The 72089-nt window shown below is 37.5% G+C and overlaps 4 protein-coding genes and 1 non-coding gene across 5 annotated transcripts; 1 reads left to right on the top strand and 4 right to left on the bottom strand.

Moving 5' to 3' along the window:
- The first annotated feature begins 35636 nt into the window (after window positions 1–35636).
- TRNAR-CCU (transfer RNA arginine (anticodon CCU)) lies at window positions 35637–35709 on the top strand. Its single transcript has one exon. It is a non-coding gene; the product is annotated as a tRNA-Arg (tRNA).
- A 2259-nt stretch (window positions 35710–37968) lies between these two features.
- On the bottom strand, window positions 37969–44087 carry LOC104244411 (eukaryotic translation initiation factor 2 subunit beta-like). The gene is made up of 10 exons (XM_009799822.1): window positions 43988–44087; window positions 43332–43393; window positions 41415–41523; window positions 41156–41208; window positions 40635–40689; window positions 40469–40557; window positions 39776–39921; window positions 39228–39370; window positions 38986–39071; window positions 37969–38196 (listed from the first exon to the last, which is right to left on the bottom strand). Exons 2-10 carry the CDS (start codon window positions 43377–43379, stop codon window positions 38119–38121), a joined length of 807 nt encoding a protein of 268 aa, XP_009798124.1. The 5' UTR covers window positions 43380–43393; window positions 43988–44087; the 3' UTR covers window positions 37969–38118.
- Window positions 44088–50339: 6252 nt separating this feature from the next.
- On the bottom strand, window positions 50340–52194 carry LOC104244412 (pathogenesis-related genes transcriptional activator PTI6-like). Its single transcript, XM_009799825.2, has one exon. It carries the CDS (start codon window positions 51363–51365, stop codon window positions 50610–50612), a length of 756 nt encoding a protein of 251 aa, XP_009798127.1. The 5' UTR covers window positions 51366–52194; the 3' UTR covers window positions 50340–50609.
- Window positions 52195–53778: 1584 nt separating this feature from the next.
- On the bottom strand, window positions 53779–57499 carry LOC104244413 (ubiquitin-conjugating enzyme E2-17 kDa-like). The gene is made up of 5 exons (XM_009799826.2): window positions 57374–57499; window positions 57088–57188; window positions 56017–56144; window positions 54932–55036; window positions 53779–54391 (listed from the first exon to the last, which is right to left on the bottom strand). Exons 2-5 carry the CDS (start codon window positions 57155–57157, stop codon window positions 54248–54250), a joined length of 447 nt encoding a protein of 148 aa, XP_009798128.1. The 5' UTR covers window positions 57158–57188; window positions 57374–57499; the 3' UTR covers window positions 53779–54247.
- A 995-nt stretch (window positions 57500–58494) lies between these two features.
- LOC104244414 (probable inactive receptor kinase At5g58300) lies at window positions 58495–65415 on the bottom strand. Its single transcript, XM_009799828.2, has 3 exons — window positions 64957–65415; window positions 59853–61184; window positions 58495–59235 (listed from the first exon to the last, which is right to left on the bottom strand). The coding sequence occupies exons 2-3, from the start codon at window positions 61129–61131 to the stop codon at window positions 58637–58639; spliced, it is 1878 nt and encodes a 625-aa protein (XP_009798130.1). The 5' UTR covers window positions 61132–61184; window positions 64957–65415; the 3' UTR covers window positions 58495–58636.
- Between the last annotated feature and the right edge of the window lie 6674 nt (window positions 65416–72089).

Below are 72089 nucleotides of genomic sequence, written 5' to 3'. Positions count from 1 at the left end.
TTTTTTTCCTTAAACTTTGTACAAAGTTAAATTATATCATTTAAATTGAAACAAAGAAGCAGTAAATAGTAATTTGATTTTGAAGCCCGGATTCATTAAATAAGATTGTATAAACTTTTGGGTAGGACTTTAACAATTTTCCATATTAGTTTAAATGATGGTATTTATTTATTTATTTTAGAGTTTAATTATCCTGAACACACATATTATTGGGCAAAAGACAAAATACAAATTAGTCGGTCGGCTAAACTTAATTGTATTAGTTTGCCGAAAATATATATAACAAATAATATACATTTTATTGATAATTATATTTGAAAGCGGCTAATAATATACTCCATATCTTTTAAACAGAAAATAACGAGATTTTTACATAAATAATTGGTCGAATTTATATAGATGCTGGTTATTATTAATTAACCAATTAAATAGAAGATTATTTAAGTTAATTCTTCTAAAAACTGTCAATAGTACAACATAAAATGTAGACAATATTTCTGCACGTGTTGTTTGAGTTTCTCCACTTAAAGATGTGTACGCAGCTTTTGTTCTAAGAATTTAGAAAGAGATTTCTTGGCCAAATGCGAGAGTATAGAGAACGTTTCCAAACTCTCCATCTCTGTCTTTGGGTGTGCGTTTGACAAACAATATACTATCTGAATTTGTTAATTATGTACACATTACAAAATCATTAATGGGTAATTATAGTAAGGTTTTCTTTCTTTTAAATTGATCATATGCTATTCAAAACTTATAATCGACTAATTCTTATAATGCTGTTATTATTTCTTTGGTTTCTATCTGATGATACTAATATATTGTCTTTTTCCTTCTCCCGAGGGTCTTTCGGAAACAGTCCATCTACTCCTTTAAGATAAAGATAAAGTCTACGTATACAGTACGCTTCTCAAACCCCACTTATAAGATTGTACTGAGTCGTTGTTGTTTTTGTTGTTGTTTTTTATAATTTATTTAAGGAGAAGGACTCTCAACCGTGTCTGATTTCTTATGGTACGAGACGAGGTCATATGATTATGATATCAAACGTGGGGTCCAATTGTATTACTTGAATTAACTTAATCGTCTCAAATAAACAGGTGGAGGTCACATCATTTTTGGTAAAATTACACAATCCGGTAAAAGCAAATTTGAGATTATAAAATACATAATAATATAAAGGTCAAAATTTGAAAAACTGATCTGAAACAAATAATTTAATCCCTATTCAATATTGCCATGGACAGATGAGTAGTTGGCATTGGAAATTTGCAATTTCTTATTCTTTTGAAGTAGTCCAAGTACTGTACAATAATCAGTTACTTATTTAGTATATAATTGACATTTTACTGATTTGGCGTTGGATTCCTGATATGATAGTTTAGTAATGGTTTTAATTTACCTAATTATATTTTCAAACAAAAGAATCAACCAACTAATTAGTTACTTAAATAATAAAATTGTTATCTGTAGCCTAGTTGGTGAGGTTTATAACTCCAATAATTAATTTGTAGACTAATTAATCAATCACCACATGGTTTAGGTGGTAATCATTTTTATACAAATTTTGACTTGAACATTTCAAACAAGTAAACTGTAATCAATAAATTGATTCTATTTTTTAGAAGTCTATGCCAGGCACGTACGTAATTAAATATTTATCCAAATATAACAATTTGATTATATAAATCGTGCCAAACATTATTACATGATCGAATTCATCTACGTCACCTTGTCATACTCCTTAAACTATGTGCCTCTATATTTTGCTAAAACTTTTTTATTTGGAAAAACATTTGAAAAATAATATTGGGAATAGTTATCTGCTTGATTAGTTATTATCAATTATAACAATTATTTTGAAATGGAACAATATTGAATGAATATCATAAAAATGAAACAAAAGAATGTACTACTATTTTGCTCTTCAACAATTTTGGTCAATGACTCAATGAGGATATACATTGATATGTATGTTCCCAAGAGAACAAATTAAAGCTAAAAACGGCGTTGTTGTTATGTTTGGAATTTTGTTTCGCTTTCGGCAAAAAATGTTTTCAATCCATTGTTTGGTTATCAAATTGGACTAAATTTTTGAATTTTTTTTTCTGAAAACGAGTTTCAATTTTTTAAGTAAAATGCATGTTCAAACATAATTTCAAAACAAATATTATTTAACTAAACTCTAAATATTATATTTTTCTAGATCATAAATTTTATGTCTAACGCCTACTTAGGGTGTGTTTGGTATGCAGGAAAACATTTTCATGGAAAATGAGTAATTTTATCACTTATTTTTTCTTGTTTGGTTGGTGAGTGCAAAATTTTTTCCGAAAAATATTTTTTAGTGTTTCGTTAGAGTAGAAAATAATTTTTTATGTTACTCACCCTCTTCCCCCAAGCCCCCATGTTTCCTTGCTCTCCCCTCCCCCCCCCCCCCACCTCCTCAAGTACACAACGTTTTCAGGACTCTATTTTCTTAACGATTTAATTATTCTTTTAAAAATTCACACAAACCCAAAGGAACTAATGTGCTGTTTTACTCTTTTACTCAAAACAACGTTGGATTTATGCTCCATAACTATAAATAAAATACTCTTTTTTGGTTGAAAAAAAAAGTACTTTTTCTACAACATGAAAATAAAGTAACTATTTTATTAAAATAAAAGGAAATACTATTTCTACATCATGAAAAAGAAAATACTCATTTTGTTGAAATGAAAGAAATATTTTTTCTACATCATGAAAAGAAAATACTCATTTTTTTGAAATGAAAGAAAATATTTTTTCAACATCATGAAAAGAAAGTACTTTTTTTTGTTAAAATAAAAAAATACTTTTTTATATCATGAAAAGAAAATACCCATTTGTTGAAATGGAAAAAATATATATCTATAACTTGAAAAGAAATATATCCATAACATGAAAAGAAAGTACTATCAATAATATTATTATTTTGGGTGGGATGGGGGAAACGGTGGGGGTGGGTGGGGTAAGGTAGGTGGGGTCTGGGGGTGGGTTGGTGGAGATTAGGAAAAGGGTGGGGAAGGTTGAAAAAGAGTTTTGAAAAATATTAATATTTTCCCTTCTCTTGATTGAGAAAACATTTTCCTCCAATTGGAGGAAAATGAGTTCATGAGGAAAATATTTTCCAAAACAGTAAGCCAACCAAATATGGAAAAATTGAAAAATATTTTCCGGAAAATATTTTCCTTCATACCAAACACACCCTTAATCATTTGGTATTTGAATTTTACAGTATGTTTACCCTTAAAATTGGATAACAATTGAATTTGTACGCGGTTTTAAGGATACGTGATATAACTTGATACAAATTAAGAAGACAAATTAATATTGAAATTGATGATAAGAAAATAAATGCAAACCACAAAATTGAACAGTCTTAGCCTGTGAGTTTGATCACCCTCGAGCCAAGAAATGTCTCAATTGATGTTAGAACTGAACAACAAGATGATAAGAACTAGAAATGATCAGTATATTGCTTTCTTTGTACGTGTTACAATGTGTCCTACAAATGATCAGAACCCTCCTTTATATAGTAGGGGTGTTCCACTCTTGGCGTAATTCTATACAAGGTAAAAAAAATCATGATTTGCTAATTAATCGGCCTCTTCTTGGTACGTGCCGAGATTTTTGCCGTGATCCTCGACCGATTGCGAATATTTGAGCTTTTCGTTATTTGGCTCGGCAAGTTTCCATCGACCTTGCTCGGTCTCTGGGTCACGAGCTCGATGATCTAATTTTGCGCTTTGGTTCGATATAACTCGAGCTCGAGCTTTGACCTGCCATGTTTCAGCCTCGATTGGTCAAACAATGGACGAACTCAGTTTTGACCGTATACAGATAGTCCCCTCATTTTTCGAAGAGAAGATGACGGAAAACGTTATGAACTTCCGAACCTCGCTCCAATAGATCATGACGTAAGTGACAAAAGGTAACTAGAATATCCCATCGGTCCAGTCTCCAAGGCATTAAATGTGTGTCAGTGTTGGTCGGCCACTACTGGTTTTGAACCGTCATTAGCAAACTATAAATATCCCAACTTTCATCCGTTCAAACTTTATGTTCAAAAGCTTCTTCTACTCTGGTTCTTCAAGAATCTCTTCACTCTCCAACCTTTGTATCCAGATTTTTTGAACCTTTGGCAACCACTAAGCTTACCTTCTTAATTTCCTTTTCTTTGTCTCTACTTTTAAAATGGTGAAAACTTCTAAGACTGTTCCTCAGAAAGAAACAGCCTCTTTATCATGGCATGTCGGTGATGGGACTGCGGTAGAACCACACCTTGAAGAGTTCGTTCCATGAGGGTGACCGATCGGTGCTGATTTCAAGATCGTAAAAACTTCCTTGGTACCGGGTCTATGCGAGCCGATCTCGAGATATATATGTACGATCATTGATGATCTTCTCCCCAAGGTCAAATAGGATTGTAACTAGGCCGATAAACACATGGTGGTGCCCTAGCCTGAGGAATCAATCACTACCTACGTGGAGTTTTTTTTAAAGTATTTACACTTACCCCTTCACATTGGGTCCCTTAGACTTGATCATTATTACCTTCTGCAAAAGGTATGAAGTGATCCGCAGTCAGAATCACCCCTTTTTCTGTAAACAAAATCGAAGGATGTGCCTTCACCCTCGATCATCTTATGCGCTTGTACAGTCCCCGACTCTATCGAGGGGAATTAATCAAACTTGATCGTGTGATGACCCAAAAGGTCATCACTTATTTTAAAAATAAATTCTGTATTTCGAGGCCTTAAAAACCTCTTTCTGTCTCACCTCGATTTGTGTGCACAGTCTGGGCACGTAGCCGGAAAGCCGTTCTGTGAAAAATGATAAAATTTGCCTTTAAAATGAGTTTAAGTTGACTTCGGTCAATATTTTGGATAAACGGACCGGGACCCATAATTTGACGGTCCCGGAGGATCCGTAGGAAAATAAGGGACTTGGGTGTATGCTCGGAATTGAATTCCGAAGTCCCAAGCCCGAGAAAATGAATTTTTAAAGAAAATTATTTTTTGAAATATATATAAGTTTTTGGAAATGAAATGTGTTTGGAATTTGATGGTATCGGGCACGTATTTTTATTTTAGAGCCCGGTACAGGTCTTATATGTGATTTAAGTTAAGCCTGTAAAATTTGGTAAGAAACGGAGGTCATATAACGTGATTCGGAACCTTAGTTGTAAATTTTGAAACTTTTAAAGTTCTTGAGATTTTCTTGGATTTTGATGCTAAATTCATAGTTTTTGATATTATTTTGGTGATTTGATTGTACGAGCAAGTCCGTATGGTGCTTTTGGATTAGTGTGCATATTTGGTTTGGAGCCCCAAAGGCTCGGGTGAGTTTTGGATAGGCCACAGAGTGAAATTTGGACTTAGGAAGTTGCAGCTTTTTAGCTGGTATGTTGCAGGTCTGCAGGCTTCGCAAATGCGAGCCCGCAAATGCGAAGTTTCATCGCAAATGCGAAGACGACCTGGGCTACCTTGGGTCGCAAAAGCGATATCGCAAATGCGAATTTTTCCTTTGCAAATGCGAAAACCCCTGAAATACCCAGTCGTCGCAAATGCGACAATCCCATCGCAAAAGCGTGTTTGCAATTGCGAACATTAATCGCAAATGCGATGATAGCAAGCTTCTGAAGGGTTCGCAATTGCGACATCTGCGACCTGCAAATTCATAACTTAGCCGAAAATCTTTCATTTTTTCAAACCCTTTCAAAACAAAAACACTCTTGAGCGATTTTTCAAAGACAAATACTCTTCCAAATCGATTGTAAGTCATTTCTAACTTATTTTTATTAATCTTTAACATCTTTTCTCATGATTTCAACTCAAAAACAAAGGTTTTCATGGAGGAAATTGGGTGTTTTGGGTAGAACCTAGGTTTTTCAAATTTTAGAGATTTGGACCTCGATTTGAGTTTCGATTTCAAAACAAATTGTATATTTGGGTTCGTGGGTGAATGGGTAATCGGGTTTTGGTTCGAACCTCGGGTTTTGACCATATGGGCCCGGGGCGATTTTTGACTTTTTGGGAAAAACTTTAGAAAACCTATTTTCATGCATTGAAATTGATTCATTTAGCATTTATTGATATAGTTAAGTAACTTGTGGCTAGATACGAGCGAATTGGTGGTGGAATCAAGAGGTAAAGCGATAGTTGAGGCTTGAATTGTGTTTGTGGCATCGAGGTAAGTGTTTGGTCTAACCTTAGCTTGAGGGATTAGGAGTTGTGTCTTATTTGCTACATGTTAACTGTGGAGTACGACGTATAGGCATGGTAACGAGTATCTATGCGTCGATGTCAAGCATGCCCGTGAGTCTTGTATTGTAATTTTTATGACTCCGTTGTGGTTTATTCGTGCTTCATATGAGAATTATATTATTGTTCTCTTGTCGGAATGTTGTTGTGATATTATTGTTTCCTTACCGGGATGTTGTTGTAATATTATTGTTCCATTGCCGGGATGTTGTTATTATATTATTGTTCTCTTGCCGGGATGTTGTTGTTACACAATTGTTCCCTTGCCGGGATGTTGTTGTTATACTATTGTTCCCATGCCGGGATGTTATTGTTATACTATTGCTCCCTTGCCGGGATTCTTTTATGATTGGTGTTGATAAATGAAATGGGAGCGGGTTGCACGCCTGCAATGATAATATATGAAATGGGAACGGGTTGCACGCCTACAATGGTAATACATGAAATGGGAGTGAGTTGCACACCTGCAAAGGTAATATATGAAATGGGAGCGGGTTGCACGCCTGCAACGGTAATATATGAAATGGGAGTGGGTTGCACGCCTGCAACGGTACTATATGAAATGGGATCGGGTTGCATGCTTGCAATGGTATTACATGTGTACTTATTTTTCTTATTTCCTTATCTTTTGTTGGTAATTGATTTATGGTTTTCCTTACATTTCGCTAATGTTATTCTGTAGTTGAAAAGTCGCTGGGTTTTGGAGGAGGGAGTTGGAACGACGGCTTTGGCTTGGTTCTCTTTCATGGAGACCGCTCCTTCTCCTTGTTTCTTGCTAGGGTTTTCGCTAGGTTATCATGAAGACGAAAAAGATGAAATCCGTTGGGCGGGGGGGGGTCTGTCCGGCGTGAGCAGTCGATGGAGAAAGGTGGACTGGTGGTTGGTGGTGGTTATGGAGATTAGGGTTTTTTGGTTTTTGAAGATGATGAAGAAGGCTCCTAGGGTGTTTTCATTTTTTAAAGGTGAAGGCTCCAATCTGATGGGTGTCCTTCCCCCAAAAAATGGCTGATTGGTTAAGGTTAAGGTTCTAGGTTAGTTTTTAGTCTAATTCTAGGGTTTTAGAGATATTAGGCTTGAGTTGTTATGGGCTAGGTCCGAAAATTAGGCTTAAAATGGGTTGTTTCAGACCAAATTTTATTCTTTATCCGTGAACAAGACTAAAAATACGACCTCATTTACCAATTAATCCTACTTAAGTAAAATAACTATTAAGATAAGACTAATCGTTAAAGCAAACCTATTTTTTTGGTATTTTCAAATATCATATTAAAATAAAAATAAGGTACTATTTTTGTATATTCTTTTTTTAGTTTTATGAAAGGTATATAAACTAACAACAACTAAAAAGAAGAAATATTTTTGTAATTTTCATATTTTGATAAAATATAGTAAAAGAGACAAAACTAATTGAAATATCGATATTAGGCCTAAACTAAATATTTTATGCTAAAATGGGTGAAATCTCGGGGAGGGTCAAAAATCACATGTCTACACTGGGTAGTATTGTACTTCAAATTATGTAGCAGTGTTTGGTTGAATTATTAAGTTTTCGCCTGCCGCATTTCCGGTTATTTAATTTATTCCGCTATTTAATCACTTATTATTTTAAATTGTTGAACATATTTAATAAAAAAGGGTAATGATTTTATATTATTCGGCTTGCCTAGCTTCCATGAGTAGGCGCCATCACGACTCCTGAGGGTGGAAAATCCGGGTTGTGACAAATTGTCGGGCTACCAGGGCCCCGTTCTCGAGTATAGATGAGGATCTGGACCGAGGCTGGATGGCCCTATTTGTTCGAGTGAGGACCAAGGACTTGATCCCTGCCGAGGATATGTCATTTCCCGAGAAATGGAACATGAAGCACAAGTATAACTTCTCTGTAAATATTTTATTTATTGTTTCTTCCCTTTCCTTCCTTCTTATCAATGTTTTTGTGGTGCAGTGTTTTTGTGGTGCAGTTGTGTCTCGGATGCCGAATGCAGTTCCTCAACTCAAAGAGTGAGTCGAGGGTCTGGTGTCACAGAGAACATATTTCGAGCGTGCATGGCACGAATTGTCGAAGGATCGGTGGGAGGCCCGTAATCATGGTAAGTTTTCTTTTCTGATTTAATAATGTTTGATTTCCTCCTTGCGCTGTCGAATTCTTAATGGATCTGTTTTATTTTGTAGATCTCCCCAAAGATGTTAATATGAGGCCTCCATTCGATGATGAGGATGTGCCTCTCGAGTCCCCTGCTCCGAGGCAGGGTGATGAAAAGAAGAGAAAAGGGGCCTGAATTCCCCGAACTCAGAAAATAAAAAACCAAAGAAGAGGTCGTGCAATCCCAAAGAAAGCACCGACGCTCTATCCTCGGACTCAGTCCACCGGCTAAGTAACGAGTCTAAAAAATAAGAAGAAGATAAATCCAAGCTGGTGGCCCGCGTGCGGGCAGATGTCGTGATACGAGGTCCCTCCGAACCGACAGGTGCTGAAGTTGAACCGTCTTAACATGAGGAGGTCGATGAGGGAGTTTTAGCCAAAACTCCCAAACCGGAAGGGGGTGAGGCCGCTCTGCCCCAAGATAGGGGGGTCGATAGGGAGACCGGGGCTAATACTCCTCGAGTAGAGGAAAGTGCCCCAAAAAATGCGCTTGGGGTGATCGACCTTACCGGGGGGTCTCCTCAGTTCTCAGATGTCATGATCCATGAGGCCGGCATGTTAGAAAGTCATTCTTACGAGGGGACTCAGGAGGCTACAAATATCCACAACTTCTTAGATGGGTTAGAGTCTGCTGCCCTAGAGGACGTCACTGGGCTCGAAGACTTGCCAGTGCTAAAAAAGGTACTATCGTTGGGAGCTAGTGGGTCTTTCTCGAGCCCAAAGTTAGTGGACTGGTTCCCGTGTCCCAGTGTTGACCCTAAAACGAAAGTGGTCAATAGTTTTCTCTATCCCGGAGGATGCCCGAGTTTTCTCTGCCCCCTTGGGGGTCTCTAGCTATCTTCGGTGTTTGGTGACCAAAGAGGACCAGGCCATGATGGATAAGGTGGAAATGCCCGCCTATTCAATGAAGCTCAATAGGCATTGAATCGGGTAACTTTGAGTGTCTTTTTTATTATGTATTTTAAATTTGAAGTTGAAAACAATTATAACATCTTACTTTATGCTTGCAGGTCTCGGTACTGCACCATGAGACTTTTTTCTGATATCGGGAGGAGTTAACCCAACACGAGGCCAAGGTTCGAGTGCTTACTGAGAAGAGGGACACCTACAAGCTTCCCAGTGATAAACTTCATGCCGAGTTAGAAGCGGCTCGGAGGGAACATGTCGAGATGGCCGAGGAGGTAATTCAAGTACTTCATAATAGTAAAGACGAATTGGACATAGTGGTTAACGATCCGATCATGCAGGTCCGACAGAGGCTTGAACAGATCGGGCAGCTCCAGGCACAGGTAGATACGATACAAGCTGAGCTTGAGGAGTTCAAGAAAAATATGGATCTCTTAGCCTCGAAAAAGGAAGCTGCCAAAGCACAACTGGAGTCGGCTGAGGCCCAGCTCCGAGGCGATTCAGGCGCAGGCTAAAAGTATGGTGGAGCATGCAAAGTGGCAAGCTCGAAGGGAGGCCCTCAAAAGAGTTCATGCTCAGAACTTCGACGTACTGACTGAACTCGAGAGTGCCAAAGTAGAAGAAGCCACGGCCTAGAAGCTGGCCTTTCCCGAGGAAGATTCCGAGAGCTTAAGTGAGTTTGAATATGGGGAAGATCCCGAGGATGAAGATGTTGCCTCCGATGGGAACCAGTCCACTTAAGACTTTATGTGTTTTTATTTTTTGCTTTTTTGCATCTTTTTAGGCCGTTTCGGCAGCTTGTAGTTTTCGTATTGGGCCATTATGGCCTTTGTAAAAAGATTGTTGGATAAATATATATGAGTCTTTATTTCTTTTTCGGCTTTCATAATTTCCCTTTGACTTATTACTTGTTTTTATAAAGGCCAGGATGTCTTAGCATAAAATAACTTAGGTTATGTTTGGAAGTTCAAACAAACCTTGCCTTTACATTACTTTGTTTTAAGGCGTCATGGGGGTTTGGTGTTATCGGAAACTTTTTCCCAAAGTAGGTAGATGAGATTATAGTTCGACGAGGGTAGCCTTTAGAACCGGTTATGAAAAAAGATTTTCTTTTTTCGAAGGCCTAGTTTTTGTTACGGGGTTCAGACGTCGCCGAACTGTGTTAATATGGTCATAGCGTTTTAGTTCGGGCTCTGCCCATTGGACCTATTTCCCGAGCTATTCGGGCTTACCCAAAATAACAGCCCCCAAGCGGGGTAGCCGTGGCCTTTAAAATCCAGGGGTTTCCTAATAGGCCTTATGCCCCCGAGGCCCAGTGACTTGGGCCGTTCGAGTTTGTTTTTGAACGACAATCCCCGAGTGAGGGAGTGATCATCCGAACTTCGGTTATAAGCGGCCCTGGAGCTCGTTACCTTTAGGGGATCGGAAGTAGGAAATTCTTTAAGGGATCTAAAGAGAAAATTATTTTTTAAAGCATAAAATGATTGCAAGGAAAGTACTTCTCTTTATTCTTGTGCAAAATAGTTATACATGCATACATATTTTATGTCAGGGCTCGCGCAATCTATGTGGGCACGGTACGTTTGACCGTTTGGCTCTTACAATAAATCCTACCCATCGAGACATCGATCTGTGATCAGTCTTTAATTCTAAGTTAGCACAATCCATTGTTTCCTCATTAAAAACCTTGCCAAAAAAATCATTTGGGACAAAACCGGTTCAAGGGAAAAAGAGTGCAACGCGTGCTTTCAGACCTTAAGACTTTGTGTCCCTCCTTGTCGATCACCTGCAAGTGTTAGTCTAAAAATAAAAGAAAATGAAATGGGGTCGTACCTTACCTAATATCATTTTAAGTGAGTTAAGTTCCAATTGTTCGGTAGTTGTTCTCCGTTCATCATTCCGAGCTTATAGGATCCTTTCCCTGTGATGTCGAGAATCTAGTACGATCCTTCCCAGTTCGGATCCAATTTCCCTTCATTCGGATTTCGGGTGTTTAATGTGACCTTCTTTAGTACTAAGTCCCCGACATTGAAGTATCTAAGGTTGGCCTTCGTTCGAATACCTCTCGGTCCGTTGCTTTTGGGAGGCCAATCGAACAAGGGCAGCTTCACGACTTTCGTCCAATAGGTCCAGGCTTGTATTCATGGCGTCGTCATTTGATTCCTTTGTTGCATATTAGAATCTGATACTTGGCTCCCCAACTGGTCTCTATATTAGATCTTCGACTCCATAAACCAATGAGAATAGGATAGGCCCGGTACTGGACTTCGAAGTTGTGCGATATGCCCAAAGAACTTCGGGCAGGATCTCCTTCCATTTTCCCTTGGCGTCGGTCAACCTTTTCTTAAGGTTTTGGATTATGGTTTTATTGGTCGATTCGGCTTGTCCGTGCCCACTAGGGTGATAAGGTGTCGATAAGATCATTTTGATCTTATGATCTTCGAGAAACTTGGTCACTTTGTTGTCGATAAACTGCTTCCCGTTGTCACATACAATTTCGGATGGCATCCCGAATCGACATACGATGTGGTCCCGAATAAAGTCGATGACTTCCTTCTCCATGACCTTCTCGTATGTTTGTGCTTCAACCCACTTAGAAAAATAGTGAGTCATAAATAAGATAAATTAAGCCTTACCTGGTGCCCATGGAAGATGGTCGACGATGTCCATTCCCCACTTCATGAATGGACATGGTGACAAGACCAAATGCAACAGTTCCCCGAGTTGGTGAATCATCAGAGCATATCTTTGGCACTTGTCACATTTTCGTACAAACTCTTTCGCATATTTTTCTATGTTGATCCTGTAATAACCGGCTTTGATCACCTTTTTAACCAATGATTCGGTGCTCGAATGATTTACACAGGTGCCCTCGTAAAGTTCCCTTAGAACATACTCGGTATCTCTCGGTCCCAGATATATTGCTAAGGGGCCATCGAACATTTTTCTGAACAAGGTTCTGTCCTCGGACAAGCTGAATCGGGTTGCCTTTATGTGTAGGGCCCTCGATTCTTTTGGATTTGAGGGAAGTTTCCCGGTCTTCAAATACTTTACATATTTATTTCTCCAATCCCAGGTTAAGCTTGTGGAGTTTATTCCGGCATGAACTTCATCTACTACTGACCTCATAAGTTGTACGACTGCCCCTAAGTTGAACTCATCATCTTTAACCAACGACCCTAAGTATGCAAGGGCATCTGCCTCGCTATTTTGATCTCGAGGCACGTGCTACAAAGTCCACTCTTTGAAACGATGTAATGTTACCTGTAACTTATCTAGGTACCTTTGCATTCGTTCTTCTCTAACTTCGAACATTCTGTTAACTTGATTCACCACAAGGAGGGAGTCACACTTAGATTCGATCACCTCCACCCTCAAGATTTTGGCCAGGTCGAGACCTGCAATCATAACCTCGTATTCTGCCTCATTGTTAGTCAACTTCATAGCTATAATGGATTGTCTAACTATGTTGCTTGTGCGTGGCTTCAGTACGATGCCTAGTTCGGATCCCTTTGCGTTCGAGGCACCGTCCATAAAGAGGGTCCAGATTCCTGAAAACGTCCCCGAGTTTACTAACAACTCTCTTTTGACTTCAGGTATTAGGGCAGGCGTAAAGTCGGCCACGAAATCTGCCAAAATTTGAGATTTTATGGTTGTCTGGGGTTGATATTCGATATCATACCCGCTGATTTCTACGACCCATTTGGCCAATCATCCCGATATTTCGGGTTTATGCAATATATTTTGTAATGGGCAGGTTGTCACAACACATATACGATGGCATTGAAAATATGATTTCAGTTTTCTAGAAGCACTTAGCAAAGCGAGCGCCAATTTTTCTAGGTAAGGATATCTAGTTTCGGCCTTACCTAAGGTCCTACTAACATAATAAATTGAAAATTGCATACCTTGTTATTCCGAACTAGGACTCCACTTACCGCTAATTCTGATAGTGCCAAATGCAAGTATAGTCGTTCGTCCGACCTCGGTGTGTGAAGCAGTGGCGGGCTCGATAGATACCACTTAAGTTCTTCTAATGCCTATTGGCATTAGGGTCCATGTGAAGTTGTTTTTCTTCTTCAGCAATGAGAAAAACCGATGGCTCTTATTTGAGAACCTTAATATAAATTGTCCCAGGGCAGCAATGCGCCCGGTTACCCTTTGTATAACCTTCACATTATCCACTACCGTGATATCCTTGATATCTTTGATCTTTTTCGGGTTGATCTTGATTCCTTGGTTGGACAACATAAACCAGAGAAATTTACCAGATATGACTCCGAACGCGCACTTTTTTGGATTCAACTTCCTATTGTACTTCTTCAATATACTAAAGGTTTTCTGGAAATGCTTTAAATGGTCCTCAGCTTGCAGGGACTTAACTAACATAAATGTAAACTTCCATGGTTTTCCTATTTGTTCTTCAGACATTTGGTTTACTAGGCGTTGGTAAGTGGTATCGGCATCTTTTAATCCAAATGGCATTACGTTATAGCAGTATGTGCCATACTTAGTGATGAAGGAGGTCTTTTCTTGATCATCCGGGTTCATTCGTATTTCGTTGTACCCGGAGTAGGCATCGAGAAAACTGAGGATCACGTGGCCAGCCGTGGCATCGATAATGCGACCGATATTAGGCAAATGGGAAGAGTCTTTGCGGCATGCCTTATTTAAATCTTTATAATCCACACACATTCTTAGTTTGTTCCCTTTTTAGGACTACTACTACGTTTGCTAACCATTCCGGGTATTTGACCTCCCGGATTGACCCTATTTTAAGGAGTTTAGTTACCTCATCCTTGATGAAGGCATGCTTGATCTCGAACTGGGGTCTCCTTTTTTGTTTGACCGGATGGATTTCGGGTCCAGGCTCATCTTGTGAGTAGTGATCTCCGGCGGGATCCCTGTCATATCGAAGTGCGACCAAACAATCCATGTTAGCTATAATAAATTGAATGAATTTTTTTCAAAACTCGGGAGCGAACCCCGTGCCCAGGTATGACCTGCTCCAACTCTTCAATCGTTGATTTGGTAGTGTCGGAATCATCGGGAACTATAAACGATCGAGGAACCCCTTAATCATCATCTTCGTCAGTCCACTACTTGTCCGATTGGGTCGAGGCTGGCATTGGTGATTGCTATTTGACTTCTTGTTTCACTTTCGAACCTGACTCATTTGTCGATGAGAGTGTTGATATTGGAATTACTTCATCGATGGCAAACATCTCCTTTGCAGTGGGTTTCTCCCCGTAGACCATCTTGATTCCTTCTGGTGTTGGAAATTTCAATACCTGGTGAAGGATCGAGGGCACAACCCTCATGTTGTGGATCCATGGCCTCCCGAATAGGGAGTTATACCTCATGTCTCCTTCGGTCACATAAAACTTGGTCTCCGGGGTGGTTCCGGCTACATTTACCGTTAACGTTATTTCTCCTTGGGTAGTTTTGCAAGCCATGTTGAATCTGTTTAGCACTCGGGCCGCAGGCACGATTTGGTTCTGTAGGCTGAGTTGTTCTACGACCCTCGATCGAATGATGTTGGACGAGCTACATGGATCAATTAACACATGTTTGCTCGAGTTTTATTCATGAGTATAGAAATTACCAGTGCATCATTATAGGACTGCATGATTCCTTCTACATCCTTGTCATTGAAAGATAAAGCTCCTTCTGGTATGTAATCTCGGGTTCATTTTTCCCTTGTGATTGATACTTTTTGCGCTTTAACATCGGATCTTAAGAAACAACGACCCCTCCGATGATTATATGAATGACGTGTTAAGGTTCATCTTGCTCGTTTTCTTTATTGGAATCCATATTTCTGAAATGATTCTTGGCTCGGTCGCTCAAAATTCTCGAAGATGCTCATTGTTGAATAACCAGGCAACTTCTTCTCTCAATTATCGACAATCCTTCGTTCTGTGGCCATGTGTGCCATGATATTTGCATATTTGTTTGGAATCCCTTTGGGCTGTATCAGTTTGTAAATGCCAAGGCCAAGGCCACTTGGTGTCTTTGATATGTCTGATAGTTGATACGATGGCAGTTGCATCAACATTAAAGTTGTACTCTGATAATCGTGGTGCTTCTTTAGGTCCGATAGGTCTGTCAAAGCCGTTCTTTCTCATGAGCCCTCGAGCGCTCTGACCTCGATCACTTCTCTTTTCATTTCGTGCAGAATTTCGCCCAGATTCGCTGCTTCTACTATCTCCATTATACGGCCGGTATCTCTCTCTGTTCAACCTCGGTTCTTGGTCAATATCCCTCTTGATTATTTCGACGAGTCTGATAGGATAAACAGACCCGGAAGAAGCCCCAAGTTGATCGTCTTCGACCTAGATCTTCGTTTGGTACCGATTATGCACATTGGCCCAAGTAACCACTGAGTACTCTATCAGATTCTGCTTCAACTGTTATGAAGCCACCGAGCTTCAAACATTGAGTCCTTGGGTGAAAGCTTGAACAACCCAATCATTAGCGACCGGTGGTAGGTACATCAGTTCCATTTGGAATCGAGACACGAATTCTCAGATCATTTCATTGTCCTTCTGCCTTACCTTGAAAAGGTCCGACTTCCTAGTTTCGACCTTGATGGCCCCGATGTATGCCTTTACGAAAGAATCTGCAAGATAGCAAATGAGTCAATAGAATTAAGTGGTAAATTATGATACCATATCATAGCTCCATTTGACAGGGTCTCTCCGAATTTCTTTAGCAAGACAGATTTGATCTCGTCATCCTCTAGATCATTCCCTTTGATAGCACATGTGTAAGAGGTGACATGCTTGTTTGGATCGGTTGTTCCATTGTACTTAGGAATCTCAGGCATGTGGAACTTCTTGCAGATCGGCTTTGGAGCCGTGCTTTTGCATGAAATTTTTGGAGTCCAGTCCCTTCAATATTGGCGGTGCCCTTGACTGGAGTTGTAAGTTTCCACCTTCTTGTAGTTTGCCTCGATCTTCTTTTCCCCCATACTCAATTCGTTTTGTCAGTTCTTCAAGAATCTTCATGATTGCAGGATTGGTCTCTGATTCATTCTCGTTCGATATCCTTGAAACTGATTCGACCTTGTGAACAACTTCCTGGGATGGCTCGGGCTCGATCCTACTAGGTGGGTGATTCTGGTTTTGGAGCTGGGCTATTGCTGCCTGTTGAGCCTATAACATTTCGAAGATCACTCGTAGGCTGATCCCGCCATCTTCTCCGCCATGAGTGCTTTGAGCGACTGATCGAACATCCCTATGGATGTTGCCCTCGGGAACGACGACCAAATTTGCATTAATGGCTACATGTGTACTGACGTTGATTAGATCTACAACTGGAACTCCATCGAGGCCAACCGAGGGTAAGTCGTTCCCTGGTGCTATGTTATCATTTTCACCGTAGTGGCCGAAATCATCGTCAGCGTGTAGAGGTGTTGACTGAGAGTTTGACATTTTGGTCCTGGAATCAAAGATACTCCAAAGAACAAGTGTAAAATAGTGTGAGTTATGAAAGTTTGTACCAGGTAATCACTATTATCCTTAGCCCCACGGTGGGCGCCAAACTGTTTACTCTTAAAATTAGATAACAATTGAATTTGTACGCGGTTTTAAGGATACGTGATATAACTTGATACAAATTAAGAAGACAAATTAATAATGAAATTAACGATAAGAAAATAAATACAAACCACAAAATTGAACAACATTAGCCTCTGAGTTTGATCACCCTCGAACCAAGAAATGTCTCAACTGATATTAGAACTGAACAACAAGATGATAAGAACTAGAAATGATCAGTATATTGCTTTTTTGTGCGTGTTACAATATGTCCTACAAATTATTAGAACCCCCTTTATATAGTAGGGGTGTTCTACTCTTGGTATAATTCTATACAAGGTAAAAAAATCTCATGATTTGCTAATTAATCGGCCTCTTCTAGATAAGTGCCGAGATTTTTGTCGTGATCCTCGACCGATTGCAGATATTTCGTCTTTTCATTAATTGGCTCAGCAAGTTTCCCTAGATCTTGCTCGGTCTCTAGGTCACGAGCTCGACGATCTAATTTTGCTCCTTGGTTCGATATAACTCGAGCTCGAGCTTTGCCCTTCCATGTTTCAGCCTCGATTGGTCAAAAATGGACGAACCCAGTTTCGACCGTATATACAGTGTCAATTAATCCAAATTCTCTCTAAGTTGTGTACTACAGAAGGTTAAATTTACTAACTAATTATCCTCTTCGATCATTACATGATGTATCACAAGAACTCATCATAATTTCTCCACAAAGAGCTAACTGAATACTTATTACGTGTTACGTGTTTTAGATTGTGGCGGAGCCAAGATTTTCACTAAGAAATATCAAAATATAAGAATTTAAATACACTGTAAACTTAAGAGGAATCAATATATAGTAAAGATACATAAAATAAAAAAATTAATCTAGCAATACAATGTAATTTTCCGGCGGAGGGGTGTCCATTGACGCCCCTTCATTGAATGTGGCTCCGCCACTAGTTCTAGATAGCGGCGGAGCTAGGTGGGCAGAAGCAGAGGCGGAACCGCGTTGTGGGTTAAGGGGTAACAGGACCTGTTAGCCTCGGCAAAAATCATATATAGACCCCTCAAATATTTTATTTGTGCCCCCAAAACACAAAATGTTGGGTGGGAGAAGTGGCATTGTGTGCTTAAGAACCTGTTTATCCAAGCTTCTAGGAGGCCAAAAGTACTTTTTTGGCCAAAAGAAGTAATTTTTGAAAAATTTAAGGTGTTTGGCCAAAATGAAAAAGTACTTGTTAGCAGCAGCAGAAACAGTTTTTCTGCTTCTGGGGAGAAGCTACAAATTCTAGCTTCTTCCAAAAAGCAGAACCAGAAAGTTAATTTATTCAAAACAAAAATAACCTTACAATAAATTTATATTTTTTAAATTATCCCTCATTAATTTAATTTTTCTTTTTCTTTTTCTTTTTCTTTTCCTGTTCCTTTTCCTTCTTTTTTTTTCTGCTATACATTTATTCTCTTTTTTATTTTAACCAAATTTTTATTCTCTTTCTCCTATTCTTAAGAGTAGATTTTAAATTTATATTGAATGATGTATCTTGACATATTTAAATTATTAGATTTTAAATTTATATTGAATGATGTATCTTGACATATTTAAATTATTATGTAAATAATATGTAATACAAAACACTCAATATTATTGCTTTGGAATAATTATATTTTATATTAATTAGAATTTTTAATTTATATTTTTACTTTACGATTTATATTTTAATTGAATTCTTTTCTAATAAATGTTTAAATTTATTTTTATTTTTAAATAATACTAATCACAAATTGAACCTTTACTGTCCTTTTTCGTAATTTGATACTTAAAAGTGCTTTGTTAAAAGATTGGTCAAATGCTATGAGCTTGCAAAAAGCATTACTCAAACGAATCGGCCAAACACAAACTACTTATTTTGCAAAAAGTACTTTTTTATAAATCACTTTTGAATAAAAGCTTTTCAATATAAGTAGTTTATGACAGCTTGGCCAAACGGGCTCTAAGTTCCCTGCTTTGCTGGATAGACGTGGCTTCGAAACAACTTCTCCTTTTTTCTCCTCCTTCTCATTTTAGTTCTTATTTTTTCTTCTCCTCCTTAAATACAACGTAATTTACACTTAGCAAATTACTTTATTTTTTACTTTTATCTTCTTCTTTTTTTAAATTCAATTAAAGTTTAGCACTAACACATAATAGTCAACTTAATTAATTTAAATTCCTCACTTAAAATTACAACTGTCAAATTGCAACTTATCGCTCCACAAATAGAAAAATATAAATCCTTCTGTCACAACTTTCTTCAACAATTACTTTGACCCCGACTCGATAATGGTAACTAAAGAGTTTTAGGCTCTTCTTCGATTCTTTGACTATTAACATACCTTTAATCTTGATTTCTTTAATAAGTTTTTGATAATTAATTTAAAGTTTGAACGCCCTTTTGATCATTGACCCCCTTTTTAATTAAAAGCTTAGAAATTTTAAAGTGTGAAATAAGCTTAGTCAAATACCTTCCGCTCCCACACCACTCATTTTGCGAAGAAATCTTTCTCTCTGTTCGGTGCTTACTTTTTCTTAAGAATTTCTTTTTGTTTATACTTGGATGATAAGTCATCATAATCATTAAGTTTTCAAAGAGTTGCGTGCCGAATTTTATCGTTAGTGATTAGCATACAGTGGTGCCCTCGTCATGCTCAAATCCTGGGTCCGCCGCTGGGCAGAAGAAGCTTTAGTTGAATCTCTACACTTGAAAATAATTACACTATGTATATAAGATTAAATTTTTTTCATGTACATATATTAGATGTTGAATTATCTTAGCTTCTTCACTAATTTTTTTTTATTTCTTTTTGAATCCCTTAATAAAAATTATGTTTCTGCCATGATTCCAGAATATCGTTATCTCAGGCCATCTCCAACCTTGCCCTCATCCCCCATAATGAGGGAAATATTTGGGGGAATTTAGCTCCAACCCTCCCCCATTTTTGTCCCCAAAATGGGGGATGAATAGTGTTCCCTCAAATATGGGGGTACACTATTCATCTCCCCCATTACTATTCATCATTTTTTTATTTTATTATTTAATCTTTTAATTTATCTCTTTATATATACCTAATTATGTTTATGTAATGTCTTTATAATATTAATATTATATCTTAACTTTGGTGTATAATTTTGATAAATTAATTTTCGTGCATTTATTATTTTTATGTAGAAATGGCAGTAGATGAAAATCAACGATTTCAAGAATTTTTATTTCGACATAGAAGAATTAAGGACAAAGATGCTCATTTTGCACTTCGTAATGCATTAATAGATCATTTATGAGAGAATATTAGAGGTTGAAGTTGAATATTTATCTAGTATTTCGAATGAATTTTATCGTTATGTAATATGTATTTAATTAATCTTGTATCGCAATGATTTCATTTTTATTTGAATTATTAGTTAATTTATAATAATTGCTTACAAATTATATTATTTAAAATTTTATGGAATTGTTTTAATTTTGGAAATTACAAATTAATAAAAATAAAAGATGGAATTTGTTTAATGGAAATTAAAAAATAAAATTGAAATGAAAGATAATAATATAATATAGAAGAAAGAAGAATATAAAAAAGTTTGGAGAAAAAAATGGGGGAATGGTTGGAGTAAGTTGTCCCTAAAATGGGAAAATCCCCGTTTTGGGAACCAAAAATGGGGTAAAGGTCGCTCTATCAATACATAATATGCCCACAACCCTCATTTATGCACGCATTTTCCAGCGATATGTTATAAACTTGGAATTCACAAGACCATATATCTATACCAGAGACGTGTACCTTTCCTAAAACGCAAAATTAATGCCGCTGATTCCGATCTCTTTATTTTTTTCATTTTTTATTTTATATATGTACGAGTTCGTCTTTGAACCACAATTTTCTCCTCAACGTAAAATAATTATTGGTCTCATGATGCTTGCTGACTTCTTCTTTTAGCACCGTCAATATAAGAAATTTTTATGCTTCTTATTAACAAGATTATATGTCTCATATTTTAAAGAAGATTATCTGTAACTGTCTTTTAGATGAATTGATACTGTAAAATATTATTTACTCTAACGATATATATAATTTAAACTCATTTTATATTCATAATCCTTTTTTTCTTTTTATTTTTATTTTTTTCCTTTGGTGGATTGGGGTGGGGGAGGGGAGGGGAGGGGAGGGGCGGGTCTATATTACACACTCTTGGAGAATGAGGAATTTAGGCATTATGGAAATTTATGAGTTTCAGGATTTACACACAAGTTCTAGCCTTCTACGTATCATGAAATATTATAATTTGGAGCTTTAAAGTTCAATTCCATGAATTAATTATATTTTTAGTATTCTACTTTTTTCTTATGGAAGTACCTTAATGGGTTTTGCCTTCTTAAACAGTCACTTCAATTTCTGCTTTAGGCAATAATAAGTTCAAATATAATGTGTTCATAGAATAATTACCTGCTTTTTAGTTTAACTTCACTATTTTAATACAACTAATTATATTTAAGACATTTTTATCTAGAGAAATAATTTATTGAGAATTATTCAATTTGGTTCAGAACTGATGGCAAATTATGACTACATGCTGATGTTGTTGCCATTAATTTCGTAACGCTCCATGTGAAACCGTCCTTTTTTATATTTTCTTTAAGAGAATCATTAACGTCTATGAGACGGATCCATAATTTCAAGTGGATGAGTGCACTATTGTGAAGAAATGGATCTAGAATTTGCTTTTGACGTGTTTAACTTAAATCTCTTACCATGAACCCAATATACTTTTGAGATTATAGATTCAAAATTATATTCTTTTTTAAATTTAGTGATTTTCACATATATATTTATACATTGTGCAGAAAACAAGACCGTTTTTGTAGGATTTGAACTGCCAATTTCACACTCGTAGAGGTGCATCCAATAATTATTGCATTATAGGAGTCTTTGAGCATGGGTGCATGCACATATATTTAAGTAATTTTTTTAAAAAAATATAACATTATTATACATGGTTTAGGGAAAAGAGTATGAGTTCACGTGAACTCATACCCTAAGACTTAGATACGCCCCTGATTAAGGATTGACTATTACAAAATAAGAATTAGCGACTGATAAATTCTGTAGTTAAATAGAAAAACCTATCTCTAATCCTATTTAGAATGGATTAGTGATAGATTATTAAAAAATTATGTTAGCTACGAACTATTTATCGATAAATTAGAGATAAAGTTCGTAGCTAATTCTAATATTTTTGTAGCGACTCTTTTAATTAGGAAGTATCAAAATTTCTCAAGGGCCAAAGTTAACCACTGAATTTTTTTTTCTCTTTTTCTTTTTAAAGAGTTGTTTTTTGAAGTCAAAATGGGCAGGTGCTTCATCACTTTCAAATTTTTTATAAAAAAAATAAAAAATAATATCATAACTTGAAAGGTCAACTCGAACGTCAAGATAACGTCCGTTAAGTTTGACGGAGCATATTCTCTCCAAGTTCTCACTAGACTAGATTATGGGGATTTGGTGGGTATAATATATATACATCTACTACTGCTATTGGCCATCAATGTCACGTATTATGTGGCTGCCACCTTCATTTGGAGATATATCACATGTTATTATTAATTTATTGAAGGAAGTCTTGGCGTGATTGATAAAGTTATTGTCATGTGACTAGGAGGTTACAGATTCAAGCCGGGAAACAGCCTCTTACAGAAATACAGAGTAAGGCTGCGTACGAAAGATTCTTGTGATTCAGCACTTTCCCGAACCCCGCACATAATGGGAGCTTAGTATACCGAACTGCCCTCTCTATTATTAATTTATTATCATAATAAATCAACAAAATAATAACTATCTTTAAAGTATTGATTTAGGAGGGTTAATGGGGTTGGTGCTTTTAGGTCAAAAGTTTTACTAGTTGATGATAGGAATGGACTACATTTCTATTTAATTATTTTTTCTCTAATATGAAGATCGTTCTAGTTGTTCCCCTTATGCTCTTCATTCTTTTGTTTTTAGCCGTAGGTAGGGTTGGCAAACGGGCGGGTCGAGTCGGCCGGATATGGGTGCGTCAAAAATATGAAATGCAAAACGGATAAATTATTTGATGACCCATATTTAATACGGTTTTAAAAAACGAGTTAACTGACTGATAATATGATCACTTTTGGGAGAATTCTTTAGTCTCTCAAGCTTGAGAAACCCCCAATCTAAGGATTTACAAATATAAAAGTTAAATCCATTAGTTATTTATCGTTTACCTATTTTCTAAATGGATAATATGGTTCTTATCCATATTTAACCCGGTTTTAAAAAATTCATTATTCAACTCATTTTTAATGAATAATATGGGTGAATAATTATTTTCTTTTAATCATTTTGCTCCCACTACTTGTAGGTAATTTAAAATGTATTGCTTTGAATAGTTTAATTATCGTGCTTTGAATTTCATTATTCATTTAAAACCAAGAGTATAAGTATTTTTTCAGAGATAATTGTAATGTTTTTCCAAAATAATAGGACTTGTAATACTACATTAGTTATGCTAATTATTTGGATTACAAGCAACGTTGCAATTCGAGATTATAGACATATTCTTTTGTTATAAAGTCCAGCCTCTTAGATATCTAATCTTGCTCTTGAAATAGTAACATACAATTTTGCAAAAGAAAAGATTTCATTAGTCCAAGAAGACTACTGAGATTCAAAGTATTTATAAGTAGGCGTTTGGACATAAAAAATATGATTTTTGAAAAAATATTATATTTGGAGTAAGTTGAAAATTGATATTTGGAATTTGATATTATGTTTGGACATGCATTTCACTTGAAAAAATATTGCAGTTTTGTGAGTGAGGAAAAAAGACAGTTAAACCTTTCTATAACAACATCCCTATATAACAACACTTCACTATAAAAGCCAAGCTTTTTTCGGAACCAATTTTCATGTTATGTTATAATATATTCTCTGTAACAATACTTCGCTATAACATCCAAAAATATTCGGAACAAACGAGGTTGTTATAGAGAGGTTTGACTATATTTCTGATTTTTTTTTTAAAAAGAGGTCAAATCATATTTTTGAAAACTCATTTTCGAATTTTTTTCAAAAACTTATAAAATTTTATGAATAAACACATTTTTGACAAAAAATTTTATGGACAAAGGGGCCTTAAAAATGTTTGACCAAAAGATATCAAGACCTTTTTGATTAAAACAACTTATGATAATGATGAGGTCAATCTTAGTCAAGCACAATAAAATTTAAATCAAGTGATGGAAGGAGTAAGCAAGATGAATGATGTAACAAATATGTTGGAATCAAATAAATGCTCATAAATGTGAAGACTTAAATGCACAATCAATCTCAATGAATGCAATCGGTGTAGGGAAGGAATTTGGATCTTCTCTATTGTGCAATGATATCAATTTTATTGTGCAATCAATGAACAAGACTGCTTTCGTATGCACTCTCAGATGATTCTTTTACAAAGTGCTCTCTTGTCTTTTTTCACATGTCCCCCTTTTCTTTACCCACTCTTCCTATCTATAAGGGACAATTTCCCGAGAAACCCTAAAAGGTACAACATAGAGAATATTCGAAAGGCATATTCTTACTGTCTCCTACTAAGTCTTACACTATCGTGGACGTCATGCATTGACCGACCGCCCTTGGTCGTTGCCTTTCACCATGACGACCATTAGACAGTGCATCATGATAACCTCGTTCCTCGTCCTACCCGGTAATGATCGTGGTGGCCAAATTTGAACCCATACAGTTAGTCACTCGCTTGTTGAGGTCGCGGCTCTATGCGTCCTTGATAAGCGGACGTCGCCCATACCCGCGGAGAAATTTAGCTATTGGGTTATAAGGGTTTGACCAATAATGAAAGAGCGGTGCGCTTCATGGTATCCTAATTGGTGTAGCCTATCGGGAAATGACATCACTCCTACGTGCGTCATCATTACGCGTCTTCTCAAGGCAAGGACTAATTGCTTGCCTCTTTGGTTTTGGTGCCATTGGTAGCTTTCCGCTTCGATTCTGGCGCCATCCAACCCTATAAATAGGTGAATGTTTTGTTTTTTCAAGAACTTTTTAGCCATTTCCTCTCTAGTGTATGTATTGTCTTCTTTTGTCGTCTTTTCTAGTATCTTCAGCTTTGTTTTCATGATTCTTCCTCTTATCTCTTCTGCTCATCGTTCTTTGCTCTTTTTTTTATCAACATACCTTCTGCCATCGAGATTCCTAGAACACGTCGGTCACACGAAGAGATTTCTGACGCTACCCCGTTATCCATAGCACCTCCCTCTGGTGGTGAGGATATGGCAGTAAAGGAAGGGGACAACTTTCCCACCGTCGAGGATATACTACCGAGAAACCCTATGTCTCGGAATGATTTTCTTAAAGAACCTGTCCCTTCTCCTGCTCTGGTGGTTTCTGAGGCTGAGCAAGCTTACATAGATGACCTTCGATCTACGTACAATATTCCATCCCATGTCGAGATGGTTCCGGTTGCGAGGGATTTTGTGGATGTCCACATACCGAGATATTGTGATTTTTATGTATATCCCTTTGTGATCGGCCACTCCCTCCCTCTTCTTCCGTTAGCAGAGGAATTCTATCGGTTCTACGAGGTCTGCCTGGCACAACTATCTCCATATATGTACAAGATGTTTCTGGTATTGACGAAGTACGCGGAGTTGGCGGGGTGTGAAGTTGGCCTTCATCACCTTTTACATTTGTTTTCCCCTTGTTTTCACAGGGGCATTATAATAAACTTGAGGCATCGTGGGACCAGGGGGCTGGTGATCGGAACAGACGACCGGGCAAGACACAAATTTTGGCATAAATACTTCTTTGTTAGAACTGAGCATCTGGTGTCAGACCCCGCTGGATTCCTGGAACGGTGGAATCATAATTGAAGGTGTTGCTACTTGTAGTTTACTTTCGTTCTTTCCAACTTTGTACTTATTTGTAACTTTTCCGTGCAGCTGTGAGGCGTACACCTCGTCCCATCATCAGTATAGAGGATTGGGTAGCCCGTTTATTACCTTACGCGGTGGAGACTAGAGATTGGCCCGCATTTATGAAATGCTTTAGGCCGAAGGTTCCATCTGGTAAATGTTTTTCTCTGTTTTGACCTTTGGCTGTTTGCTGCCGTTTATTGATACGACTCCATGTGATGACAGGTCATAGGGCTTCCAGGAAGAAGGCCCCAGTCCCTGCTTTTCGCCAGGCCATCGCATCAGCGGGGATGCAATTTACCTTCGCTGAGTCCATCCGAGGGGGCCATGCTCAACCCGTATAGGCTAGGGACTCTTCCCGTGACATTGTTGTTCGGGATGAGATATCCTCCCGACCAGTCTATCACCTCGTGGATGAGCCCTCCAATGGGGATGAATCTCCGTTAAGAAAAAAGAGGAGGGTAGAACTCAGGAAGAAAGTTGCCATTGATGCTGGAAAAAGCAGAACTAGTGCGTCGGAGATGGCACTGGTGCCTGTTTTTATGGCAGACGCCATTTTGGTAAGAAGGTCCTCCCGGACCAAAAGAATATACCAAGGAGGGGGATTTATACGCTCTGTCGAGGGTGGCACATTATCTGCCATTGGGGGAGGCGTACACGCCGAAGGCGACGGTTTGGGTTCGGGTTCGGACGTCGACCCAGAAGATGTACGAGAGTTCTTGGAATGTCATACTTGTGTAGAAGTAAGGACGGAGGGTTCTGACCGACACATTGTCATCCCTGGAGAATACGACTTGTTGTCGAACTGTGAGCATGCAGCGTCGGTGCTTGCCCCTTTGTACGCTGCTTCTGAGAGTGCGACACTTAAGGCGATGAGTGATGCAGAGTTGTGACGGAGCATTTTCGGCATGGCTCTACGGTTAAATGCTTCTCTCTTTTCTTTTTGTTTTTGGATATGTTTTGTATTATTAGCCCATTCTTTGTTTTGACTTTGCTTTTCATACTAGACCATCATCATGGAGATCAAGTGTGAATGTAGGGACAGGCGGAGGATGACCGTTTTTGGGAAGATGACCACCAAATATCAGGAATACTGTACTAAACATCGTGCGTTGGCTGATCTCTTTACTCAGGATAGTGACTTTCAATTGTTCCATGACGGGCTTAAGCAGAAGGAGAATCAATTGGCGCAGAAGGCCGAAGAGCTGAGAGAGAGATATGAGGACCTGATAAAGGCTATCGCCCGTTGAAGTGAGCTTGAGGCGGCTCTTAAGGCCAAGGAAGATGAGCTTGAGTTGAGTAAAGGGGTGATTACTGACAATGCTGCCCTCCAGGTGAAGGTGGCCAACTTAATTGCTGAGCTCGATAGGAAGGTGGTAGAGGTCGCCGACCTTAAAGGTGAACTGAGTGCAAATGTTGATGGATTGGCTCATGCTGAAAGGGATAGGGCAACTACCATATCTGAGGCAACGGCTCTAGAAGACGCCTTTCGTGTTTGTAGATCAGAATGGGACAAGGAGGTGGAGACATCTGCGCTTAAGGTGGCAAGATTTGAGGGGCGTATTCGTGATCTGGAGGCGAAGTTGTCCACGTTAAACGAAAAATTGCTGCTTTGAAGGCGGAGGACGTGCGACAACAGTCGCATCCCTCTACAATCCATACTTCAGTCGACCCTGTCGTGCCTCGAGAATTATATGAGTTATGGGTTCATGGTGAATCCCAGCTTGACGTATATAAGTCTCTTCACGCTGATAGGAAAATATCTAAGGCAGAACTCTGAGAGGTGCGTATTAAAGCACGTTCCACTCGAGAGGCATATGGTTACAACCCCGGCACGCCTGGCGGAGACGATGTCAATTTTGACAATGCGAACAAGCTCGCCTCCGATTCTTGGTACAATGAGGAGTATGCCACAGGGGGTGATGTGGCGTAGGACTTGGTTGTATTTATTTTTGTTTTGCCATTTTTGTGGGGGAATCCTTGAGCCCTTTGTAAAAACTTTTGTAACATAGCAGCCGTAATGGAGCAGTTACTCTTTATTATGTACCTCTGAATTATTTTCTTGTTGTGTGTTTTGTGTTTGTTTATTTGGCGACGACCTTTGTCGTAGTCGTGCTATTTCGAGTTGTCGAAATGTTAACTCGTTGCACTTCGAGTGGTATCAAACTCTTTTCTTTAGTAACGGCCTTAGCCATAGGGATGTTACTTTCGAGCTAATGTTGAAGTATTATCCCGTCATGGTTCAAATGTTGTCGAATTCTTTTCTTTAGTAACGGCCTTAGCTATAAGGATGTCACTTTCGAGCTAATGTCGAAGTGTTATCCTTTCATGGTTCGAGTGTTGTCGAATTCTTTTCTTTAGTAACGGCCTTAGCCATAAGGATGTTACTTTCGAGCTAATGTCGAAGTGTTATCCCATCGTGATTCGAGTGATATCGAACTATTTTCTATGGCGATGGCCTTAGCCGTGGGGGTGTTTTTTCAACTTAATGTCGAAATGTTAATCCGTCGTGGTTCGAATGGTATTGAACTCTTTTCTATGGTGATGGCCTTAGCCGTGGGGTGTTATTTCAACTTAATGTCAAAATATTAATCCGTCGTGGTTCGAATGATATCGAACTTTTTTCTATGGCGATGGCCTTAGCCGTGGGGGTGTTATTTCAACTTAATGTCAAAATGTTAACCCGTCGTTTTTGCCGAAGGACGATGAAGGGTAACATGTTTTATTTTATTTGTTGGAGTGTCGTGTATGCTGGTTTCATTTATGCGTTGGAGATATATGTCGATTTCGTACATTTATTGAAGTAATTTCATTAATGTGATGGAGATACATGTCAATTTCGTACGTTCAATGGAGTAGTTTCCTTGTACCTAGTCCCTTTATTGATTGGCCTGGAGATGCTATCGGCAGGCTGGGCGATGAATTATACTTTGAACTTTGAGACATCCCCCTCGTCGCCTCGTTAAAAACCTCCCCAAGAAAACCCGATTGGGATAAAACCCGAGTAAGGGAAAACGAGTACGACTTAGGTAGCGTCATTTTCCAGAAGTTGAAATGTTTGAGGTGGGCGACATTCCAGTTATTTTGTAGTAGTTTTCCTTCCATTGTTTCTAATTGAAATGCTCATTTTCTTGTTGCTGTTGTGATTTTATATGGCCCGTCCCAGTTTGTTCCCAATTTTCCTTCACTTGGGTATTTTGTTGCTTGTGTTTTGACCTTGAGGACGTAGTCCCCGACTCTGAGTGTTCGTACTTTGGCCTTCTTGTTGTAGTACCTTTCTACTTGTTGTTTTTGGGCTATCAGTCTTACGTGAGGCAGATCCCTTCGTTCTTCCACCTCGTCCAGGTCCTATATTCTATTTTCGTCATTGTTCGGTCCACTCTCATTGGAGTATCTCAGGCTGGGTTCTCCGACCTTAATGGGTATAACGGTGTCGGTCTCGTAGATCAATGAATATGGCGTCTCACCTGTGCTTGTTTTTGGCGTGGTGCGGTAGGCCCATAACACCTCTGGCAGCAGTTTTGGCCATAGCCCTTTGGCGTCCTCGAGCTTTTTCTTTAGTATATTCAATATTTTTTTGTTGGAGGATTCTTCTTGACTGTTTCCGACAGGGTGATATGGCGTGGAGAGTATTCGCTTGATGTGCCATTTTTTGAAGAACTCGGTCGTCTTTTTCCCGATGAACTAAGGTCCATTGTCACAACTAATTTCTTTGGGGATGCCGAAGCGGCATATGATATTTTTCCAGATGAATGCGATGACTTCTTGTTCGTGTATTTGAGTGAACTCACCTCCTTCCACCCGTTTGGAAAAGTAATCAGTTAAAACCAAAAGGAAGCGTATCTTACCTCGCCCTGCTGGGAGGGGTCCGACAATATCCATTCCCCATTTTATAAATGGCCATGGAGAAGTGACGGAGTGTAGGAGTTCGCCCGTTTGGTATATCATAGGGGCATACTTCTGGTATTGCTCACATTTTTTGACGTAATCTGCGGCTTCTTTTTTCGTAGTGGGCTAGTAGTATCCTGCACGAATAAGACATCTGACGAGGGCTCGGTTGCTTGGATGGGGACCGCAGTGGCCCTCATGTACTTCTTCGAGCACATGCCTTGTTTGATTTGGTCCAAGGCATTTGGCCAAAGGGCCGCCAAACATCCTTTTGTAAAGGTCGCGGTTTATGAGGTTGTACCTGGCCGCTTGTATTCGAAGCTTTTTGTCTTCTTTTATGTCTTGTAGAAGTGTTCCCTCCTGCAAATATGTTATGATGCGGTTGCGCCAGTCCCAAGTTAAGTTTATAAAATGTACCTCGGCTTGGTCTATTGATTAGTGGAGGAGGGTGACCACGTTTTCCTTGGTGATATTTTTAGTTATTGTTGCCAGTTTGGCGAGACTGTCTACTTCGATGTTTTGCGACCAGGGTATCTGGTAGAGTCGGCATTCATCGAATTCTGGTAGTAGCTTATGGATTTCTGTCTGGTATTTCTGTAGTCTTTACTCCTTGATTTGGAAAGTCCCAGTAACTTGGTTTACAACGAGTTGAGAGTCGCAACGGAGGATGACTCGTCGTGCACCATACTTGAGGGCCAGTTTCAGTCCTGCAATTACGGCCTCATTGTTAGTCATTTTGGGACACAGTATGGATTGGCGAATCACTTCGCCTGTTGGGACTTCAAGTACGAGTCCGAATCCAGATCCTGACGCGTTGGATGCTCCGTTAGTGTAGAGGACCTAGAGGTCGGGTCGCCCAGGGGAGGGGAGAAGTGCCTCTTGCTCGACCTCAAATAGTATTTCTACACTGAAGTCGGAGACGAAGTCAATGAGTACTTGCGATTTTATCGCAGTTCGCGGTTGATATGTTATATCGTGCTCGCTCAATTCTGTGGCCCATTTGGCCGATCTACCCGACAGTTCGGTCTTGTGCAGAAAGCTCCTGAGGGGAAAAGTCATCACCACCTTTATGGGGTGGCACTGAAAATATGGTCTGAGCTTGCGTGAAGCTATGACCAACGCCAGAGCCAATTTTTCAAGGTGGGGATACCTCGTTTCGGTGTCAACTAAAGTTTTGTTGATATAGTAAATCAGAGATTGCGTACCTTTGTTTTCACGGACCAAAATTGCGCTTACAGCATCTTCGGAGATGGCAAGGTAGACAAGGAGGCATTCGCCTAGATCTGCCTTGGCGAGTAACGGTGGCAAGGACAAGTAGGTTTTCAGTTTTCTTAGGGCGTCGACACATTCTGAATTCCACTAGATCCCGTAATCTTTCTTTAGCATATTGAAAAATTTATGGCACATGTCTGATGACCGTGAAATGAACCTTGACAGGGCAACTATCCGACCTGTCAGCTTTTGTACCTATTTTTTGCTGGTGAATGTTTCTGGTATTCCCTCGATGGCCTTAATCTGATCTGGATTGACCTCGATGCCTCTTTGCGACACCAAGAAATCAAGGAATTTGCCCGAGGTTACGCCGAAGGCGCATTTTTCGGGGTTTAGTTTAATGTCATACCGCCTTAGTATGCCGAAGGCTTCCTTCAGGTGATCGATATGGTCTTCTTTCCTTTTCGACTTAACCAATATTTTGTCGATGTAGACCTCCAATATTTTACCAAGTTGATCTTTGAACATCTTGGTGACCAATCTTTGATATGTCGCCCCTGCATTCTTAAGTCCAAACGGCATGACCCTATAGCATTACATTCCCTGGTGAGTGATGAAAGTGGTTTTCTCCTGGTCCTCTTCCTCCATGAGGATCTGGTTATAACCCGAGTAGTCATCTAGGAAGCTTAGCAACTCGTGTCCCGCTGTTGCGTCGATTAGTTGGTCGATGTAGGGCAATGGAAAGGAGTCTTTTGGGCATGCCTTGTTTAGGTTTGTGAAATCTACACACATCCGCCACTTTCCATTTTTCTTCTTTACCATGACCACATTGGCCACCCACTGGGGATATTTTGACTCTCGGACGGAACCATTTGCGAGCAGCTTATCGACTTCTTCGTTGACGACTTCGTTGATTATGGCGTTGAACTTTCTCCTCATTTGTCGCACTGGTTCCAAGAGATTGTGCCCGATATAAGCCTTTTTTGTGTTGTCATTGTCGTCTAGTAGGACAGGATGAGGTCCTCTATTATCGACTCGGAGGCTCCCACGATGTCCGTATCCTTGATAACATTTGTCCGTATCTCGAGTTTGGTTCCCGACATCACTGATTGTTATTCTTCCACGCTCGGTCATTTTAGTTGTTGGGTATGTGCGCAATCTTGGGCGATATGATAGCATTCTAGTGTGGTGCGTTGTTTGCTCCGGATGCTGAATACCCCCCATGGATATTGGTTATCGGTTATCGATCATTATCAGTTCGATTATCGATTTACCCGATAAGATAACTCAATCTAGAGTTAAGCAAAAAATAAAAGACAATTCACCGGAGTTAAGCAAAAAAGAGAAGAATTCACATATAGCATACTAAAGACTTATGCTAGGAGTAACTAGTAAGGTCTATGAAGAATGAAGAATGAAGCAACCGAAGAGTGCTGTTGAGAAAGAATAGGAGAGAATGAACTGAAGCCCTATCATTTGTATATACTTAAGGATAAAGTCACAATTTTATTAATTCTTGTTGGGTTATCAGTTAACCCATTAACAAAATTGGCAAACCGAAGCCCGAATCGATAACCCAATAGTAAAAAAATTCTAAACCGTTATCGAACCGTTAACCCAATAACCCGATACCGATAACCTAATAAAAAATTAATAGTTTGGGTTATCGATTTTACCCGATATATGCCCAGCCCTAGATGTAGGGTTGATGCCTTTCTCGACTGAGACAGGGCCCTAACTGATCTCTTCGATCGTCGTTGTGATGATCTTTCCTTGTTTCAGCTTGAACTGATGTCAACCATTAGATCAGACCGTTGAGGTCGTCCTCGTCGGCTCTTACCTCGGCGCAGTAGGCGTTGTGGATTTCTTCCCAAGTGGTAGGAGGGTATTTTATGGGCCTGCTTAACAATTTTCTGGTCGCTCTCGACCCATTCCTATTTAACCCGTTCTAGAAGGCTGCTACCAACATTCCCTCTAACACATTTGGCAAGCTCATTCTCACCCTGTTAAACCGAGCTAAGAAGTCCCTAAGTCCCTCACCGAGCATCTGCTTGACGGCAAATATGTCGTTTACCCTGGCTTCCGCCTTTTTAGCTCCTACATGAGCGGTGACAAACTTGTCCGCCATTTCTTCGAACGTTGCTATTGACCGTGCTGGTAGTTGTGAGTACCAGGTTAGGGCTCTCCCTGTTAGGGTTTCGCTGAATTTTTTCAGTAGCACCGATGGTACCTGTTCTTTCTAAAGATCGTTGCCTTTTACGGCTGTAACGTAGTGGTTGATATGGTCTTCTAGGTCTGTAGTGTCATCATATATCTTCAGGTATGGTGGCATTTTGAAGGTTTATGAAATGGTGTGGGGGGTTGCTTCCTCATTGTATGGTTGCTCGATAAATCTACCAACATCCCGTTTGGGCAATAACTTTGGGGCGCCTGGTATTTTGTCGACCCTTTCTTGGTGCTCCTTCATCTGGTCACAGAGTGCCTTATTCTCATTTTCCATTTCCTCCATTTTCTTTAGAACGGCTGCGAGCATGTCATTACTTGCGTCAATAATAGTATTAGTGTTACCTGTGCGGGGGGCATCTTGTTCGTCAGCGATCGTCATGACATCTATGTGGGCAATGTCTTTGTTATCCCTTTGAGCGGGCTTATCAGGTATGTTGTTCAGAGTGCTTGTTAGCCACTCTTCCAGTAGTCTTTTTACTATCGGTGGCTCCTCTTCTGTTGTAGACGTGGAGGCTTCCTTCTCGCGCAAAGCATTTACGCTTTCACACGGAGGAGGTGAAGTGTCTCCCCTAGGTATGGTGTTTGGTGTCCCTTTTTCGTTATTTTCCCTGATGTCTTCGTTGATGGTGTTCAAGATGTTAGTTGTGACACCTGCAATTGCTTTTATCCTTGCAACTCATGTTCCTGCCATTGTTAGTTTTTGCAAAGCTAGGAAGAGGTGACTATCCCTTTCTATGATCTAGATGAAACTGAAATCTAAACTAAAAACCCCCACATATGGCGCCAAATTATTTGACCAAAAGATATCAAGACATTTTTGATTAAAACAACTGATGATAATGATGAGGTTAATCTTAGTCAAGCACAATAGAATCTAAATCAAGTGATGGAAGGAGTAAGCAAGATGAATGATGTAACAAATATGTTGGAATCAAATAAATACTCATAAATGTGAAGACTTAAATGCACAATCAATCTCAATGAATGCAATCGGTGCAGGGAAGGAATGAATATGAGATGATTGGAAAATTTTTGGATCTTCTCTATTGTGCAATGATATCAGCTTTTGTTGCGCAATCAATGAACAAGACTGCTTTCGTATGCACTCTCAGATGATTCTTTTACAAAGTGTTCTCTTGTCTTTTTTCTCATGTCCCCCTTTTCTTTACCCACTCTTCCTATTTATAAGGGATAATTTCCCGAGAAACCCTAAAAAGTACAACATAGAGAATATTCGAAAGGCATATTCTTACTGTCTCCTACTAAGTCTTACACTATCGTTGATGTCATGCATTGACCGACCGCCCTTGGTCGTTGCCTTTCACCACGACGACCATCAGACAGTGCATCATGATAATCTCATTCCTCGTCCTACCCGGTAATGGTCGTGGTGGCCAAATTTGAACCCATACAAAAGAGCCAACACATTCAATTTTTTACAGATCTGGACGTCAATTTTTCAATTTTTGAGAACAAAATTTACATGCTTAGAGCAATTATACTTTATAATTTTTCCAATTCAATTTAAGGACACAAATTGTCAAGGTAATGTGTAAGGGGACTAATAAGCCTTGAATTGCACCTACCACATAGCTGTGGACGTGGAACCTTAAAATCACAAAAACACAAGAGGCCCAAATTCTTTTACTCAATCGTTTCAAAGTTCATAGTGGGTTGACAAGCCTTTATCATATGTTTCAGTAGATATGAATGTGGGGGAGAGAGGCATTTTTTCATTGTTTTTTCAAATTTCCATATCTGACGAATAAATTATAAGAAAGTGCAGATTAGAGAAGTTGAATATGAAGATGAAAGTGCAGGATAGTGCAAAAAACTATCCTTTTCACTTTAGACTTAAAATTTCTTTCTGCTTCCGTAATTCAATTAGCTTAAGTCCATTATATACCGTCAAACATTTCTATAACAGTCTCGTTTGTTCCGATTATTGTTGGATGTTATAGCAAAGTGCTGTTATAAAGAACATATATTATTAAATAACATTAAAATTGGTTCCGAAAAAGCTTGGCTTTTATAATGAAGTGTTATTATATAGGTATATTCTTATAGAGAGGTTTGACTGTACATAATTTAATAGAAGCGGACCTACCCTTTAAATAGGAGGGTCACCGGTTCCTGATAATTTTGAAAAAAATATGTGTATATATTGTAATTGACACCCTAAGATTCAAATTTTAAGTAACTGCATTGGTCGATTTGGGAGCATAACTTGGCTTCTAGTACGCTGCTTGGGTTCGATTCCAGCTTTAGTATTTGCTCAAATTCTTATTCTACATTGTTCTTTGGGACAACATTGCTCGAAATAAAAGTTGGTAGATTATAATTGATTCAATAATGGGTTCACGAGTTTAACAAATCAGGATTGAATGGTGTGATAGGGTGGGGGTTGGAGTGACAATTTCAGAGTATCTAATCCAAATTAAAACAGAAAGGTAACAAAAGGGCGCCTGTAGCTCAGTGGATAGAGCGTCTGTTTCCTAAGCAGAAAGTCGTAGGTTCGACCCCTACCTGGCGCGTCTCATTATATATTTTTACAATTCAAAGAATTCCAGTTAAATCTCAAGAACAGATTGACATATTTGTGAATGCAATTTTAGACAGCGAATATTCATCAAAACGTAAAAACATTTTGCCATCATTGTCGCTCTGTGTATCTAAGTAGTCAATGTTGGATAAATCATCTGATTCAGACTCGAATGTTGACGATGTATCAGCACGATCACGCATCCAGTAAGTAATTCTATAATAATTACTCCATTTGACGGAAATTTTAGTACTTACTTTAAAATTTAGTTAACTAAAATCTCACATTCGTAAACTTCAAATTATGGCTTCTGCGCCCACTATATTGGTCAAAGTGGTGCACTTTAATTTTTGTCACTTGAAGAGCCATAGCGAGATAGAGAGATGGGGATTAAAGAACGATAGTAAATGACTTTAGAGATTGCATGTGTGGTCTAATATTATGTATATTTTAGGTGAAAATTCGTTCTTATGTTGTTCCTGTTTTAATCATTCTGATTCGGGTTGTACAAAGAAAATCGACAAACTGCACCAAACCGATAATCCGAGTCAAATCGGAAAAAAAAAAACAACTATGATTTGGTTTAATTTGGTTTGGTGTTAGAAAAAAAAAACCCCAACCATAATTGGTTTGGTTTGGTTTTAACTAAGAAAAGTCACACCGAAACCAAATCAACACGACATTACATGTATACAAGTTTTAAAAATATTTTATACATAAAAATAATTATTGTAATATAGTTTATAAATATAATTTAAACTCTTTAATAGTTCTCTCTTTTAATGTATTATTTTAAGCTTGGACTTAGAACTTTTGAATGGTATTATAGCCCATAAAAGTAGTTAGTAACTTAAATAAAGCCCAAAGCAAAATCAAATCAATATTAATGCTAACAAAAAAATTCAATTCAATACTAGAAATGACAATAGTATTGGATATTTATTTTTTTATTTTCGCATTGATTTAGATAGTGAAAATGCATAACTCACTTTTAATATTATTTAGTCATGTAATTAATACTTAGTACTTTTAAATTATGTTTATTTTTATTATTGCTTATTAATTAGCAATATTTATCTTATACGATTTTTTGTTGAGTATTTTAGTATAATTATGACTCATCTCACGTTATTTTGTATTATTTTTTTTGGGTAATATCTTATATAATTTTATCCTACTAGGACCTAAGAAATATTAGAGCACAAATTATAAATTTTATGCTATGAAGATTTTGTCGGAAAAAATCCGGAAAACCCGAGAAAAAACGTGATTGAAAAATCCGACTTTTGTTGGTTTGGTTTGGTTTATAAATTTAAAAATTCGAGAAAATTGGTTTGGTATGGTAATTGAAAAATCCGAACCAACCCGGCCTATATACACCCCTAATTCTTATAAAAGATGTCCCAATGTCGTAGTAATGAAGATTGATTTATGTACATTGTCTAACCAATGAATATGCTTATTATGCTGCTTGATCTACTTGGATATGGTCCTTTCACCAATATAAATTGCTTGTTCTTCGGGTGTTTAAAGAAATCAAAGCTTGCACAATGAGGGAATACACGTAGCTACTAAGGGGATTTAACAATTTATATATATAAATACAAAAAAAAATCTGTGTTTACCCAAGATTAATCTTGGCCTGGCTATCCCAAGATGTGGAATGCCTTTTATTTGACTTGACCTTCATCATCTTACTGTACTTTTGCTGAAAGGGGAGAATAACCCAATTTTAGGTGATTCTTTGCTTGAAAAGGCTCTATTTTGTGGTTTAATATTTCTCAATCTATTGCATTTGAATTGGCAACTGAACCATTGAACAAATATTGTTCACTTTTCCTACTGTTTTAATCCCCTTTCCCTTTTACAGAAGCTTCGTTTTTACTTATAAGAGTCTAGAGGAGCAAACCCCTCCGGCCTCTGCAAGAAAAATTAATATAAATACTAGAATTAATTCCGCTGTAGTTCCAATCAATAACATTTGAAGAATAAATTAGAATATCAGGAATAATATAAATATCTAGAGTCAATAGCGCCAGTATTCTTTAACTCGTTACCACCTAAAGGAAATGCTATTAAGCTAAAAAGCTTTTATAGAACTAAATTTTCAAAAGCTCACAGTATACGTTACTACACTAAACGCGAACGATGTCTGAAGAACATTAGTAGGTAATTTGCTGCCTGCCATCAGATCAAGTCATTGTATATGTTATATCGAAACGTGTAGCGTGACGAATTGCAAAAGACAACATCACACAAAACTGAATCTATATCAACTCTCTTCATAAGCAAAGTTGCACCACATGTCAATATCTCGGTTAAACACAAAGCATAACATACAAAACTTTTAACAAAGTTGATTATAAGATGAAATTGTCCAACTAAAAATCCCCAAGCCGTCTTAAGTCCCAGCTTTCCGCCTGCCAACACGAGCAACGAACCCAGCCTTGATAGGAGCAACTGATCTTCCAGAACCACACTGCAAGAAATTAAACAAGCAAAACCTATTAAAGAACAGAAATAAACAATTTAATTCTAATTTTTTCCCAAAGTTCAATCTTTCCCTATTACCCTTTTCAAACTTAAAAAAGATGAAGCAAGTGGGAGGAGAAAATTTCGAACAACTCTTGACAGGTGATCCTTTGGAAGTACAAAGCTATCATTTCCCTTCTCCTTTTTGAGGTAAAAAGGAGTAGTACAATTCTTCATCTCTTTCAGGTTAAAACGAGATATAGGAATACTAAAGCATTCTTGAGGTTGGCTATATGAATCCTCACTAAACCATGTTACTCCATATAAGCTCATCTCAGGCCAATATTATTAAATAAAAATAATAATATTCTTGAGGGTAGGTCAGATCTCACAAAATCTAAAGCATAAACAAATTCAATCAACAAAAGCAAACCCAATATAAATTCAGATAAGTGGCAGGCCTGAGATCTCTCATATTACTTAGGTGTATGATCTGAATATGATAAGGTCACGTTCCATCACAGGATGCCTAAGAAGTAGCCAAGAAGCACCAGGCACTTGCATCTGTGAAAGCCCAAAGAGGAACAGTTTCTACACTGTAAACATCCTGTATCCCATGATCTCGAAGGGAATAAAAAAGCTAAAACACCTAAACAATCATCTGCCACAGTCTATTTTCAAATTATCTGATGGAAGAAAAATTGAAGCAAAATTTACAAAGATATACTTTTATATTGACAAATGTAAGGTTGAATGCAAACAATAGACATATATCACGCCTTCTTAGAGAAAATACCTTCTCGCATCTGAGGAAGAATAGACGGTTCTCCTTAGAAAGGATAGTATCTGGACTTTTACATCCATTGCAGATGACATACTCATCTGAAAACAAAAGTAAGTTGCTGAGCGAAGGCTGTTATATTATAGTTCATAGGATGCGGAAGGGCATAATATAGCACCATTAATAAGGAAAATATAAGGAAGAAAGTCGTTTCTGAATAGCTGCATATAGATCACAGATTCGCAACAGGAACTTACTGACATATCGCCGGAGGATTCCTTCAAAATTCTTTGGAGCAAATCTTCCCTTGATGACCAATCTTTGCTGCCCATCAAGTGATCCACTAGTCCCCATTTCAGCCAGCAAGAAAGTCATAACATGCTCTGGCTGCCTATGCATCCTATAAATAGGAAACAATTATTCAAGCAGAGCAATGAGGGAAAGACAAATTATTCAAAAATAACTGGGAACCCAATGATACCTTCCATTATACAAGAATGACAATTCTTGGCCATGAAAGGTAGCAATGTAATAAATACAATTTATATGGTGAATATGATGGTCACTACTCGTCAATATCAAAGTACAATTAATTCCTAGCTGTGAGGAACTTTGCATGGTGCCAAAATGTGTACAAGTTCTAACTTACTAAAGCAAATTAGCATATGGTGCATGTCGTGAAAAACAAATAAAATATACACATCCATGATGGAGACCTACAACATTAAATCAAAAAGGAAGGTGTGGCGACACAAAATGATGCAAGTGTTACAAGGAAAGAGAACCATGTGAACGAAAGACTTACGTCTTGCAAAGATCCATGAAATTCACAAACACAGTTTTCTTTGTGCCTTCACGAAGAACTTGAGGAGGCCTCATAACTGTCCTACGCCTATCTCCAGCAAGTTCAGGATTATTCTCACGTAGAATGTTGAATACTCTGCCCAGAAGCTGCATAATCAAAAGTGAAAATCAATTGCCATTAACAAAAATCCTGAAAGCAAACCAGTTGTGTGCACCAGGATATGACAATCAGATCTATGACACTAGTGCCTTAATGCAAATCAAGCAGGCAACCTCTTCAGGAAGAAGTACAACAAGTACAGTCAACCACCCTCTTTGTCAATTTAATCCTAGTCCTAGCACAGATTCTTACATTAGAACCCATACAGATTTAAACTGCCCCTGAACTTAACATGTCTTAGCCTTCTTTTTTTTCTTTAATAAGGAAACATATCATAGCTTTATTTAGACCACTATGAGAAAGTTAACATAGGCATTAGATAAATCTAAGTATTCCCAAATATTTACCAACTTTTAAAAAACTTATGCTGACTTCGTTACACAAGGTTTTCAATCATATACTTGGAGTAGTGCTGTGAGGTTGGCAGGTATGCATGAAGTACCTACATTTTATCGGGGGCAATCTGTGTACTCTGAAAGTCTCTTAACAGGTATATGCAGTAATGCAGAAGAATACAAGAAAATGATAAAATACCTCCTCATATTCATAATCTCTATCTGTTCCCTCCCAAGGATATTGTTGCAGGACAATTTCTCCAGCAGCTTCATCATCTCCAAGGTGATCTAGAAGAAGAGGGCGGGTCATATCTCAAATATTACCACAACTAAACTCCAATCAAGCTGAATATGCAAGATCTCACCATCCACATCTTCGCCGACGCTTTCCTTCTCATCACTAAGGAGATCAGAGTGTGCCTGCACAATTTAAAATAGTTTCTTGCGTACATTGGATCTCAAGAATACTCAAAACGTCTTCTATCATTTAGTGAATTTCACTGAAACATTTTCAGGTCATAAAATTAAGCCTTTAACTATTTCTGTGGCACTTTAACCCTTAGTCAAATCTAATAATAAAACTGGCCATGTTTTGGTGTTCGGGGAGTATGAAATAGCTTTCTCTTGGGGTACAAATAACAAAGAAACCAAACAATTGGCTTTCGTTTCAACATCCGCAACTCTTCGAGCTTCCCTCAGTCATCCCTCCACTCCCATCTTCTTCCTCTATTCCCCCATCCTAATAAACATAATATCTTTTGGTCGCACCATTTAATCCTCTGGTGTTTCTTCCAGAAGGGGTTAGTGCCAGAAAATGAGATGAGGGTGCAAGGTATTCACTGATGAATCAATCAATTTTTTGCATGTGGGATTGAGCAAAACTAACCGGCTTCTTCTTCTTCTTTTTACCAGAAAACGTAGCCTCAAGGCCCTCAGAAACTGCATAGAAAACAATGAGAAATAAATCACATTCAAGGTTCACATTTTCCTCGGTAGTCTTTATCTTCGGAGAGTATGTGTGCACATGTGCGTTGGGGGTTATGGGAACGGGAAAGGTGGGCGGTTGATTTGAGGATTATGCTCTATCACCTCTCCTGGGATTATTGGGAAAAATTAGGTGAAACCATTTTTTACAATTCACCTACCAGATAAATTCTCAGTTTTCTCAGCCAAGCTATCAACAGAGTCATCTGCAGGATCTTGAATTACAACCTTCTTCTTTTTCTTCTTTTTTGTAGGATCAAAAGGTGCTATCTGCAAAGCATAGAAAGAGAGGAAAAGATAATGAAACCAAGGTAGCAATCAAACATACATAGGTTCAGTATGATCTCAACAACATATCAACATGAAGATGGATGTAAAATCAATTAAGTGCTTTTGTTGTATATGACAAATGACCAACACCAGATTTATCTCCAGTTTGATGACAACTCTGACTAAAACCTACTGAGGAAGCGATCGCTCCCTCCCCTGTGCCTATACAACAACAACAACAACAATCCCACAAGTGGGGGCTGGGGAGGGTAGTGTGTAGTGAGCCTTACCCCTACCGTGAGAAGGTAGAGGCTGTTTTCATAAACCCTTGGATCAAGGAAAGACGAAAAAGAAGCAATAAGTCTTTTAGAGTACAAGTCCTTGCTAGTAGGCCACAAGAAGAGCTCTTTAGAATCACAACCTCCTGTATTTTAATCTTTTAGATATATTTGCAATTAGATCAACCAACACAACTTAGGCTGCCAGTGGATTCTATAGTGTTACTCGTTCTCCCGCATGAAGGTGAGTTATTAACATTAGATTGTGTATTTAGTGATAACTATTGATGAAAAATATCTGATCGTTCAAAAAGGAAGAAAGAGGGGAGACAATTGTAATTGTTCTGATGCCGGTTAACTGCTAACATTGAATTGCCTATTTGTACTACGGACAGCCTGCAAGCATCTTTATCTGTTTAATAAAATTTGGCCACCACAATTTCCTTTAAGTATCTGCCATTACATTTGGTGGTTGACATGCACTTTGAACCAAGCATCAAAACCTACAACAATAGCAACAAACCCAGTTTAATCCCCTAAGTGGGGTCTGGGGAGGGTAGTGTGTACGCAGACCTTACCCCTACCCTACAAAGGTAGAGAGGTTGTTTCCGATCCAAGCATCAAAACCTAATGACAAATATTCCTTTTGGCATATCACATGAGAACGATTATTCCTGGATGAGCTTCGTTGCACCTCCCATTTTCAACATCGCTCTCCAGCCCTTCTACTGCCTCTAAAATGAAATATGAATAGGAAAGGTTTCTACAGTGCTACTTGTTATATTCCACTAGCAAAGAGAGGAAAGAAGCCCATCACAGGAAGCATTCCTCTTTTTCTACTTTTATTTTATATTCCGTTCAACCTTATTGCAGTTTGTTTCAGACCATAAAATCCTGTTTTTACAAAATTCTTTATTGATGTTCTTCTAACTTCCCTTACGCACATAGGTTACTACTAACAAAGAAATTTAAGATATCTAGGCCATGTCTCTTATATGTTCAACAAAACAGCTAAAACATCCTAGGCTTGACAAGAGGAATTCAAACAAAGATGTGAACAATGGACTTGTGAAGAAACTAAGCACTTTATCTTGATAAACAAATTTAACTCCGACACTGTAAAGTTTAACACTTCCGTTATTCTTTAATCATTTGTAAAAGGTACTTATCATCTTGTTAAGATTACTAATCAATGTCTATTATAGACAGTTTACCTATAACTTGGCTTTTTAAATAATATAAATACTCTTCACATAAAAACTAAACCAAAACCTTGATTAAGGCTTCTTACTTAATGTGCCTTTTCTTTTTTGCTAAAACCCTTTTTAAAGAGTATTCAAACAGCCTCTCCATAGATAACAAATTCTGCTCGGTGGGGATCTAAACACCTGAATTATTATTCTCAGAGTCAGATCATGCACAAACAAAGAGGCATTATCAAGACATGATGCAATGAGATAGCAAACAAAGAAAATTCCAAACAGTAACAACTGTAACGAGGAACATAGAAAGAGAAAAAGCTGGACTTACGTCAGCCACCTCCTCCTTCAATTCGTTCTGATTCTCTTCTTCAGCCATGACTGCACTAAGATCTAAACCAATACAAATCAACAAATCAGTTAACATATATCTAATTGGGAATAATAGCAAGCAGCTAAACTCTAAATCCCTATAACTAGCTTTTCTAGATGCTCAGAATTACATATATAACAAATTCAAACTATCACAATCCACCAAAAAGTGAAAACAATTCTTTTAACTTTTTTTAAATTAATTCACGCAAACAAGAAACATGAAATTATGTGAATATCCATAGGCACAAATTCAAAGCAAGTGAAGCATAGGAAACAAGCAGAAAATAAGTAGCTAGTAGCAATGCGAAGCAACAAGTTAGCGAACGTATATCTAATTGGGAGTAATAGCAGGCAGATAAACCCTAAATCCTTATAACTAGCTTTCCTAGATACTCAAAAGTACATATACACTAATTAAAACAATCGTAATCCTCAGAAACAATTGTGAATACAATTTTTGTAACAATCGCTCCAAAAATTTAACTTGTTTCAAATTAATCCACACAAAATATGTAAACGGAACATGAATTTAATGTGCTTTACCGCATACAAGCATTAATTCAAAGTAAGTGAACTGGAAAAAACAATAAGAAAAATAGATCAGAAGCTAACCTTTCAATCGAGTGATTCGTTTATCTTCGCAGCCGATGAAAATGCAAGTTTTTTTTTCTCTCGCTCTCTCTCGTTCTCTCTCTCTTGGATTTGGATTATATAACCCTTATTAGTTGGGCTACTTGCTTGGGCCGCTAGGCCGTTTTGAAAGGGCTTTTAACACTATTAGCCTGCGACTAAAATTAATTTCATCCGGTAGCCGAAAAAATATATATAATTTATATAATTTTTATATATAATATATAGAATATATATTATTTTAAGAACAGCTATATAATATCATTTTTCGGTTTTGAAATAATTGGTGAAACTTTCGACCTTGTGGTTGTTTCCAAAAAGGGGATTAACACAAAAAGAACTCTTTGAGGGCGAAGCACCCAAGAGTTGAGGTTTTGAAGTTTTATCTTTTCATAGGCAGAATTTTAAGTTTAATAAGTGTTGTCCTTCTATTATTTTATGGGTAAAATTTTTAATTTTTAATTTTGTGGCTCTGCTCATCAGAGGCGGATCCAGGATTTCAGAAGGATGGGTGCACCACTATCCGACCACCGTTTGATTTAGTTCTCTAAAACTTACTTTGGAGAACTATCAATAATAGCATCATTATTTATAGTTACAAGTACTAAAGCTCAATATATTAAAATTAAATAACTAATCAAAAAGAGAGTGGTAAATGAAAAAAGAGGAAACTTGAAATTGAAAAGATTCAAAATGATTTAAATTTTATTTTTTATAGTTTTTGAAACTCAATGATTGAACTAAAAAATAGAATGAAGAAAACACAGAAAAGAATCCAATAAAAATACAAATTTAATTCAAGGATATATCAAAGGGTGAACCCAAAAACATAAGAATTGCATGGGGAAAAAAGAAAAGAAAAGAAAGATAGGGCATGAAATTTGAACAGAACAGAAAAGAAAAGAACGAAAAAGAGAAATAGAATAGGAAAAGAAAAAAGGATAAGAGATGGAAAATATAGAAGCGAGATTTGAACACTAGACCTAGGGGTCAATGACGCATAAAGCTATCACTACACCAAATGCTCTTTTGACCATGGGTTCCCACGCGAAAAATTAAATACTTTATCCGAAAAATTAAATACCCATGCCCCTCCACGTGGATCCGCCTCTGCTGCTCATGAGACAAGTTGGGATTAAGAGGTAAAGACCGTCCCGAAAACAGAGTATGAGCAATTTACGCTAAATGCCTATGAAACCTAAATATATTACCATTTTTTACTTATTTTTAAAATAATTACAAAACATACCCGCCCCACTCAAACTTATTATCCGGTTGTCCACCATAACTCTAGTCCTTCAGTCACAAGAGACTCTTAAAGCCAAACTGACAAACTTTCCTAGTTATTCTTTGGTTAATCAACCAAACACAAAGTAACTTTTTTTTAAAATCTATTTTTTGCAAGACTGTTGGTTCCGGAAATAGCTAAACTTTTTTTATTTATTTCTCTCCCTCTTTCTTTCGATTTCAGTTTTAAGTTCAGTATTGAATTAGCTACTAAATTATTTAGTATTTAGATTAGTTGAGCACATAAATCAATTATGGCAAAATATCAAACTAAAAAAAAAAAAGAATGTAAATTTCATGTGCATAAGTTTAAAATTTCATATATGAATTTTCATGTGGATTTTGAAGTGTTTATTATTGGAATTTATAGGCAAGTATTGGAACGACCCATACAACTATATACTATGTTAGTATACTAAATGAGCAAGTTGCTTTGCGAATATTTAGCTTGCAATGCGAGCATGTAATATTCTCATGTTTTTATTGCACCCTTTAATATTTTGGTATAGTAGTATAGTCGCATATAGTTGTAGCAATATTCTAGAGCAATTATATACTTTGTTGGTATATATGTATACCATATTGTTATCATATGGTACTAGAAGTCTTTTTTTGCTACTTATATTTTTATTATATTTTTTAATATTTTATTATCATTTCTGTTCTAACTAGTATATATGGAGATTTGGTGGCCGTAGATTATGTTTTCTTGCTCCATAACAGGTTATGTTACTGCTAATGGTAGAGTGTGTACTGATATTTGTAGGGAATGAGATCAAGATTTGCATGACAATCACGTGGAATTAGAAAAGGAACAAGAATTAAAGAAAACAAAGAATGAGTCAAATTTGAGTGTGAAATAAGTTATGGGAACAAAAACAATAATATGATCTGGGCAAAAATAAATGAATAAAAGAGAAAAAAGAAAAGAGAAAAGAAAGAAAAAACGAAAAAAGAAAATAAGCATAGAAATAAAAAAAAATTGGGTAAAAAAGAGAAAATTCATAGTTTGATGGGTAGAAAAATAAATGAATAGGTTAGAGTAAATAATTTTATTTTTGGGCTGGTGTTTAAATTTTGTCCCTGAAATGGACATTATTACGAAAATAGTCCTTGGAAAAGACGTGTGCGTTTAATAAACCTTTTTACGGTCAAAAATACCCCTCAACCGAAAGAAACCACCTCTAAATCATGGCTTTCTTCCATAAAATATGATCAACTATTTCTCCAGGAAAAAACAAAATTTTGCGAACGGGATTTACAATATCTCTTCGATGTGGCAACCAAATTCGATAAGACATATTGTTTGCGAGTAATTTTTCTCTAATCTACTGCTACTATGTTTTCATATTTTTCCCTTTTTGAGGTTTTGGAAAAAAACATATTTATACTTGATATTTACGCCAAATTAATTAATGCAGTACATTTGTAATATATATAAACGATTACTTGATATGTATTCTCACTTTAAATTAGACCTCTTAAAGTTAATTAAATAATTTGGCTTCTATAAATATGATGTACATATCGAGTTCAAGTAAATATTTTCCATTAAAATATTAATCTTGCTTGTAATAAACGTCGGAGTGATAGCATATGTTCTCGTCTCTATCAGTTGAAGATTAGAAGAGGACATGATGACTGCAAAAGTCATAAAGATATGACTTCCTTAAACAAAACAAGCTTAGTATAGAAAAGTTCGAATTAATCTTTTCCTAGAAAAATGTTGAATTGTTTTACTCGGAGAACAAAGAGAATACTCACTAGGAAACTACAAGTCTTTATGGAGTCTTAATTGTTGATTTTTATCAAATAGTATACACACCACGCTAGTAGAATTGTTTTGAACCACAAATAATTATAGAAACAAAGACAACCACTCAAAGCACTATGGTCTCGTACAAGGGCGTCAAATGGGCGGTCTGGACTTATTTTGGGCGGATTAAAATGGGCTGAGTCAATAAATGGGTGAATCAGTTGATCCATCCAAAAGTAGCTTGGGCTCAGATAGATCGGGTCAAATTGGACTAAAATTTGAGTTATAGCCCCACCCATCTAACTCTTACCAAGCTTTAATTAATATATATTATTTTCTTATGTACTGTTTAACTATCAAATAAGACTTTTTTATTATTTTTTATAGTCATATATAACATATCAAACAAAATAAAATATTAGTTTAAAGATATTTTAACAAAGTTACTCATGAATCAATTTGGGCTAAAATCAACCCAAATAGACGGGCTGAAATGAGTCAGGTCAAGATGGGCTAAGTTCAACAAATGGACGGGTCAATAACCAGGCCAACCTTGAGCGAGTTGGACGGGTCAAATAAATCTGGGCTCAAATTACCACCTCTAGTCTCATATCATCCAAAAGTGGTCCTAACTGCAAGGAATTGGTCATGTTGCAAAATTCTAAACAAAGATGAAACATGATTCCCTCAATAGGAATCTTGATTTTTAACATAACCAAACTAAATAACTAGAACCAGACATTGTTTATGGCCAATAGAGGATCCTTGTGTTCTACTTCTGGCAACTATTTCAGCAGTAGAAGTGGGATTGATTTTGACCTTGATAACCACACCATTATAATAGCCTCTCCCATATGTCATTTTGGTACATAAGATTTTGAAATAAATAAAAAATAAAAAATAAAAATACTACAGTAAAGGTGAAGTGCATCTAACAAAAAGAGGGCACGTCTAATGTGACAAGCAGAAGATCAATTGAATCAGTCAACTAGGAAATTTGTTAATGGCCCCTCTTAGACAAAAGTCAGTCTCAAACTCTATTTAATTTTGTTTAATACTGTCAAAAAAGGTAACTATAAGTAATTATTTAAAGAAGCTAAACGAATTACCAAGAAAAAATAAAGCACAATCAAAGCTCTCTATAATAACTTTGTTTGTTCCGATATTTTATGACTGCTATAGTGAAGTGTTGTTATAGAGAACATAACATGAAAAATTAATTCAAAGAAATTTGACTGTTATAGTGAAATGATGCTATAATAGAGAAGTTTGATTATAAAGAAGAATTGATCCAAATATCCGTCTATCTAATCTTTTAAACTAAAAATCGCACGTGTATATATATAATATGTACAACTGTGTCTACTAGCCATCGTTTTTGCTTTGCATTTTTCTCCTGTACTTTATGTTCCTATTTTTCCAATGATCTCCGTGGTGATTCTAATATTCTCCCCCTTTTGTATTTTTATTATCTTGAGCCGAGGGTCTTTCGGAAATAGTCTCTCTACTCCTTCGGGATAGGGGTAAGGTATGCGTACACACTACCCTCCCCAAACCCTACTTATGAGATTTTACTAGGTGGTTGTTATTGTGTACAACTGTATTTTAATTAATATATAATTTATGTATACCGATTAAAAAAATAAATAATAAATCTGACCATCGAGATTGTAAATACCCTATTACAAGAATTACATTATAGTGAGGTGTGAAGAATATATTATACTGTCCAATATATAAGTGTAAAACCTTTTGTAATTGGTCCAAATGTAGCAAACACTTATTAGTGGAAGGCGGCTATGGTGTATACTACTCTAGTAAATTGGAAACTGGCTATGTATAGTTGCTTTCGGATCTATTTGGTCACCAACTATTAGACCCTACTGAATCCTATTGCTCGTTTTTATATCCGTTTCCCACCTCTTTTCTTACTGTTTTAGTTATTTTTGGTATTTCTTAGCCGCCGAGAGTTTGTGGTGTCACGCCTCTATATAACACTTAGAGGAGGACCCAGGATTTAAGCACAACATGAGCATTATTGTATGCTAATTGTTAGCGATAAAATTTGACGTGTAACTCTTTAAAATTTTAATGATTATAGTGACTTATCATCCAAGTATGAATAAAAAGAAGTTCTAAAAAAAGAAAAAATACCGAACAGAGAGAGATTTTTCGGAAAAAAATAGGTGCTACGGAAAGGAAAAATATTTGATTTAAACATATTTCAAACATTAAAATTTCTAATTTTTTCTCAAATAAAAAAGGGATTGGTGATCAAAAGGGTGTTTAAAAATTATCAAAAACTTACTAAAGAAATCAAGATTAAGGGTGTATTAATATTCAAAGAACTAAAGAAGAGTCTCAAACTCTTAGTTGCCATTGTTGAGTCGGAGTTGACGTATATCCGCTACTTTGTCAAAGTGATTGTTGAAGAAAGTATTTTTCCGCAAAAGAATTTGTATTTTAATGTATTATTATTCATTGTAAAGTAATATTTTATATTATTACTGTTTCTATTGATATTAACTCTCTCTATATTATTATTCCCTTTTCTTCACCTCTTTATCTTATCATTCACGATATATGAATTTCAATGAAATATAGTGTTGGGATCTTGAATTTGGTTTATCAACATTCTATGATTTTCACATCCATTTGTTTAATTTTCTTGTCCCTGATTTCAGAAAAGTGAGTTTTTGGCATCAAATATTGTGAAGTACATATACTTATTTGGAATTGTATGTTTAGGCATGGCCGAGAAGATGAAGCGCTGAGATGACTATAGAGGCATAAATGTATAGAAAAGTTATTTAAACCCGCGTAAACCCGTGTAAACCCGCTACCTGCCCCGTCCCTTATCAGTTTATTAAAAATTATCTTAACCCTTCCCGCACCGCATAAATTCATACCGCCCTGTACCCATACCGTTCCATTTGTCATCCCTTTAAATTATACTGTTATAAAGAGATTTGATTGTAATTAAATTTATTCGTTTCTAGCTACGTGTCCCAGAAGGGTGCCACAATTTGAAAAAATAGTCTTATTGATGTAGTCCCCTTGGGGGACAACCGACGAATAAAATAATTAGGTATTCAATAGTAAATATTATCATATGAAATGGGAAAGGTGAGTAAAAAAGATTAATTATACTAGCTTGTCTCACTAATTAGTTTAATCACATTAATATAGCAAACAATAATTAGAATAAAAATCAATGTCAATTCCAAAGGAGTGCAACTTATGGTCAACTTATTTTAAAAAAAATACAAACCCAATTGTAATAAATAAATAAATAAAAAACAATCGTCTCTTGTTTTATTGGAATCATAAAAACAGTATTTCTCCAAACAAAATTATTAACTCTATTTCTCCAAACAAAATTTTCGTACTACAAAATTGACGCTCACAAATCACATGTAAACATTTTAAAAGGGTACAAAAATCTCTCATAAAATCGCCGTTTAAATCGGCTACTAATTAACATATGCCACGTCACCGTCAGCAATGACTCAATTTACAAAAATGCCACATCTTTTATCTAAAACAACGAAATAGCCCACGCTATCGAGCTTCAAGAGCAAAATCGTCAAAGTCAAACTCGCCGAATTCCTCGCCGTAGTATTTCTCCGACATCCCAAATTCCGGCAACCGGAAAAGGGAGTCAACGTCAAATCCAAAAGCGTCCACTTCACAGAACCCCAAATCGTCTAACGGCGTAAAATAATCGTTACGGAGAACTGACGTAGGCGACAAAGCGACGTCGTTTTCGCCTTTCTCTCCACCGTCCGTAACAGACTCCGTTTCCGTTACATCCGCCGTTAATACTTTCGGAAAGTTAGTAACAGCGTCAGGACCTTTGAGCTTAACAGCAGCTTCGTCGTAAACAGTAGCTGCTTCCTCCGGGGTATCGTAGGTTCCTAACCAAACCCGTTTTCCCCGGGTCGGGTCGCGGATTTCTGCTGCCCAACGTCCCCACGGCCTTTGACGGACGCCTCTAAACTTTTTCCGGCGAGTGACGTCAGTATCCGGCGAAACCAATCTTCGTTTTTTTTCACATATCAAATTGGGTGATGGCATGAAATTGATCTCCGTCACGTGTCTCCTCACTCTCCGTACAGTATCTTGTCCTTCGTCGTCCGAGGAATCAGTTGCGTCAGCATCTGTAAGTATGATTCGAACAACTCTCTGGGAGAACTTAGAATGGAAATTGGATTTTTCGTTTTGCTCAGGAACATGTTTGTTTTTAGTGACTATGTGTTGGGAAAACTTAACTGTTTTTGGTACATCCATAGGAGAAATGACTGGATTTCTTATCATGGGATAAGTTGAAGTTTTGTAGAAAACAGGATTAGAACATTAATCTATCTTTGTAGAAGATTAAAGACAGATCAAGAACTGGTTCGAAGATGAAATTTGTAACAGCAAAAAGAGTGATATTTGTAACAAGGAGGGAATGAATTTATAAGGGAGTTTTATGGAGTGAATAGTCACCACTATTTAAATAGTAAAGTGGAAAAGTTGCAGTGCTATAAATAGAATGATTTGAGGAAAAAGTTGGATTGTAGTGTGGAAAAAGAGGTTTCTTTGTTGTTTTGGCGGGAAATAAGGCGGATGCATGCACCATACAACTACCTGTTTCAACTCAACCGGTACTTTCGACGCAGAATATAAATTTATGCCTAAAAAATCACCAAAATTACAATAAATAATATATATAAGCTAAAATCCTAGATCCACCTATGAAATAAGCTAACACCTCTCAGTTTTCCTGCAGTCCAAATTAAAGATGAAAGATTTCCTTTTAAGATCACGATTCTGCGACATGGACCAAAACAACTAAACAAGGTGAGAGAAAGGAGGTCTAAGCAGAGAAGATAGGAGCCTGCTCTCCACTCAAATATATAGTGCATGGGTAGTGTACAGCTCTGAAATGCCACAAATCTCATGCAGATTCACAGACGTACCAGTTTGGGGCCCCGAATCAGATCCGATCCCACACTGAGATATACAAAGAGACTACAACAAAATTTGGATTTATGTTCTATACAATAAAATTTGGATTTGGTTATCGGAATTAGGATATTAATTCCGATATTTAATTCGTCATTGCATTTCTCTAAAGTTTGACTACTGATATTAGCTAATACCGATGCAAAATTTATACCAACATCTTAGTATTATCTACCCATATAAAAGATGAGATTATAATTCTAACTTTGTTTTGAACGAAACAATGGAATACAATTCAATTGGATATTGTGCACATCTATTTATTTTTTTCAAATTACTATATCAAATTTATTTTTATAGACCAACTTAATGTTACAATAATTTTTTTTATACACTGTCAATAAGTCTAATATTCTTAAGAAAAATTTGTACTACAATAGAGAAGTTCAGTACAAGGGGAGTAAATGCAGTGTGGGGACTAAAATAGGTGAAGGATCTTCTTTACAGCTGGTGATTTTGGACATGTCAATTGTCAAACGCCCCCGCCCCACACCCAGCAACCCCGAATGCCTTCTCTGTCCTTGTACGCCTAGTATACTAAGCAGAAAGTCTGGTGATTTTAAAAAAAGAAAAGAGAAAAAGGAGAAAGTCTATGGCCTTGGATTTCACTTTTTACCAATTACCCAACTTTGCACCGTTTTGATTAATTCGAAAAGGAAGCTTCCAAGTTCGACGTACTATGAGGTTTTAAGAAGCTATAATGAGTTAAGGTCCAACCTTTTTGTATAACCATAATGAAATTTGATATCAGTACCCGTGGAAGTATGAGAGAAATAGGAGGGTACAGTAGTGAAGTTTCCACACATTGTTTGCTTACTATAAATACAAGGCACGTGAAAATTTGTCAGCCTATAATTAAATGTTTTACTTCTCTTATTGGGACACCCGAATGAACAAGAGATACTATAAGCAAATGCCATGGGACCAGAAAAGGCAACCCACGACATTAAAACGTCTGACATGAATATGATAAGTGAAGACAGACCTGATTAGCATGGCACGTGAATCTACAGGCGGAAGACTTGTTTGCTTGCAAACCAAACAACAATCATTTGCACATTTTAGTTTTCTTTATTAACCCCAATAAAGCACTAATCAGCATACCCCCTTCCAATTTCAACTCAACAGTACCTACAGACAAACTTTCGGCCGCATAATGAAACTACAGCATCTGGAGCTTCCTAATTGCTCCAATATTCATTTGGTGCTCCTCGATAGTGACTCAATTCTCACACATTTATGGCAAGCCGGCAATTATGACCACACAAGTTGAACAACAAATGTGTAGCTTAGAAGCCATATACCCTCATCTTTCCACGAAGAACAATATACCCTTCCAATTCATTTCGTCGAGGTAGGAAGAATCTGAAAAATGGAAAAAACTAAAAGCTATTCTGCATATTTTGGCTCATCGACACACTGCTTATCGTGTAACAACCCTTCACGAAATGGAGGGATAGGAAAGGAAAGGTAGCACAATTTCATCAGTACAATTCCTAAGAGTTAAGACAACAACCTCAGAGTGCATTTGGCTTCAACACATTAGAAAGAGTCACCACTAAGAGAATCATCTGTTCAACCATACACATTAATTAGCTTGCTGAAACATCAGCGCTTAGGCCCCTTCTTGCAGCTGTTGTAAATCAACTTGAACCAAGAAAAAAGCCTTGAAAAGTCTAATACTTCGGCACAATACACATGCAAGAAAAGAGTCAAAAAATTTAAGACCAAATACGGAGATCGATAACACTGACCTCCCACTTTAGTAGGGAAACATATAGCTACACAGATTTTCAAAAAATCTGCTTTGCACAACTTACAACATCACAGAACACTGAAATATGATCTCATAGGCTCATACAGAGGAGAGTTGGGGTTTGATCACTGAATTTTTGCCACTCAAAAGCACCATACGAGGTTGGTCAAATAGACAAAACTTGGGAAAGGAGCAAAAGTAAAATTACATTTTAGGTTCTCCCCTCACTAAATTCATCAAATAAATATATTCACATATTGAAAGATCTCGGTCTTCTTGGCAACCCAACATGAATGGAGAAGAGAAGTAAACTGAATTCCTTACCAACATTTTACTTTCATCCAAGCACAAAGACATTGCACTTAAGGGTGAAAGCAAAATGAAATTGTTGCAATTAAAAGTGTCTCAGGCACGTCCGAGGACACTTTCCGCATCATCCCATAGCATATTTCTGTGTCCAGCTACGAGCAGTGGCCTCGTACTTGGCCCTGTCAGTCTTGTACATATGAGCAATTTCTGGTACAAGTGGATCGTCTGGATTTGGATCTGTCAACAGAGAACAGATGGACAACAGGACCTGAAAACACAAATAGGCCGGTAAGACCCTTCAAATCGCAAAAGACAACTGAAAAACAAGAAAGATAACCAGCCAAACTCTGTCGCCATTTTTTAAGATGGTTTACTGCTGACTTGGTATGTAAACGGGTTTTCATCACATTTTGGATAATTTGGTAGGTATGTGCAAATAGAAGACTCCAAACAAAGGCAAAGATAACAAAAAATATAAGACCACTCCATTAGTCATAAGTGTTGGTCAAAGGATAGTACACCAGTAACAGCTTCAAGAAGGACTATTTGGCCTACTCTAAGCCATGAATCCAATGGCCCAAATTAGTTAATCTTTCTTTATAAAAAGAGAAGAGATCAAGGCTCAACAGGTCTAAACAATCAAGACACAGAAAACATGGACCATTCGCCACAAAACAGTATAAAAAACCACCGCTGCCATCTTCATATTGTTAAAGTTAGTCTACAGGCTGGACTCATTTTCATATAGCAAGCCAAGACCAGAAAAAACAAGATTTAATTGGACATAGACAAAGATCAAGATCTAAACCTTAGATATGGTCAAAGCTGGACTCCACTGTTCTTTAAGAATATCCAAACATATACTTCCATTGCTATTGATGTTGGGGTGGAAAACCTTAGTTCTAAATGCAACCTGAAACAAAAAGAATATCAACCTTGTGTAATCACCATAGAACTCAACACACAACTATGAATCAAATTCTCAGAATAGGCAGGGAAGAAATCATATTGTGCACATTCCACTGCTCTGCAACAAATGAAACCCTTAACATCTAAGAAATTACAAAGCCATCATGAAGGTAAACTTAATTTAGCAGCAAACAAATGTCAGCAAATAAACTGGATAAAACTGTTAATGCCCATGATTACTGAGCTATAATCTTGAACAGCACCCCAAGAAACAGCTCACCCTAGCACCCAGACATAAGAGAGCTGAGAATTCCTTCTGTCATGTATTCTCGAATCTCGATTAATGCAGGAAGGTAAACTTCTCAATGAAAAGCTTCAAATGTCATCTCAAGCAGTGGGAATGATCACAAGGATATGAAGAGGGGAGTAACAACCATCTAAGACTTGCTGAATTTTTCCATAGGGAAGTGGAGCTGTCTATGAACTCTGACTATAGTCCGCCATGTAAGCCTGCAGACTTATCTCTATGGTATGCAAACATGGTAATGTACCAAATGTCAGCATTTATAATGCTAGCATACTCCACATTTTACTAACAAGGCAATGATTTTGAAGGTTTTGTGCGGCCCTAAAAAAGGGAAAATATAGAGCATAGGCTGAGGCAAGGTATGAGGTAAAATTACCTTTGTATTTTTCACGGCCCTCATTAATAAATTATTTATTTGAAGATTTTAGGAAATAATCAACTATGATGTCAATCAATGCTATCATTACATATGACACGGCCAATATTAAGGTTGTGCATCCATGACAAATTTGGCTTATTTTTAGAAAAAGAAAATTAATTATATTAAACACCTACAACATTATTCATTTGTATTTGAAGAAATTTCATGCAATATAATGCTCTCCAGTTTAAAACAACAGTGGATGTAAAGGAGCACACAGAGATATGGACAAGGACACTCTGGAGCATAGGCTTACCTTTGGAGGCTTGAAAGGATAATCAGGAGGGAAATGAATTGAAACCAAAAATACGCCTCCTGCATAAGGGCTATCTGTAGGCCCCATGATCGTTGCTTGCCAGTGGAACATATCCTCAGCAACTGGACCTGTATTAGACGAAGTATACTACTTAATATCAACATAACAGCCATGTGATTAAGCACCCACACTAACAAACATATAATTGCACTCAGCAACTTAAGGCCTATCCTAAGTTATAAGGAAATCACAACTGCTTGCATGACAAATGCAGCACATAAGAAAAGAGAAGAACAACACAGGAATTCTGATTGATAATGAGATAGTGAATCCGATATAAATATGCAATACAAACAGGCTGTAACAGGCCGTTTGGTGGATTAGCAAGACGTGCACAAGCTGGCCGGACACCACCATCATTTTAAAAAATAAACATAAAAAAAAGACACAATACAACCAAATCTGCATTCAGCTGTAGTTAACTCAGAATGGAACAACCAATTAATAATGTCAATTCTTTTATTAATAGAGTGGTGCCGAATACAGCACACGTGCACCTCCACTAATCCACCCAAACTTGTTATCTCCTACCAGCACATGTAAAAGATGTCTCTGCTTACCAAGGCTTAGGTTGTTGACCTTTTCCGATAAGGAAGAGAGATCACCTTTCAGGCATAGTTCAATGTCTAAGCCTACAATAAATATATGATGAACCTAAACAAGAACAGAAAATTCACCTAATTTGCTTCTACTACGATTTGAACCTTGGTTCCCAAGATCGTTACTCCAACTCCTCGACCACTTTGGAATTTGGGGCCTAATGCCACCATTGTTATAGAAAACAAACATTTAAATCAAAATACAGAAACAGCAAATAGCTACAGCAAATTACTAACAGTTGTTCTTCTGCTACTAGTTCAATACTTTGCAGCATTATCCTCACAAAAGCAGCAGAAATTCAATCACAAGGACTTACCATATCAAGTCCTTAGCTATAAAAAACTAGCACATAAGCTAAGAAAACGCATAAACAGAATGAACAATGGAAAAAAAACAGCTGAGCTAACATACCAGCGCTGCATGATGTCGGAGGATCCTTCTGCAAATCCTTGAGCTCCTTCAATATACGCTTCGACGCCATAGATTAGCTCGTATAGCTTCAAATCCAAGCCCTAACCAAACATAAATACAGATTCTTTCATCATAAACCATAGATCTTCAAATTCAATTAAAGTAGAAAACATATTGAACCCTAGCTAAAAGTAAATCTAATGGATTATTCATGAGATAATCCCCTAGATCTATGTTAGAAAAATGAAATTACAGAAGCATGAAGATTTAGGGTTAGAAAAAGTACCAAGAAGATGCGAGGCGATTGATTGAATGAGGTGAAAACGGAGATTTGCTGAGCTTGGATTAGGTATTTGAATTGAGCCAATAGTTTGGACGAAGGGGAAAACAATAAATATATTACTATTCCTACGTAATAACGGAGTATAAAAATGCTATTTGTACTCATATTTAAGAGTGGGGTCCAGATGCAGGTTCTAGAATCCTCTTCTGGAGTCATAATGTGCACATACCACAACCGACGGCTGCTAGTCTTTATGTTTTGCCCAGTTTCCAATTTTGTAAATATTTTCTATATTCAGTTTCTTAAGATGTTATATCAATATCATACTCAATTAAATTTGATAGATTTATTATTATTTTTTTGGTTCCATAATTTTGATTTATTCTATTTGAATAGAAAATTGTAATTTTCTCTTTTCTTTTGTATTACTTTTTGTTGTCTCTAAGAAAAAGTTACTCCACAGTACTTTTTTTGTGAAAGTGGAACAGTGAATGGTATTATAGAAGACATTTATTTGAGAGGAAAAAAAAAGAGAAATAAAAGCTATCCACCCTAATTTGAAGTTACAAGAATGATGTAGTGAGACGATAACATAAACATTATTTGAAATTTTTGGAAAATACTTTGTTCCACACACTCTGTTAATATCAACTTCAAATCTTTTCTTTTTCAACTTCAACCAAAATGGCATTCAAACGCCTAGGCATTGTTTGGTCATATTCCACAAATTTCGTTCTTTTCAACTGAACTCTTGTTAAAAATGACCATCAATTAGTTGTTGATTTGTGCGTACTAAATACAACAACACAATAACCCAGTAAAATCTCACAAGTGAAGTTTGTAGAGGGTAGAGTGTGAGGTTGTTTCCGATAGACCCTCGGATCAAGAAGACGAAAAAATACAATAGATCAGTAGCAATAACAGAAGCCAGAAAGATAATAAGAGTTAGAAAATAGATGGAAACGCAATAACAATAACCAGCAATAATGGCACGATACTATGAAAACGGAAAAATAGTATGAACACAATATGTGCATACTGAATCTTACAACAAATGACCTTGGGGGTTGGGGGGGGGGGAGGGGAGGATTACTTAGTCTACTATATTGCCTAAGGAAAACAACTCAACAAAAATTCACACTTTCATTAAGAAGAAGGATGTATTTTTTGTACTGAGTATAGAGTTGAACAAATTTCTCAGCATTACAAATTGTTAGTCACAAATCCAAGGAATGTAAGTGATCTGCACATTTTGAGTCCTAAGATCTATTCTCTTTCTGAAGATTGCCTGTTTTCAGAGTCAGATTGTCTGACCTCTTCAATCATTTTAACAACTTCCTCCATGTTGGGTCGCATGTCTGGGACCTTTGCAACACATGCCATAGCAATTTGTAGCATCTGTACCATCTCTTCTTCGATGTTTTGAAATCTCATCAAATCGACGTCAAAAACCTCTGATGTCCATTCCTCCTTAAGAACTGACTGGACCCACCTAGGAAGGTCAACCATGTCATCGCGCCCCGGTGATTGCATTGGCTGCTTTCCAGTAAGCATCTCAAGTAGTAAGACGCCGAAGCTGTAGACATCTGATTTATGACTATGCTTTCGGGTTTCTATCACCTCAGGAGCTCGGTATCCTGGATAACGAGTTGGAGCTGCAGGGAAGTTCATTATAGGGGCTAAACCAAAATCTGAGACACAAGCTTCTAGGTCTTGCTTGAGTAGGACGTTCGAGGACTTGATATTTCCATGAGCAAATTTTGGACCACCCACTGAATGGATGTGGGCAATCCCCCTTGCCGCTCCAAGAGATATTTTAACTCTCGACTCCCAGTCCAGTGGAGTTCTTCCAGAAGTCCTGCTGCCTATAATGACAGTAGAGTTCGACATGGATTGGATATTAGAATTATCAGCAGTGTGTGTTCACCATTAGCAGTATGTCACTGATAAGTATATGCAGGTTGGTGAATGGGGAATGAGTTCACTTCTCGTGTAGTCTTCCAGGACAGATATTAGGTATATTATGCATGAAGATTTACAGCTCTAGCAGCTTTCCAGTTAGAAAAGCAGCAAGATAGTGTGAGTGATAAACTACACCTTCGGTGGAGCAGTGATAGGTAAAAGAAAGCTGGCAAATGTCAATATGTTGCTATATAAATGATAGATACAAGATTACATTCCGTACTCATATAATAGATGTAGAAAGATCAAACAGACGTATACATACAAAATGTGTTTCTTCTTCTCTAAGATCACAATTAGCTACAAGAAAGAATGCTCCTTTTCACACCAATTAGCAACTTTAAAGTTCAAACTCAAATTGTTTAGATTCGTTATGAATTATTTTTAGGACATTGCTTGAGTGAAGTTTGTGCTTTATAAGGAGTTTCTACTCATTCAATGACAAATGGCGTATCAAGTTGCTCCACCAAAAACCAGAAATAGAGAAAGGAAATGACGATAAGAGCAAAAGATGCCTTACCATGCAAGAGCATTGACAAGCTGCCACTTGAGAAATAACCATACACCATTAGCTTCTCATCCTTGGAATAATAATAGGCACGTAAAGGAACAACATTTGGATGCTGTCTAACTCTACCAATAATTTCCATCTGTTGTTCAAAGTCCTTCTTCCCTACAATGACTTCTTTTAATCTTTTAACCACCACTGTCGTTGACTCCTCCAAAATAGCTTTATAAGCAGTTCCAAAGCTCCCCTTTCCTAGCACTTCAGCTGAGGCCCTCAACAGGTCCTCGAGATCGAAATTGTAAGAGCAGCTTTCAAAGAAAACCAGCTTATTTTTCTCATGTTCTTGCACCTCACTACTAAACTCTTCCCTCGGCTTTTCACTCCTTCCTCCACTTGAAGATTTCCCTTTCACCACACCTCTGCCATCACCCCTTTTCCTTTTCAGGAAGCACAAAACCACGATTAGAGCTAGCAGAAAGACCAGCACAGCCCCTCCAGTGGCAATAGCAATAATAGCCCATAATTTAAGTTTCTTCTTTGAGCTTTTTTCTTGAGGAATGCTTGGTGAAGGTGCAGGTGGGGATGGGGGTAGTGGTAGAACAGGGGAACAAGGATTTAAGGGTAGTCCACACAAGAATGAGTTCCCCGCAAAGGAAGAATTTGGAAACTTTTGGAGGGATAATGGAATAGAACCATTAAAATTGTTGTGGCTTAAATTTAAACGTCTTAGCCTTGGAAGGGTGATATTGGGTATAGGTCCAGAAAGCAAGTTATTCTGGAGGCTTAGACTAGTTAGCTGAGTCAAATTCTGAATTGTTACAGGAATCTTACCAATGAAGGAATTATGAGAAAGGTCCAAAACACTCAGTTTATTCGAAAAAGAAGAAGGAATAGGTCCAGATAAGTTATTGTGCTGTAAGAATAGGTATTGAAGAGAAGGAAGTGAAGTGATATCAGAAGGAAGGTTTCCGCTGAGACGATTGGATCGAAGGCTGAGAATCCTTACGGCATCCATCTTCCCAAGAGTATTTTCTGGAAGTGGACCAACGAGTCCAACTCCTGGAAGCCGTACAGCCACCACATGGGCCCCATCCGTACTACAAGTAATGCCTACCCAAGATGAGCAGATTGGGGTGGCAGGATTCCAGTTGATCTTCAAGCCATGTGGGACTGCTGCGGCAAAATTAAGAAGGGCTTGTCTGTCTGAGTTTAGATCACCAAGACTCAGAGGAACAATAGTTGCTACAACAAAAAGATAATGTAGCAGTTGATTGGTGTAGCAGATTCTCATGAGGAAACCTTCAGTCGATCGAAAGCCAAAATGCTGACAGTGCTGTGGTTTTCCTGGAATAATACAGTAGATAAAAAACTTGAGAGCCAAACAAATATCAAAGGAGAAGGATAAAAAATACATATTCACATGGCAAGCATCTATGCGTTCACAGTTATTAAAATATCCTCAAGAAAGATGTTTGGAGATGCAGTTCGGCATCGAGTTTTCACGAACTAAAACTGGAGACTTAGCTAAAGATAGTGCATAATGAAAGAAAAGATCCATATAGGTGATACTATTTTGTCATGATGATGATATGAGTTGAGCTTAAGGATTAAGTGAGGATTCATATCATCGACCCCAACTTTGCTTGGGACTGAGGCATAGTTGTTATTGTAAAACTGGAGTTGATTCTTTATGGATGCCACTTAACAATTAATCTGTGTTCAACTAATGTTTCGTTTTGCACATATATTCCAAAAGCACTTAGTAGTGACCTATACTTGGATTCCTTATGAATGCCAAATAGTAATGATCTATGTTCAACTATTTATTACCAGATGCAAAAGAGGACCAGTAAAACTAATCATGTTTTAACAACATATAATAACTTCAGACAGCAATTCAATCTCATATTCACTCAGATGAGAAGATATGTGAAATGACATTCAAGCTTAAACACAGAAGTAATGTAGTGTCTTCATCTATTACCTAAAGAGAAACATGTATGGTTGAACTACTTACACAATAATCAACAGAGGCGTACTGGAAAGATTGAGATGAAAGAAAAGATAAGAATGCCAAATGAGGTTCAACACAAAACAGTAGGAGTATATTTTTGCTTCCCAAGAATAAAGCAAAATGAAGAATGGAAGTGGGAAAGGAAAACCATAAAACTAAGTCTTAAAATGCTTATTATACAAGGAAGTGGGTGAAGATGTTACAGATGGACGAATGATAACATCAAAAGACAAAAAAGATGTTGTAACACATTGAACCAGGTACAATCATTCAACAGCTCAGAACTGCAGTATTAATGTGATTAGGAGAAAATATATAGCAGGAGAAGAAACATTCTCAGAAAAATCTTTGAGTCACAAAGATTCAGTTTTCAACTTCATGAACAATGAGAGTCTTGAAGTAGAAGAGCAAGAGCTAAGATATAAAAATAGTTAGCACTTAAGTATTCTAATTTCTAACTTGATAATATTTTATAGAAATCAAAGGGAAGGAGAATCACCACCCCTTAAGTCAACTTGGGACTAGACTAACCCGTTCAATACTAAGTTCTTCACCCTCGTAATATTCTTACCCAAGATTGGAGCTTGAACCAGTTGATGAAGAATAGCAACATCATAAAGAGAAAATACCTACCAAAATAGGCACCCAAAAAGGTCAGGGTGGAGCCACAAGCCTGCATACGGTTACAATAGAACCCAATAGCTTTGGCCTAGACCCTGTATTTATGTTTAGAATTTATTTAATATTTACAAATAATTTATTCAAAACCTAGTAAGCTGCCTTTTCTAAAATGCAAAACCCATAAACTCAAAATTCTAGCCCCACCTTTGCATGATGTCTAAGGTTCAAATTCCAGCAGAGATAAAAAACACTAGGTGATTTATTTCCATCTATCTAAGCCTTTATGAAAAGAGTTAACCGGTACATGTAATGGCGAGAGGTAGCAGGTACCGGGCAGAATAGTCGAGGTGGGCCCAAGCTAGCCCATACACCACTGTTAAAACAAAAAGAACCTACCACATTCATAATACTTCTCTCAAGCAGATGTCAAAGAGGGTTGGGTTAGTTCGGCTTATTGAACAACCCCAAGTTTTATCAGGTCACAGTAATAGGGAATCCTAAGCTTCCATTAGACAAAGACAATTAGTTTCTCCAATGATATAATTCAAAAGAACCAATAACATCTTCAGTTTTTTTTCAATTCTTTATATTTCCACAAAAGTCGAGCTGAACAGATACAGGTTGACAAAATTCAGAAACATACATAAGAAGACACAGTGAATTACCTCGAAAAATAGAAATTTTGAGACACCCCTTAAAGTTTTAGGAGGAATGCTGAGGTTCTGAGGTCAAAATAACAAGTACCCATGAGAACTTTCGTATCGAATTTATCCAGTGAATTTGGAATGTACCAAATTATAGTAACCACATTTTGCTAAAAATGGAAAGTTCACATATTGCAAAGCTGAAAAAGTCCCAAGGAAGAGGTGACCCTTTTGCTTAAGCTGAAGAAGTAAATAATGGATCTATGTTAATAGATAAAGGCAAATGGTGTACTCGAGAATATGTTGAGAAAGAGAAGGAGACAAAAATTGAACGGGTGTTAGATTGTTAGTGCAAGTGAAGACTGAGAGGTGAGAAATGGTAAGAAGGGTTACAGAGTTTCAGGATTTGGTTGATGGATGCCAAATATCACTTAATCTATGTTCAACTAATGCTTCTTTTTGCACATACGTTCCAAAAGCACATAGTAATGACCTTGACTTGGATAATTCTTTATGAATGCCAAATAGCAATTGATCTGTGTTCAACTAATTTTTCACCAGATGCAGAAACGGACCAGTAAAACTAATCATGTTCTCACAGAAAAAAAAATAAAGAAAGAAAACACCAGGTCAGATAACAACATACTAAAGCTGAAAGCTCTGCAGACTTTATCAAAAATCTTGTCCCCTAAACTAACAACATACAGTAACTTCAAAAGCTATTCAATCTCACAGATAGATGAATGATTACACCAAAAGAGAAAAAGATGTTGTGACACATTGAATCACGTACAATCGTTAAACAGCTCAAAACAGCAGTATTAGTTTGATTAGAAAAGTATATACTCCCTAGAAGAAGACAACATTCTCAGAGAAACCTTTGGTTCACAAAGATTCAGTTTTCAACTTCATGAACAAAGAGAGTCTTGAAGTAGAAAAGCAAGAGCTAAGATATACAAATAGCTAGCACTTAAGTATTCTAATTTCTAACTCGATAATATCTAATAATCAAAAGAAAGGAGAATCACCACCCCTTTAAGTCAAGCTGAGACTAAAATAACCCCATTAATCATAAGTTTTTCACTCTCATAGTATTCTTAACCAAGATTGGAGTTTGTAACAGTTGATGAAGAATAGCTACATCATAAACATAAAATACCTACCAAAACAGGCACCCAAAGGGTGTGGCCTAGTGTAAACGAAAGGTCAGGGCGGAGCCACAAGCCTGCGTATGGTTACAGCAGAACCCAGTAGTTTTGGCCTAGACCCTGCATTTATGTATAGAATTTATTTAATATTTATAATTAATTTATTCAGAACCTAGTAAGCTGCCTTTTCTAAAATGCAAAACCCATGAACTCAAAATCCTAGCTCCGCATTTGCATTCGGTTTAAGGTTCAAATTCCAGCGGAGGTAAAAAAATACTAGGTGATTTCTTTCCATGTATGTAAGCCTTTATGAGAAGAGTTATCCAGTACATGTGATGTGGGAGATAACAGGTACCGGGTGGAATAGTTGGGGTACACAAGCTAGCCCGGATAACGCCGTTAAAACAAAAAAGAACCTACCACATTCATAATACATCTTTCGAGCAAATGTCAAAGAGGGTTGGGTTAGTTGGGCTTATTGAACAACCCCAAGTCTTATCAGGTCACAGTAATAGGGAATCCTAAGCTTCCATTAGACAAATATAGTTAGTTTCTCCAAAAATACAATTCAAAAGGACCGACAACATCTTCAGTTTTTTTTCAATTCTTTATATTTCCACAAAAGTCGAGCTGAACAGATACAGGTTGACAAAATTCAGAAACATACATAAGAAAACAAAGTGAATTACCTCGAAAAATTGAAGCTTTGAGAAACCCCTTAAAGTTTTAGGAGAAATGCTGAGGTTCTGAGGTCAAAATAACAGTACCCATGAGAACTTTCGTATCGAATTTATCCACTGAATTTGGAAAGTACCAAGTTATAGTAACCACATTTTGCTTAAAATGGAAAGTGCATATATGGCAAAGCTGAAAGAATCCCAAAAAGAGGAGACCCTTTTGCTTAAGCTGAAGAGGTAAATAATGGATCTATGTTAATAGATAAAGGCCAATGGTGTACTCGAGAATATGTTGAGAAACAGAAGGAGACGAAAATTGAACAAGTGTTAGATTGTTAGTGGAAGTGAAGACTGAGAAAGGGTACGAAGGGTTTCAGATTTTCAGGATTTGGTTGCTGGGATTAGTCACTCCAGTTTTTCAACCAGAGAGAGAGAGAGAGAGGGGTTTAATTGTTTGTTGTCATAACAGAGCATAAATGTAACGAATTTGTCAGATTTGTTTATGTTGGCGGAGCATATGTATAATTGTGTTCCCTTCTAACCCGCGTCATAAATTATTTACATTCCGTAACCAAAAAAAAAAAATTTATATAATTTTTATATATATCATACAATATATATATATATATATATACAAAATATATATATTTTTTTGGTTATTATTTTAAGAGCATCTATACAATGTCATTTTCCATTTATATTTTTCACGTATAAAATTAGATTAGATATATCATTATTGTTATACTCTCGGATTTATATAGGATTATTGCCTTCTGGTTGACTCACAAACTTTAGGTTCAAAACAGATTTTTTTTTTTTTGCTCCAATACATTTTTGTTTAATTGACAATAGTGTGCGAGCCAACTTATAAAATCTTTGAATTATGTATGGAAACTCTGAGTGATGTTTGAACTTGTGAGGGACAGTTAGATCACCATCACAAGAAGGATGAGTTTGGAAATTACTCTCTTTTTGAGGTGGAGGTGGAGGGTTAGTTGGTGTGTATTTAATAAAAAAATTATTCACGTTTAATGTTTAAATCAAATCACATTAATTTATCACCAAAAAAAATTAATTGAAATAAAACTATACACATATTACCTATGGTTAAATTAGAGAGGCATTATATATTTATTGATTTAACGTATTGCATTTTTTCGTCTTTTTTAGTCGAGGGTCTTTCGGAAACAATCTCTCTATTTCTTCGGGGTAAGAGTAAGGTCTGCATATACTATGTCCTTTCCGGACTTTACTTGTGAGATTTTACTGAATTATTGTTAGTCTTCTTTCCATTTCTTTTTCTTTCGGTGGGTGACAAATTTTAGCCTAGTTTGTCGTAGAGGTATAAAATCTGAACCATAAAGATTACCAGAGTTTTACTTGGTCTATTATTTTATTTAAAATATTTAAATGAATATTCTTATCTCTCATTTAAACAAATATTTGTACCCCACTTATCTTTTTCATTCTCCGATCTATGTCTTCTATCTTCCTTTTTGTAAACATTTGAAGACCTGACTATCTTTATTGTTTGACAATTAACAATTTATTTTGACCCAATATGCTTGTCTTTTGGTTAATACTTCTTACTTCGAAGGCTTCTCTCCACAAAGTAATTCTTCCACTAGTCATGCTTGGAAACAAAGTGCCCAAAACGATTTAAGGAAGAATCACCAAAGATTCTGAAGTCATGGATAAGACCACTTCACTTGGTCTTGGTTCTAACTCTAGAAATGAAAAAAAGTCCTTGTAGAAAACGCTTCCTCCTTAATGAATCTTACGCAGCGTGAATATGAATTAGTCTGGCCCATTAAAAGGGCAGCCCATGCATGAAGTATCCTGCGTTCTCGTAGAACCAGAAAAAGAAAAAAAATCAGAAATAGCCAGATTTACACCTGGTAATTGAAATATAGCCACAGTTTCAGAATAATCGAAATTTAGCCATTTTTTCATGTATAAAAATACCCTTAAAATTTTGGAAAAATTTTACCATAATATGTTGGAGTTCGAACTTTTTACATATGAGATTCCAGCATAATGTGCTGGAGTTCCAACATAATATGCTGGAATTTATACGTAGTAGCTCCATAATCTAGCATATTATGCTAGAACTTTCCGCGTGCTGACGTTCCAACATAATATGCTGGAATTTTATACGCAAGAGCTCCATAATCCAGCATATTATGTTAGAACTTTTTGTTGTTAAACAAAATGGTGGTTATTTTTTAATGACTTTGCAAATACTGGCTATTTTTAATTACCAGTCAGAAAACCAGTTAGTCTATACTATTTTCACCCGGGAAAGGACATACACCCCATGTATGATGTAGTCGGGCACCAAAATAGGTACTAAACACACCACGTGACAAACCAAAAAAAATAGTATGTTACAACCCATATCCACACACGTTAGTTCATGCCATATATTAGTTAACATAAATTCAAGAAGGAATTACCTTTGAGATGATAAGAAGTTAATCCTATTGGTCTTAAGTGATACAAGGGTGTATAAGGGTGATTAACAAGTATTAAAAGTTAAACGAATCAAGGATGTTGTAACTCGTATTTTCAGGTAAACCTAGAGGTTCTTAATACACTCAAGGTCATGTATTAAAGTGTTTGAATCATATAATATCTGTATCATAAGTCTTGAAGTCAAACGAGTTAATGAAACAAAAGTCGACAAACGTTGTCGCAACTTAGGTTCATAATTTTACTTAAACATTAGGTTAAATGTTTCTAAGCTTTTCTCCTAATTTACAAGGAATTACGGGGTGATCTACCCACCAAATTAAAGATCTATGAGTTTAATTTCCAACGCATTAAACCGTTTGTCAATACGATCTCGGAGTATAGAGATATTCATATTTTCGTAAGCCTGCGCAGATTGGTAGATGACAAGTAGGTGCATCACCTACTTGCCAAAATGATAGGACAAAATTAAAAGCCCTAAGTCGGCCAAGAGAGGACTTTTAAGGGGTTATGAACTCAGTTATTTCATCCATTTTTCAGACCCTCAAAACCCAAGTTAACCCCTGCAACTCCTCCCCAAAAATCCCACACAAACCCTAATCGATTTTCCCTCTCTTTCAAGTTCTATTTGAAGGTAAAACCTAGAGTTTGAAGAACCAAGGGAAGGGCTGAGTTATCCAACAAGTAAGGTAAGTTACTGCCATCTTTCATACATTTTTCTCTGTTGTGAATTCATGGTAATTCGTTCTATACATGTAAGAACTCACGGGACGGTGATCAGAAGCCGTGAGTTCGAGTTATTCACTTGTAGCGGACTGTTTTGTGGACTGTTTTGTGTTGCTATTGGGCTGTGTGTTTTACTACTATTTTGTGGAGTTTTGAAGGTGGAAGGGTGTGGATAAATACCATATATATGTAGGGTTGAGGACTGATAGTTATTCGTAATATTTCCGGGTCGTTTGACACGACTACGGTGGTCGTCGTATGTATGATGTAATTAGGTTGTGCGTGGACTGTTTTGGGAGGCTCAATATGTTTATTATTGATGTTGTTTGGGCTGTTTGGTGATTGTTTGGAATGGTGTGAAGTCATATATATAGGGGAGGTGCTGTCCGTTTCAACGTAAAATAGGTTGTGGTCGATACATAATAGTTATGACGCTTAAATGATAACGATAGTATCGTTTCTCTTATTGTAGACTAAGGAGTTGTGACAATTGCATAGCTTGTGATTGGGGAAGTATATACAAGGTATGTGAGGCTATCCCTTTTCTTCTTTTGCACGACTCCGATTGTACATAATGTAATGAACGAGCTTCCAAAGATACTCTACTCTTAGAAGCTAGCAGTACTTACATTACTTTCCCTCTTATGGAACGATTGATGTTAATGTTGCTTCTCTTATTCTATGTTATCAATGTTGTTTGTACTTCCTGATTCTTATAAGGTTCATAGTGAAGAGTTAGTCCTAATAACGTGTACAGAGGATACCGACCTTACGTCACTCCGAAAGGTTTAGAATGTGATTCCATGAGTCGAGCATGCATTATATATATGTATCTATTTTACTCTACCGAGCCACGCTATAGTTGGCCGGGTACGGCACCTATTGTGCAACCACTGATCAGTTGGGTTTTACCGAGCTCCACGTGGCCGGGTACGATTCTACCGAGCCTTATGACGGTCGGGTACGTTTTTACCAAGCCTATTATGGCTGGGTACGATATGATGATGATGATGCCCACAGAGGCGTATGTTTTAAAAGTTTATGTATACATACATAAGTATCATGCATTTCATGTCAGTAGCCCTCAGAGGTACTCAGATGTTCCAAGTTGTATATTCTCTATCCCTACTTATATTACTGTTCATATTTATGGTTCCCTGCCTTACATACTCAGTACTTTATTCGTACTGACGTCCTTTTGTTTGTGGACGCTGCATGTCGTGCTGCAAGCCCTAATAGACAGGCAGATGCAACTCCCCCACCACAGTAGGTTGTCCAGTTCAGCAGTGATTGGCGAGATCCCTTCTTCGGACTTGCTGTGGTCTTGGTATGCATTTTTGTTATAGACATTATGGGTATGTCGGGGCCCTGTTCCGGCTATGTTGCAGTACTTATGTTCATATAGAGGCTTATAGACAAGTGTCGACTCATGTATAGTTTGGTATGCCTTGTCGGCTGATTTTTGTTGTATAGTCTTTCATGGTAGCGTGGTAGCTCGTACCTTATATGTAGTTTCTTGATTGTCTGGTCATCTCTTGCTATGTATGTTCATGCCAACATATTTTATTGTTGGTTGTCTGTGATCCAGGTCTACCATTTATATTGATCTCGTCAACCCTAGAAGATAATAAGAAAAAGGTTAGATAAAATGTACGTTGGTGCTCGGCAAGTATGGTCGGGTGCTAGTCATGGCCCTCCAGTTTGGGTCGTGACAAACTTGGTATCAGAGCAAATCTGTCCTAGGGATTGTCTATGAGCCGTGTCTAGTAGAGTCTTGATTATGGATGTGTAGCGCACCACATTTATAATCAGGAGGCTACATGACATCTAGGGTTATTACCTTCTTCCTGAATCTAGATCGTGCGTAGAGTTGAGTCATAAGTGTTTGTCTCTAATATTCACCTTGTTTTTTTCAGTGATGCCTTCGACTAGGAAGCAAACGATTAGTAGACGGCTTGATACAGCAGCGGGAGAGGGTACCAGTCAGGTGCCCCAAGTCAGAGCAGGACAAAGTGAGGCTCAAAGTGAGATGCCCTCTCATACCTCATCTACTCCATCTCCTCCAGAGGATATTAGAAGGCACCCAGCGCCTCCAGTTCCTCCGTCTGGCACTCCAGACCAGGATATGCGGAGTGCTTTGCAGTTATTGACTAGCTTGGTAGCTGCTCAGGCTCAGAGGCAGAATACAGGTGCTGCTGAGAAACCAGTTAGTACAAGAGTTCGTGATTTTATTAATTTAGACCCTCCAGTGTTTACCGGATCAGACCCCAAGGAGGACCCACAGACTTTTATTGACCAGGTTCATCGTACACTTCGGGTTATGCATGTTAGTGATACAGAGGCAGTAGAGTTGGCTTCTTATCGGCTACGGGATTTAGCGGTTCTCTGGTATGATAGTTGGGAGAGATCCAGGGGTCCGAACCCTCCTCCAGCTGTGTGGAAGGAATTTTCTGAGGCCTTTCTTCGTCACTACTTGCCAGTTGAGATACGACGAGCTAGAGCTGATAAGTTCTTGAACCTTAGACAAGGTAATATGAGTGTGCGAGAGTACAGTATGCAGTTTGATTCTTTGGCAAGGTATGCTCCCCATATGGTGGCCGAGATGAGTGATAGGGTGCATATGTTCGTGAATGGGTTGGGACCACATCTGATAAATGAGTGTACGACAGCCTCCTTGGTGGAGGGCATGGATATTTCCCGTATTCAAGCTTATGCCCAGACCCTAGAGGATCGTAAGCGCCAGCAGAGGGCAGTTAGGGAGCAGGATAGGGGCCAGCATAAGAGGGCGAGATTTGCAGGGTATTCTGATGACTTCAGAGGCCGCATCAGGCCACAGTTTTCGAGGAGTTCGGCGCCACCTGTAGCTAGTGCTCCTCCACAGTTTCAGAGGCCTCGATATGATCGATCCTATTCTGGTCCAGGTCAGAGTTCGCGGGCATCTGGCTCGCAACATCACAGGGATACTAGTCAGATGAGACCCCCAACACCACATTGTGATCAGTGCGGCAAGGCCCACTTTGGACTGTGTCGTCGAGGTTCTGATGCATGCTATTCGTGCGGGCAGCCTGGCCATATGATGCGGGATTGTCCTAATAGAGGAGGTGATGGTATGGCTCAGCCGACTGGATCTGTGTCTGGTTCTTCCTCATCAGTTCGACCTCCAGCACGGGGTTTTCAGCAGTCGACAGGTCGTGGTAGGGGTAGAGGTGCAGTGCCGAGTTCGAGTGGTGCTCAAAATCGAACCTATGCTCTAGTAGGTCGACAGGATCTCGAGTCGTCTCCAGATGTTGTTACAGGTATTATATCTGTGTTTTCTTATGATGTATATGCGCTGATTGATCCGGGATCTACATTATCATATGTTACACCCTTTGTGGCTAATAAGTTTGGCATTGAACCTGAATTGATAAGTAAACCCCTTGCGGTATCTACTCCGATAGGAGATTCTATGATTGCTAGAAGGGTATATAGAGGTTGCACTGTGATGATTTGTAGTCGTCAAACCTCGGCAAATTTATTTGAGTTAGAAATGGTTGATTTTGATGTGATAATGGGAATGGACTGGTTAGCCTCATGCTATGCAAATGTTGACTGTCGTACGAAGATGGTTAGGTTTCAATTTCCTGGTGAACCCATCATTGAATAGAAAGGGAATATTGCTACACCAAAAGGTAGGTTTATTTCCTATCTTAAGGCAAGGAAAATGATCTCAAAAGGTTACATTTATCATTTCGTTCGTGTTAGGGATGCGGAGGCGAAACCGCCTACTTTACAATCAATCCCCGTGGTCAACGAATTCCCAGATATTTTCCCAGATGAACTCTCAGGCCTTCCTCCTGAAAGGGAGATTGAGTTTAGCATTGATGTGTTGCCTGACACTCAACCGATCTCTATCCCTCCATACAGAATGGCCCCGACAGAGTTGCGAGAGTTGAAGGTGAAGTTGA

This window comes from Nicotiana sylvestris, chromosome 6, assembly GCF_000393655.2.
Source record: "Nicotiana sylvestris chromosome 6, ASM39365v2, whole genome shotgun sequence".
Classification (NCBI taxonomy): domain Eukaryota; kingdom Viridiplantae; phylum Streptophyta; class Magnoliopsida; order Solanales; family Solanaceae; genus Nicotiana; species Nicotiana sylvestris.
Note: the sequence above shows the minus strand (reverse complement) of the source record. Positions and strands in the feature narration are given on the sequence as shown.

Coding starts and splice junctions, on each gene's coding strand:
- LOC104244411 (XM_009799822.1), bottom strand. CDS start 43,379: ATGGCTGAAGAAGAGAATCAGAACGAATTGAAGGAGGAGGTGGCTGAC. Junction 40,690..41,155: donor AAAAGAAGAAGAAGAAGCCG/GTTAGTTTTGCT, acceptor TAAATTGTGCAG/GCACACTCTGATCTCCTTAG. Junction 39,371..39,775: donor TTCATGGATCTTTGCAAGAC/GTAAGTCTTTCG, acceptor TCCTATTTATAG/GATGCATAGGCAGCCAGAGC.
- LOC104244412 (XM_009799825.2), bottom strand. CDS start 51,365: ATGATAAGAAATCCAGTCATTTCTCCTATGGATGTACCAAAAACAGTT.
- LOC104244413 (XM_009799826.2), bottom strand. CDS start 57,157: ATGGCGTCGAAGCGTATATTGAAGGAGCTCAAGGATTTGCAGAAGGAT. Junction 56,145..57,087: donor TCCGACATCATGCAGCGCTG/GTATGTTAGCTC, acceptor CGTCTAATACAG/GTCCAGTTGCTGAGGATATG. Junction 54,392..54,931: donor CAGCTTTGACCATATCTAAG/GTTTAGATCTTG, acceptor TTGTGTTTTCAG/GTCCTGTTGTCCATCTGTTC.
- LOC104244414 (XM_009799828.2), bottom strand. CDS start 61,131: ATGAGAATCTGCTACACCAATCAACTGCTACATTATCTTTTTGTTGTA. Junction 59,236..59,852: donor CTTGTCAATGCTCTTGCATG/GTAAGGCATCTT, acceptor CTGTCATTATAG/GCAGCAGGACTTCTGGAAGA.